This window comes from Symsagittifera roscoffensis, chromosome 1, assembly GCF_963678635.1.
Source record: "Symsagittifera roscoffensis chromosome 1, txSymRosc1.1, whole genome shotgun sequence".
Classification (NCBI taxonomy): Eukaryota; Metazoa; Xenacoelomorpha; order Acoela; family Convolutidae; genus Symsagittifera; species Symsagittifera roscoffensis.
The window spans coordinates 77,152,083-77,224,171 of record NC_087062.1 but is presented as its reverse complement, the minus strand read 5'-3'; the positions used below and the strand labels follow the sequence as shown (position 1 = coordinate 77,224,171).

Here is a 72,089-nt window from a genome sequence, read left to right as displayed (position 1 = left end):
AACTCAGTTCGATGTAACGTAAATGTTCGTGTAACGTAAATGTTGACAAAAATTACGTTACACGTACTTGCACACGAAGTCCATCGAATTTTTCTTAGAAGAATAAATTTACATTTTGGAACATGTTTTTAGTGACTTACAGACACCAAATTGTTCGTCTATATCTAGAGCACGGTTGGGTCTCGTAATGTCAATCATTTACCAAGCTTCCATCGGTTATCATTTTATGATACAGTTCAAAATCATGAAAAGTCTATGAGCGAAAATTACAGTGACCTAGCAAAACCTAGAGAGCAAAACTAGATATCGTGACCAAACTTCACTTACCACCTTCCTCTTGATTGCTAAGCCTTTCAGCGAAAATTTTACCTCTTAAAAAACGCTAAAGAATTGACGTTTTACTCGTTATTATATATCCATGGCAATTTTTAATGCCAGTTTGTTGCTGAAAACAAGTTTCACAGGAGTGTTTTATTCAATAAAATTGCCTGAAAACAGCCTATGACAAAAATGAAAACAAATTAGGAAAAAATGCAAAAACATGGAGATTTTTAGAGTAGTTAATAGAGTGGTTAACAAAGTCTTTAAAAACGCTCCACTCGGCTACGGGTAAATGTGAAAATTTTTGCATTATTTTTCCCAACCAAGATAATGCTGTGATTTTTTCTTTTGACTCAATCAGGAAATTACGAACCATAAAACCATAGGAATCAAGTGACACATTCTAGGAGTACTTCGAATAAAATATTTGAAACCAGTTGAATTACTTTATTAGATAAGTATACAACCCCAACTAATCCACAATTATCTAACTACTGAGACACAAGATCAACCTCAAAAAAATAACTTTTTTTTAAACAACACAAGTATTAGAAGGATCCAGGAGTACTAAGGAAGAACCGGATTGAAGGGTCAGGAAAACACCGTATAAAACACAGTAAAAAACAGTATAAATTATACTTACAAAACTCCAAAAAACTTACTTACATCGGGATAATCCGGCGTAAAAGGTCGTCTCGAGCTGCGCTTTAAAGGTAAGCTGTGGGACAACAAAGTTTTCAAAAGTGTAGCATCCGGGTGGCCAACTCTTTAAAATCACTTAAAATAACCATGGCTTCTTGAAACAACTTTACAGCAACATGAATAAACACCCAATTTTGCCATTGTATGTGCCGTTGCCCGAGTTGACGGCCATAGAAGAAAAATGCTTAGCATACAGTTTTTTATATGAAGTATATGCAAAAAATGCTTGTCATACAAAATTCATACAAAATTTAAAAAATGATTTAAAATTTTTTGATGAACATTTTTTTTGTCTATTTTCCTCTTTTGAAGCTTTCTGGTCATTAAAAAAGTGATTAAAACATTTCAATAAAAAAATGCTTGTCATAAAATTTTCAGGCATGAAAATTTTAAGATAATCATTTTGTCATAGATAAAACAAAACTGTCAAAAATCACCAAAAAACGTGCCTGGGTAATTTTAAAATATACGAAAACTAAGTGATATGCAATTTTTTATAAATAAAAACACAAATTTGAGTTAAAAAATTTTTTAATCCCCTTTTTGGTTGCAAACTTGCTTTTGTGCTCTAACAAAAATTTTACGAAAAAAAAATTCTGCATGCCAAATTTGACCATTTGTGTTTTTTTTTTGTTTCATTTGATAAGATTTCAAAAAAATTTAAAAAAACAGGCCTCTTTTCCTCAACCACCAAAATTTCCAAACTAAAGAATATCTAGCCATATTAAAAAACAAGTTTCTTGGTAAATAATATGGAAAAAATGCTTGTTATAAAAGTTCATAGTATGGAATTAATGCTTATTTTGCTATTTTTAATACACTTACTTTTTGCTCTATGAAGTTGTATGAAAGAGTACGACAAGCACGAAAGAGTAAGATAAGCTTTTTTTGTCAACCGGGTGTGTTTGTGGTGTAGGATATAACAAAACTCAGACACTACTTTGTGTTCAACTTGCGTCAAATTTGTACAAATTGCGTCGTATCGATGATCCGCTTACACGTTATTAGCACGAAACACATCGCACTTTAATTATCCCAAACTGACAATGCTTAAACCTCCATAACTTTTCAAATAATGATCAAAGGTAAAATGTTTTTTTTTAAATTAGCGCTCAAGACGGCCATGTTTCAAAAACTTCTTGTAGCAGGGTGAAAACGTAAATTCTTCACTGAATTTAAAGTCTAAGCAGTAACTATTCCCGTTACAAAATGGATGAAACTTTCAAAAAGAATTCAATTTTTTTTAAATTCATCACCCAGCAAGCTATGTAAGCCACAACGTGATAGATTTCGGATATTTAGCAAAGTTTAAACCTGTTGAAATTTTGTCGAAACGATCAAAGAAAATGAAAAAACAAAAGAAGAACAAGAGGAGCGTCCAAGGAATCCGCTTACAGTGAACAGCGCGGGCTCGTAATGTAGTTATACCAAAAAGCGTTTTCAATTTAATTTGTAACGGTTTCTAAGACGGCCTAAACATACTCTGACACGCTTTTAGCACGTATGATATAGCACGTTGATCATCGCAAAATATTACGCACAATAATTATCCCAAATTGGCAATCTCTACAATCTCTAAACCCCCTTCACTTTACAAAAAATGATCAAATTTTTTTAAATTTGAGCTCTGGAACACAGTACCAAGTACCTTTCGACAGATATATTAAAAATTTTGTCAAAAACTGATAGTTAATAAGTCGAAACTTGTCTGGAGATTAAAAAAAAAGAACCATCCTGAGTAATAACATTCCGTTCTTTCTTCAAAAATAACAAGAATGCTCGTATCAGGGCAAAGCCCTGAATGTTCCGACTGCCTTTTAACGTTTATGGAGCAGTAATATTATTAAAAAATTAAATGTAATAATAAAACAAAATGAAATTTTTTTTGTAGAATTTGAAATTTTTTAAATGAAAATCATCCCCTCACACGCCATTTAAAGTACAAAAGGATAAATTTTGCTCCTTGTAACAAATCTATCTATTTACCTATCTAATCTATCTATCCATCTATCTATCTATCTATCTATCTATCTATCTATCTATCTATCTATTTATCTATCTATCTATCTATCTATCTATCAATCTATCAATCTATTTGTCTATCTATCTATCTATCTATCTATCTATCTATCTATCTATCTATCTATCTATCTATCTATCTATCTATCTATCTATCTATCTATCCATCTATCTATCTATCTATCTATCTATCTATCTATCTATCTATTTATCTATCTATCTATCTATCTATCAATCTATCAATCTATTTGTCTATCTATCTATCTATCTATCTATCTATCTATCTATCTATCTATCTATCTATCCATCTGTCTTTCTATCTATCTATCTATCTATCTATCTATCTATCTATCTATCTATCTATCTATCGATCTATCAATCTATCAATCTATTTGTCTATCTATCTATCCATCTATCTATCTATCTATCTATCTATCTATCTATCTATCTATTTATCTATCTATCTATCTATCTATCTATCTATCAATCTATCAATCTATTTGTCTATCTATCTATCTATCTATCTATCTATCTATCTATCTATCTATCTATCTATCTATCCATCTATCTATCTATCTATCTATCTATCTATCTATCTATCTATCTATCTATCTATCTATCAATCTATCAATCTATTTGTCTATCTATCTATCTATCTATCTATCTATCTATCTATCTATCTATCTATCTATCTATCTATCTATCTATCTATCTATCTATCTATCTATTTATCTTTCTATCTATCTATCTATCTATCTATCTATCTATCTATCTATCTATCTATCTATCTATCTATCTATCTATCTATCTATCTATCTATCTATCTATCTATCTATCTATCTATCTATCTATCTATCTATCTATCTATATAGACTGAGTTCTATCTATCTACTGAGTTCTTGGTTTCAAGTTCCGCATTTACTAGATAATAACTATAAATAAATCTAACTACTAGATAAAAATTCAAGCTATTATTTATTCACGTACGAACTCATTTCGATGTAAACAGAACTAACTTGTTGACAAAATTTACGTTACCTATTTGCACACGAAATCCATCGAATTTTTCTTAGAAGAATTAATTTACATTTTGGAGCATGTTTTTAGTGACTTACAGACACCAAATTGTTCGCCTATATCTAGAGCACAGTTGGGTTTTGTAATGCCAATCATTTACCAAGCTTCCATCGGTTATCATTTTATGATACAGATCAAAATCATGAAAAGTCTATAAGCCAAAACTACAGTGACCTAGCAAAACCCTGAGAGCAAAACTAGATATCGTGACCAAACTTCACTTACCACCTTTCCTCTTGATTGCTAAGCCTTGCAGCGAAAACTTACCTCTTAAAAGTTTTAAACGTTTTACTCGTTATTATATATCCATGGCAATTTTTAAAGCCAGTTTGTTGCTGAAAACAAGTTTCACAGGAGTGTTTTATTCAATAAAATTGCCTGAAAACAGCCTATGACAAAAATGAAAACAAATTAGGAAAAAATGCAAAAACATGGAGATTTTTAGAGTAGTTAATAGAGTGGTTAACAAAGTCTTTAAAAATGCTCCACTCGGCTACGGGTAAATGTGAAAGTTTTTGCATTAATTTTCCCAACCAAGATAATGCTGCGATTTTTTCTTTTGACTCAATCAGGAAATTACGAACCATAAAACCATAGGAATCAAGTGACACATTCTAGGAGTACTTCGAATAAAATAATTAAAACCAGTTGAATAACTTTATTAGATAAGTATAAAACCCCAACTAATCCACAATTATCAAACTACTGAGACACAAGATCAACCTCAAAAAAATAACTTTTTTTAAACAACACAAGTATTAGAAGGATCCAGGAGTACTAAGGAAGAAACGGATAGAAGGGTCAGGAAAACACCGTATAAAACACAGTAGAAAAACAGAATAAATTATACTTACCAAACTCCAAAAAAAACTTACTTACATCGGGATAATCCGGCGTAAAAGGTCGTCTCGAGCTGCGCTTTAAAGGTAAGCTGTGGGACAACAAAGTTTTACAAAGTGTAGCATCCGGGTGGCCAACTCTTTAAAATAACTTAAAATAACCATGGCTTCTTGAAACAACTTTACAGCAGCATGAATAAACACCCAATTTTGCCGTTGTATGTGCCGTTGCCCGGGTTGACGGCCATAGAAGAAAAATGTTTAGCATACAGTTTTTTCATATGGAGTATATGGAAAAAATGCTTGTCATACAAAATTAATACAAAATTTAAAAAATGTTTTAAAAATTTTTAATGAATATTTTTTGTCTATTTTCCTCTTTTGAAGCTTTCTGGCCATTAAAAAAGTGTTTAAAACATTTCAATAAAAATTGCCAGTCATAAAGTTTTCAGGTATGAAAATTTTAAGATAATCATTTTGTCATAGATAAAACAAAGCTTTCAAAAATCACCAAAAAACGTGTCTGGGTAATTTTAAAATATATGAAAACTAAGTGATATGCAATTTTTTATAAACAAAAACACAAATTTGAGTTAAAAAAATTTTTAATCTCCTTTTTGGTTGCAAACTTGCTTTTGTGCTCTAATATAAAATTTACGAAAAAAATTCTGCATGCCAAATTTGACCATTTGTGTTTTTTTTTGTAAACGCAATTATTATTTTTTGTTTCATTTGATAAGATTTTAAAAAATTTAGAAAAAAAGGCCTATTTTCCTCAACCGCCAAAATTTTCAAACTAAAAATCATCCAGCCATATACAAAAACAATTTTTTTGGTATATAATATGGAAATAATGCTTATTTTGCTGTTTTTAATACACTTACTTTTTGCTCTATGAAGTTGTATGAAAGAGTATGACAAGCAAGAAAGAGTATGATAAGCTTTTTTTGTCAACCGGGTGTGTTTGTGGTGTAGGATATAACAAAACTCAGACACTACTTTGTGTTCAAATTGTGTCACATTTGTACAAATTGCGTCAAATTTGTACAAATTGCGTCGTATCGATGATCCGCTTACACGTTATTAGCACGAAAAAGATCGCACTTTAATATCCCAAATTGGCAAGTTTAAACCCCCATAACTTTTCAAAAAATGATCAAAGGCAAAATCTTTTTTTTTAAATTAGCGCTCAAGACGGCCATGTTTCAAAAATTTCTTGTAGCAGGGTGAAGACGTAAATTTTTCGACTGAATTTAAAGTCTATGCAGTAACTATTCCCGTTACAAAATGGATGAAACTTTCAAAAAGAATTCAATTTTTTTTTAATTCATCACCCAGCAAGCCACAACGTGATAGATTTCGGATATTTAACAAAGTATTACATTAAAAGTACGAAAGCACACTGTGCACTGGTTAGGCGCACAGTTTTGTATCTGTATTTTCTGGATTCCAGAGACAAGTCTTTAAACCTGTTGAAATTTTGTCGAAATGATCAAAGAAAATGAAAAAACAAAAGAAGAAAAAAGGGTCCCATGGAAACTGCTTACAGTTCATAAAATGCACAGTTTGGGCTCGTAATGTAGTTGTACCAAAAAACGTTTTTCAATTTAATTTGTAACGGTTTCTAAGACGGACTAAACATACGCTGACACACTTTTAGCACGTATGATATAGCACGTTGATCATCGCAAAATATAACGCACAATAACTATCCCAAATTGGCAATCTCTAAACCCCCTTCACTTTAAAAAAAATGATCAATTCTTTTTAATTTGAGCTCTGGAAAACAGTACCAAGTACCTTTGGACAGATATAATAAAAATTTCGTCAAAAACTGATAGTTAATAAGTCGAAACTTGTCTGGAGATTAAAAAAAAAGAACCATCCTGAGTAATAACATTCCGTTCTTTCTTCAAAAATACCAAGACTGCTCGTATCAGGGCAAAGCCCTGAATGTTCCGACTGCCTTTTAAGGTTAATGGAGCAGTAATAATATGTATGTAATAATAAAACAAAATGAAACTTTTTTTCTAGGATTTGAAATTTTTTATGAAAATCATCCCCCCACACGCCATTTAAAGTACAAAAGGATAAATTTTGCTCCTTGTAAGAAACAATTATGGCAAATAAGCTTCTTTGAACCAATTTGAAATGATTGCTAAGACGGATTAACTCTCCGCTTACGCGTTAATAGCGCGAAGTATATCGCGCGTTAGTTGTCCCAAATTGGCCAAAATGGCCATGTTTAAACCCCTATAACTTTACGAAAACTGATCACAGGTTAGAGATTTTTTCAAATTTGAACTCAGGACAACAATACCTTTCGAATGATATTTAAAAATTCCGTCAAAAATGGCTAGTTAAAAACTCGAAATTTGTCTGAAGAAAAAAAAACCCACCCCGAGCGCAAATATTCCGTTACTTTCGTATCGAAAGTCGGAACAAAAACAACACGGTTAATGTATATTAGTATACTGATAAATTGAAATAAGATTCAATGTTGCTCTAGGGAGTAGAGCGAACTTATCCAGTGGAAAATAGATAGGGTGACTTTTTATCAGAGATAACCTTGTAGCATAAACAAAAAGCCCAATGAAAAGTGGGATACGCGATATTACGCTGTGTTTTGGTTTTTGAATGTATCCAAGTTTTTTTTCCAAAATTAATTAACTATCAAAACCAAAGACCATTGTTGACATTTGAAACGAGATGGAAAAACACTAATTTCCTGTGTTTGTCTTTTGGGTCATTTAAAAGTGAAGCAAAATTTGCCAAGCAAATTACAGCTGAAATATTGTGTTTTTTCAAGACCTTCATTATTTAGAGCAAAAACAGCGCGGTCAATCAATCAATCAATATATAAAACCAAAAATCTTCTTTAAAAAATCTTCTGTTTTTTTTTCTTACATCTAACTTGCGAGCATACCAAGCTGGTAATCGTTTGGAAAAAATGTTCCTTTCAAACGTCTCCGATCGAGGAGACTATGATGAAGAATTTATTACGTCATCGGAGGCGGCTAAAGTGGTCGGGGACGACTGGGTGCTGTGGGTCCGTATCATCGTCATCCTCTGTGTCTGTCTGGGTCCACTGTCAATCATTTGTGACGTCATCGGTTTTGTCATAGGTCAACTATAAATTCCCCAACCCTTTTCTTACAATCAACAGCTTTTATCTATTTTTTTTGTTGTGTGGGTTCTATATTTTACAGTTCTTCCAAAACTACAGCAACTATTTTGGAAATTTTTTGGGTCCAAGTTAACATGCTCCGTCCAAAATAGCTCCGTTAACTTAATTATAAGTTGAAATGTTCATCCAATCAGAATAGAACATAAGATTAATAGATTAAAAGCTGGACTGGAAAAACTTATTTGATCTATCGGGAGTGGGAATGATAATTTGATTCTATTTTTTTTTAATTTCGACTCAATTTCAAAAACAATGTTTCTTGAAATATGAAATTTTTCGACAAATTTTCTGATTTTTGGAAAAGTCATACTATCGGTGCAGTTGAGTATACGTTTAGTAAGACAAAATTTAGAAAAGTTGAAATAATCAACTGTCAAATTTCACATCACCAGATGTCTACTCGCACTGACAAAGGTGTTCTTAGATGGATTCCTTTTTTTATGTCATATCAGGGACGGATCTAGGATTTTCTCGAGGAGGGGCGGATGATTTTCAAAAAGTTTTCAAAAATTTTGCCGACGGTTTTCTTTTTTAGGTCGACCCAATTGATTTTCCGAGCTCTCTCAAAGCACAAAAAGACCCTGTTTTGGTCAATTTTTTTGCGCCGTAGGCAAGATTTTGAAAAAAAAACAGGCCAAAAAAAGACGTTTTTATACACTTTTTTTTTGAATTTTTGCTGGCTAATAATGAATAAGCGTTAAGCTATGATTTAATCTTTAATCAGCAATGATTTCCAAGGAAGATTGCCCAATCACTTTGACCGCACATTCAAAAAATGCAGGCGGCTCAAAGCATTTTGGTATATTAGCATTCGAAAATGTTGTTGGAGAGCTCGGAATATCAATTTAATCGACCTTAAAAGATTATTGGGATTATTGCGAGACGTGAGGTAGGGAATTTTGAGTGAGAAAAAAAATCAAAAAACCGCTTTGAATTTTTTTACGTTTTGGTTGCTGCAGGGAGGAAGCTACCTGTGGATACTCCGACGCCTGTGATTCTTCAGTACTTGTCGGTTGCTGACTCAGTCTTCATATTACAGCTCACAGCTACATCTGCCGCATACTTGGGAAGTAAGATGTCATCATTTGTGATTTTATGTTCTGGCTTCAGTTCTGCCGGCATAATTTTTCCGATGATTAGTACCTGATGATTAATTTGTTTCAGATCTGAATCAACGGTCTTGATACCTAAATTAGGATATGAAATGGGTTATGAATTGTTTAAGTAATGCTGAGATTTTCTAACATTGGGGGATTTAACACCTAAATTCAGTGTGATTTTTCATATAATCCATATTCCATTCTGGAACCAATGAAGGCACATATAATCAAAAAATCTTTTTTCATAGGGAAAAGTTAAATTTCACTGGTTGCTAATAAGAGAAAATGATAATTTACTATGATCTGCAGTGCAGCTCACGCAAACACACCTGTGGTTAAGAAAAGTGAAGAAAATCTGCTCATTTTTTTGAGAGGGTGTCAAAAAGCAATTTACCCGACAAGATGATGCCTCTGAGATGCCAAAATAGCACCCATCTGTATTTTTTTAACTTGTAACTATTTCTCTTTGTAGTCATTCCGCGTCTTCGAGTGGCGAATGTGGCGGCGTGCAAGATATTCTCCTTCTGCAACTGGTTCGCACACATCGCCATGCAACTCAGCTACTCCGCTCTCAGGTCCTTTTCCACACACTCCCCCACACTCAAATTGAAATTTAGAAAAAAGCTTAAAAATGGCAATTTGATAGCTGTGAAAAGCTTAGCAAAAAATATCGCAGTCCCTGACTCGTTCACTCTTGCATACGCATATTCATTATGACTTGCTGTAAAGTTTCCGAAAAAAAAAACATTTTTAGTTAACTTTTGAACCACATCAAATAAGATCAGGGGCTAAATAACGAGGCAAAAGTTTTTAATAAGCTTTCACAAAAGTTCATCTCTAGACAATCTGGAACTTTTTGGAATTTGAACTAGAATTTAATTTAACGAACAAAAATTTGGAGCAAAAAAAAACGGAAAAGAGTCTGGCATCCCTTATCGAAGTCTGGACCGGGTTCTGGCACTGTATCTGCCATTCACATACCACACCTGGACCAGAAGGCAGGCTGTGGTACCTCTGATTACAGTGACAGCTATCAGTGCCGTCGCTTCTGTCATCCCAATCTTAGGCTACGGCATCATGCACTCCAGGTAATCTACTTTTTCATATCTAAAGTTTCACAAAGCTTAAGTTATTATTGTGTGAAACTAATCTTGCACAGCAAATATGAAAAAATATTTAAACAGGTAGCCAGATACGGTTTTTGAAAATGAAAAAAGCAGATTGTGACCTTCAACCTTAAAGTATGATTTTATGCACAAAGTCTTAGAACGAATCAAATGCTTACCGAAACTCCAAATAATACATGAATCGCGCTGCAACTCACAAATACAGACAGGACTGGTCTGCGCACTTGTTGCAACACAGACCGGACTCGTTGGAAAAGTCAATGTTGCGAATCTAAAGTGATACGTTTCATGCCTGCTAAAAATCTTTTTGATCATTAAGACCGCCTGAGTTTGAAAAAATTTAGACGACCAGTTATTTTGTGGACTCAACGCTATAGTAGGAAACTGGTAATTTGGCTCGTAATAATTACCTCGAATCGACCAGTGAAGTCCCTTTGTAAATTGATCTTATTTACTTGGTTTCCATAGTTAGATTAATCATATTTCCTATGTGTATTCATATTTTCTATGTATCCTTCTTTCTTTGTTTTGTATATGGTTCCGTTGTATCTTCTTGTTTCATATATATTTCCAGAGTTGTATATCAATCAACGTGATATGAGTAAAAACAGTCAAAATTAGAACCATAAAATGGTCTTCGGGTTTGCAGGCAGACAGTTGAGGATTAAAGAAGTCCGAAAATAAAAAAAAGAAGAAGGGTTATAATTGAAATTTAATCATTTTCCTTAGCAATAATTACAAACAAGAGGTTTAAAATAGGGGTTTTGAAAATCAAAAATATGATAATTTGGTTGGGTAAAACGAAGTAGGTGATAGGTCTTCGTTCATGATGTAAGCTTTAGTAATAGCAGGTTGAAAATTTCCAAATAAGGGATGATGATCGAAAGGATAAAACAAAGTCAACAGTTAGGGAGGGAACATTGATCGTGTTGTCAGTTATTGTAAGCTCGGGTATCGAAAGAGTGGCCTACTAATTAATTTAGGTGATTTCATAAAGTCTTTGAATTACCTTTCAAGAAAAACTTTGCTAAGTTTATTAACAGGTCTAATTTTTGTTACACCATGTGTCAGCAGCAGTTTAACTGAGCGCTCATTGTTATCAGTGCCTTTGTATGTTTCCATGACTTTTGCAAGAGGCCATAAGCCGCGGTGAAAGAAATTTTCAAGTACCCACACTTAATCATTGACAAGAGGGGACATTCGGTTCTATTCAATGTTCAGTTGTTTTTGCGCTAAGTACTCTATGAGGAATCTAATCCAGGATTGCTCTGATAAATTTGGGCAGTACACCAAGACTTTGAAGTGTCACTTGTGAATCTATAAACAATCCAGTGTGAAATTTAGTTGATGGTCTATCGAGTAGAAAATGATTTGCAGTCAGTGCTAGTGAACCTTTAAAACCTGAGCGAACGTTAGGTAGGGGTCTAGAATTCATGAAGCCTTCTATTTCGCAGACAAACGTGTAGAGTGATTCGTCATTAAGCGTCTGGGATCCGATAACTTTGTACAGAGAAAGCTTGAATATGTGAACCAAACGTTCCCAGCTACCGCCGAAATGTGGTGTCGTGGGTGGATTATACTTCAATACTAAAAAATTGTCGGAGGCTGAAGAGTATCATTAAAAACTTTGTTGTTTGCCAAATTCACAATGCAATATTGTAGAACTTCGATTGAACTGACAAATGACGTTCCATTATCGGAAACCAATTTATTGGGTCTTCCCCGACGGCTAACAAAGCGTTGAATGCGTGGAGAAGAAAACAAATCTACTTTTTTAGAACAATCTTAGGAGAAAACAAGATTTTTTCGAGGGGAGGGGGATTTCAGTATAAAAGTCCAATTTCGACAAAATTTTTTTGTGCGCCGTAGGCAAACTTTTGAAAGAAAAAGGCCAAAAAAGTCGCTTTCAGGCGCTTTTCGGAAAACTTTTACCAAAAAATTGTGTTTTTTTTTGGCGCGCGCTTGCCCCTCAAAATTATTATTTATTGGCATCTTCAAAAAATTGGCAAAATTGGCATCACCAAAAATGGATATCTCAAAATAGTAAGAAGGGGGACCCTTTCGGCCGGCAGGGGTTCGAATGCCTGAGGAAAGAGGCCTCTGCCGCCCCCCTCCATGCTCTTCCGTAAATACACTCAAAATACACTCTTCCGTAAATGCAAACAGTGTTGTCTCACTAGAAAAAATTAAACTCTGAAGAAAAGTGTTAGGTCTTTTTTTCAAATCACGATGTGCCAGAGGGCCTACAGTTCAATGAGGCAATGCTGTTTGCAAATGATATAACAAAATCTAGATATCAAAACTTTAAAATCTATTTAGTAGACGTATGAATTCTGAAGGCTTTTGAACTAACTATTAAAAATCCAGCGTGATTAAATCCAGAATAATTTAAGTTAAAAAATCCAAATTTTTTTTTTCGGATATCAATGCAAAAATGGGAGCTCATTTTTTTCTAATGAGCCTGCTCCATACGACCAGTTTCATTTACTTGAGAGTGTTGTAAAGTCAAACACGTAATTTCCGTGGGAAACATAATAGCGTATGACTAAATTTAACCAATTTTTTGTTTTGGTATCGAGATCAACATTTTTCTCAAAAGTAAGAGTTACTAAGTTTCAATTTTGAAAACGTTTGTTAGTAATTTTTGTTTCGACAGTTTTAGAAGAGAACAAGACTGCTCGTATCAGGACAAAGCCTTGAATAATCCGCCTGCATTTTATTTGGTCTCGATTAGTTTTTCGTAAATTTCTTGTTGGCAAAATTATGAATTTTAGGCTGATCATATCAAAAGTTAAGTGATACAATTTGAGTCGTGTATAAAAAAAAATTATTAAGCTCCCTCAATCAGATTGATTTTGTGGTACGGCTCATTTTCCCACACATGTAAATTACAAAATGAGCAGTTTAGACAGACTCGTGTCAGGTTACTATAGTGGTTTGCAGATCAAAGGATGGATCCCCGAGAAATTAGAGTTTTGTAATATTGATCTGAAGAAAGAAAAACCACCGCAAGCATATATATTCCTCTTTTTCTTCGAATGTTGGAACATTGACGGATTATTTGTGCTCGAGGTGTTTTTTTAATCTCCATACAAAATTGGACTTTTAAACCGACAAATTTGACAAAATTTGTTATAGATCATTTGCAAAGTATTGATGTCTTAAGCTCAAAACAAAAAATATATATCTGTGATCCTTTGTCGCAAATTTATGAGGATGTTAATCATTGCCATTTCGGCCAATTTGAGACAAAAACGTGTATTTAGCGCTTTTAACGCGTAAGAGGAGATTTAATTCGTCTTTGAAATCGTTACAAAATAGATGAGGCATGATCTTTGGTCTATTCAATATTTTACCAAAAGCAGATTAAATAACTCGTTAAACTTGACAAAACGCGTTAAACTTGATATTTTAAGACGCGTTTTTCTCAATTTGGCTTCAGTTTAGGTGAAAACTTATGAAGACAAAGTTTCCTTAAAAATTCAGCAGAATTAATATGGTGTAATTTGTTTTGAGAAATTCGCGCCCAAAATTTTATCACAAAAATAGGTCATTTTGGCTTTTCTTAGTTAATCAAAAATTACGCCAAAAATACCCAGTCGATTACAAACATAAATATATCAAAGTGAGCTTCTTACGTAGCCCAACAAACTTTAAGCAGGGTATATTCTCCAAAATTGTTCAAAAATTGTTTTTAAATAAAAAGTTGGTATTTTTTCTAGTAAAAACGACCATTTTGTCTATCAAACAAAAATTAATTAATTTATATAATTATTTTGGAGAATATACCCTTCTTAAAGTTTATTGGGCTATGTAAGAGGGTCACTTTGATATAATTATAATCGACTGGGTATTTTCGGCGTAATTGTTGGTTAACTAAGAAAATCCAAAATGACCCATTTTTGGGGTAAAAATTTCGGGCCCGAATTTCACTAAACAAATTACACCATATTAATTCTGCTAAAATTTTAAGCAACTTATTGTCCTGATAAGTTTTCACCTAAATTCAACCCAATTTGAGAAAAACGCGTTTTAATTTTCAAGTTTAGCTCGTTTTGTCCGGTTAGTTTATATCAGCACTGTACTGCGCAATATAATGCATTCTTATAACACGCGTAAGCATCAAGTTAATGCGTTCTAAATTGAATTGAGTACACATTTTTAGTCCTTTTAAAAAAAAAGGACGCTAAACCCTAAGTATCTTAAATTTGAAGAAAAAACTGAAAAAAAAATCGTCTTTTTTTTAAATATTTCGTCAAATGATTTCGATACTTGTGCTCCTATGCCACTTATTAACGGTTCTCTTCGTTGTGCTTCAAAATCCATGTCTTTCTCGTGATTCAGTTGTTTTTATGCTGTAATTTTGTATTTTTTAAAGAAGAATAGACTGAATATCAGAAAAATTTTAGCAACGAGGAAGCATATGATGGAAATGGTGACACGTTCTGCAAAGCAATGCTTTCGGCCGAGTCATACGTCGACATAGTGAGTTATGTTATCAACATGACTATTCCTGTGGCGCTTGTAGTTGTGTTCAACTGCATGATCGTGGTAGCACTGGTGAGAAAGCCGAAAGTGCAGAGCAGTGGCAGGTTTGTCAATAGTTAATTTATTAATTGAAATTAATTTTAGTCGATATTTAATCTATGGTTCAATGCCGAAAGCAATTTTGGACTAATCATAGAGTTATTTGGCTAAAAAAATCATTTGGACAAAAAAAAACTAATTCAGGGATGGCTTATGATGGAAACATTTATAAAAAAGATTCGAAATTCAGGACGACCTTTGGAAAACACGACACAGATAGTTCTCCGCAAAAACAATTTTTGTCAACCTTTGTGAAATGTAATACAGGCAGTAGCGGATTTAGGGGGGGGGGTGGGGGGGTTTGTCGGACGCTTTCTTCCCCTCAGGGATTGGAAGCCCCTGCCGACCCAAAGGGCTCCGCCTTTGTACTATTTTGAGATATCCATTTTTGGCTGACTGACCTTAAAATTTTTCTAAAGGCGCCATTGGCGCCAATATATACTTAATTTAAGGGGGGAGCGCGCGCCAAAAAAACGCGTTTTTTTGGTCAAAAGTTTCCGAAAATTGCCTAAAAACGTCTTTTTTGGCCCGTCTTTTTAAATATTACTGCCTCATCCAAAAATATCATATAGCTTTGACTTTCAACATTAAAAAATTAAGGTTACCATTTCGAAGTTATTATCGGCGATCAAAAAAGTTTTTTGAAAATTTTCACGATTGTTTTAGACACCTCTAATCAGGGGCGGATCTAGGATTTTCTCGGGGGGGGGGGGCGGATTTTCAAAAAATTTTCCAAAATTTTGACGACCTTTTTTTTTTTTTTTAGGTCGACCAAATTGATTTTTCGAGCTCTCATAAAGCACTGTTTTGCCCCTACTTTGGCAAAATTTTGTGCGCCGCAGGCAAATTTTAAAAAAAAACAGTCAAAAAAGCCGTTTTTGGGCAATTTTTGAAAAATTTTGACAAAAAAATCGCGTTTTTTTTGGCGCGCGCTCCCCCTCAAAGTTAGTATATATTGGCGCCCAAGGTGCCTTTAGAAAAATTTGAGGGTCGGTCGGCCAAAAATGGTTTTCTGAAAAAGTATCAAAGGGGGACCCTTTGGGTCGGCAGGGGGTCGAATCCCTGAGGAAAGAGCGTCCGCCCCCCCCCCCCCCAAATCCGCCCCTGCCTCTAATCCATTGTTTAAAACTCTCCTAAAACTCAGAACACAACTCAGTCAAAAATTTTAGAGCCGGAGTCAAAATTTATAAATGATTTTTGTGGTAGTTTTTGATGAATGATGAAACAGTCACGACTATTTTTTGAAATACTCGGCGGCCCTTCTGTTCTAGTGCGGCGCGTTCTGCGGGGGACAAACAGCTGTCGGTCTATCTTCTGGGAGTGACTGCATTCTTCGCATTCGCAGTCGTCTCCTCCAACATCCTCTTCAAACTCTACTACTTCTCCACCCCCATATTCACCACTGCAGTTCACTCACTACTCTACTGTCTCAACAGGGACACCACTTTAACATCCCCCATATGACAAAACACCCAGCATGTCTATCTGTTTATCCCCCCCCCCGCCACCCCAATCTAAAAAACAATGAATCTGGTTCAGTGCAGGTTAAGATCACCTACGTAATACATGTTCAGGAATCCCAAGTTATTATAGGGGTAAATTTGATTAGCTTTAACGAGTTTCTGAGTCCCTAGAAAAGATTACCAAAATTATCTTTTAAGGGATTTACATAAACAGGATTTTTCAGCAAATGCAATTTTTGAATACAGTAGCAAATAGCTTCTCACAAAATTTAGCGAAAACCGGAAGGAGTGTTTAGATAAAATCTACATACACTCACTCAGGCTATGAGCAATTAAAAAAATCAACACCGCTAAAATCTGATGTTCTGAAAACAGATTGAAAAAAGAAGCTGAAAAATCGGAAAAAATTATATCCCTTAATCAGTTGGGGGGATGTTAACTGGATCCCAATATAGCATCATCAATGTATTGTTCTACCTGCACAACCCAACCATGCGACAGACACTCAAAACTCTCCTTATAAGGAAATGAACACAGCGTGGACATACTCGTTTCAACTTAATTCTACAAAATGGACCAAAAATGACTATGAAAACAGCAACTCGACTATAAGTATAACCTCAGCAGCACGCAACAATCCACAGACTTACTGGTTTCTTCTCGCTTATCGACTGAAAACGAGGTATTTTCATGCGCGAACGACTGAGGGTGCAAAAAAATTTCTGGACCAAGTTAACATCCTCCCCCCTAAACACGTTTAGGGGGAAGAATGTTAAATTGGTTCTAAGTTGGGAATTTTCAGCCAATCAGAATCGAGCATTTTACATGCAGCGCTTAGCAAATTTAATTTAATTTAAGCGCTGGGGTGGAGGATCTTAACTTAGTCTATTGGGGGGGGGGGGGGGGGGGGAGGGGGGGGGGTAGGATGTTAACTTGATCCAAATTTCTACCAATTAGAATTCGTTTGTTTTTCATTTGCGTTTTAAAAAGTATTTCATTGTTATTTTAAACCGAAGACAAAAAGCATCAAAAGTCAATCATTAAATTGATTTAAATATCAAGTTAACTTGAAAATATATCAAATAACAAATATCAAAAATAAAAAGGATTGCGAATTTCGGGAAACAAGAGAAAGATTGTTCACATTTTGATCAAGAGTTGTAATACCGGTCTTATGCCTCTTTTGATTGGGGGAAAATTATCTGCTTTTTGTTTCTGAGTTTTATATAAGGCTGATTTTAATTAACCAGACAAAACGCGTTAACTTGAAATTTAAAACCCGTTTTTCTCAAATTGGGTTGTGTTTAGGTGCAAACTTATGAAGACAAAACTTGCTTAAAATGTTAGCAGAATTAATATGGTGTAACTTGTTTTGCGAAATTCGGGCCCGAAATTTTACCCCAAAAATGGGTTAGTATATATAAAATACCAATTTCCTATTTTAAAACAATTTTTAAACAATTTGCAATTATTTTTGGAGGTTATACCCTTCTTAAAGTTTGTTGGGCTACATAAGGGGCTCACTTTGATATAATTATGTCTGTGATCGACTGAGTATTTTCGGCGTAATGGTTGGTTAACTAAGAAAATCCAAAATGACCCATTTTTGGGGTGAAAATTTCGGGCCCGAATTTCGCTAAAAAATTACACCATATTAATTCTGCTAAAATTTTAAGCAAGTTTTGTCCTCATAAATTTTCACCTAAACTCAACCCAATTTGAGAAAAACGGGCTCTAAATTTCAAGTTTACGCGTTTTGTCCGGTTAATTTAAATCAGCACTGTAGATACTGAGTTTTTTAAATGCTAGTCATGCAATCTCACAAATGAAGCTAATCAGGGGCGGATTTAGAGGGGGGAAGGCGGGGGGACGTTCTCTCCCCCCCCCCCTCCTCAGGGATTCGACCCCCTGCCGACCCAAAAGGTCTCCACTTTGGTACTTTTTAAGAAATCCATATTTGGAAGACCGACCCTAAAAGAGCGGGAGCGCGCCAAAAAAACGTGATTTTTTGTCAAAATTTTCCAAAAAGTGCCCAAAAATGGCTTTTTTTACCTGTTTTTTTTTTCCAAAAGTTTGGCTGCGGCGCAGAAAATTTGGCCAAAACAGCGTCTTTTTAGTGCTTTAGTAGAACTCGGAAAATTTTGTCGACCTAAAAAAAATTTCAGCAAAACTTTCCAAAATTTTTTGAAAATCCGCCCTACTCGAGAAAATCCTAGATCCGCCCCTAGAGCTAATGAAAAAACGCTAGTCATACAGTTTTATACTATGAGCAAGGATAGCCGGTAGCAGCGCAAGTAGGACAGAATGTTCCGACCGCAATCTTAGAATTTTTTCAAGTTAATATCTTTTTCTTACGTCGTGTAATGATAGAGCTATTCAAACACGTAGAAATTTAGTGATTTAGGCATAAACGACTACAATTGTTTTCAGTAAAATATATAAAATAGAAAAAATGATTTTTTTTTATCGTTTGAATTGCGACTGAAAGGGCCTTAATATGATAAATCACCCGAACCAGTCTGATGGTTAATTATGGTAACTGATTTTGCGTGGAAAACAAAAAACTCAAAACACACCGGTATAAAAAATTCTTCCCTATTTTCAATGGTCGGAACAAAAAGTCATGACAAAATCTTTTTCAAAAATTAGTGTTTTTTTTCTGCATCAACAAAACAAACTCGAGATTTACAAAACCGAAATTTAAAAGTAATGGTATTAAAATTGATTTTGGAGATTGAAACTTGATTGCACATTTTTTCGTCAAAAAAATTTTAGTTCTGTTTTTTTCCGCATAAAAGTAACAAAAACCAAAAAGTGGGTTTTGTGTGTATCTATAATTATTTCTGTTTGGTTTGCTATGGCAAAAAAAGTCTATCAAAAAAACATGCCGCAATTTACAAAATTCACAAACAAGCTTTTTAGCCGTACACAAAAATTATAATATTGTTTATTTAAATATAATTACGTGTGGAATTAGAACCTTAAATTACACCACAAACCTCAAAATGCAGTTTATCTGCGAGATTCTTGTCACTGAATTGGTTCGTTTTTTCAAATGAGAAAACTTTTGGTTATTGTGTTTAGAAAGGAACACAAAAACTTGAAGCAAACTCAACGAACTCAATTTTTTCACAGAGAAAAAGGCAGTCACACAATTTCATACAACGAAAAAAGCTCTCCACACAATTTCATTCTGCAAAGAAATGTTAGTCACACAACTTCACACTGTAAAAAATTGCTAGTCGTAAAGTTATCTGATCTTTTCTAGATGTGTGACGTATGTGAAATTGTTTGAGTAACGTTTTTGTCAACTCGGGTTTTTGTCCATTAAAATTTGCGCCAAAATTACCAAGCCAATTGCTGCCACAAATTTATCAAACTAAACTTCCTTCTTTGACTAACAAAAATCAAGAGAAGCATATCCCAACAGCTGTGCAAATTGTTCAAAAACTGTCTTTAAGTTAACAATTTGCTTTTATTCCGTGAAAGTGGCATTTTCAGCTACCAAACGAAAATAATTGCCTTAGAAACTTTAGATGACTATACCCCCATCTTAAGGCCTAAAGAGGAGAATCAATTTGTTATACTCGTTTCAGCAATTGACTTTGTAAACATGGCGTAATTTTTAATTGACAAACATACAAAAATGACGCGTTTCTGGGGTAAAATTTAAACAAAATTGAAACAAAATTTAAACAAAATAAAAAAAACACCTTTTATTGAAATCCAGAAAACACTTTTGTCTGAAGAAACTGGTATCTGCCAATTTAACTTTTTCAATTGCAACACAAAATTAGTCAAGAATTTTTTTTGTTTCGACTTTCGACGAAAACCGAATATGCTTGGGGTAGTTTTTTTACAGTCAATTTCCTGCAATCGAAATAATATTTTTATACATAAAAATTTTATACCTTATTGAAATTATCGACTCCCTGAAAAAAAAAGAAAAAAAAAGGGATTCACCGTACAATCCCCCCACCCATTAAGTGACCTACCGTAGAATGCCCATCGCAAGCCTTTACTTTGTTTCTGTGTAAAATATGCATTGCAGACAAACGCACAAATAACATTCTACAATTTTTCTACAATTTTTTTCGCGGAATTGAATTTTTATGCTATTAATTACACAAGTAATATTTTAATTAGATTTTTTAGTTATACTGCTAATTTTGAACAAATCTAGTCTATACTCAAAATTAGCTTATGTTAAATCCATATTTTCTCCTCTCTTCCCCCCTATATTGATTTGAGGGGGAAAGGAGGGGCTGTACGATTGGTCCGTAAAAGATTATTCACCTCCGATATTTTTTCGAAGTTCTGGGAGCTTAAAAATTACCAACTTGGCCATGCTCTGAAGTAATTTTTTATGCGTGACTTGAAGATTTTGATAATGCTGACAGCGTAACGCAAAATATGTGTCGACTTATCCGCGCATTAAAATGTTCCAAATTGAATTGAGGCTAGCTAATCGGTCGTATTAATACTGTACAACTGAGTTTTTCACAATTTGATATTGTCCAAAACTTATAAATTTTTATGGTTTTTTCCCCAAAAACTATTCGATATTGATAAAAGGGCAATTGGAATATTCAGAGCTTTGTCTTAACACATGAGCAGTCTTGTTCATCCTTAATTTTTTTTTTATAAATCTAATAAATTTATCGAACAAAAAAACGTGCGATGTGTCTTACGTGAACAAAACAGTTGATGAAAACAATAGTTAATTGGATTATTAAAATTTTTTTATTGTTTTTATCTATTTTGACAGTTCAAATTTTTTGTTAGAACTTGTGGGCTTCAATACAAATCAACTTGGTCACTTTTGTAGCTATATAAGTCATAAATTTTGTAAGAATTTCAACTCATAGTGTCAGGCAATGCAATTTAGTCCGATATCTAATGATTTTGACAATGCAAAGCTTAAACAGACCTGTTGCGAGTGTTTTGACTTTCGTCAGTTTTCAAATATAAAATTATTATCTATTTTAGTTTCTTAATTCAATATTTTTTCAGTTTTTTGAGATCCTTTCCCCATACAAAGCGTTATGTACACTTTGATAAACTTTGCGTCTGCAAACGGAGTCTTTTCATCAATTAATTGGCCTCAATTCGTTTAAGAATCAACTTTCTGCCGAAATATTTCCAGATTTCAAAATTTAAAATTTGTATAATTTTGAGCTGAATAAGTCAAAATTGGTCAAAAGAGACAACATTATGAGCGCAAAATTTCCGTATTGTTTTTGAATTGAAAATCGGAAGAAGATGACCGCTCATTTGAGAGTTTTGATAGCATTCAAGGTAATTGAGATAACTTTTGGCTAGTTAAAGAATAAAGTCAAACAAAATACCAAAAAAAAATCGGAACAAAGTAATAAATCTTGCTGTTTTTATTTTGGAATGATGCCACGGACAATTTTATTTGACGAACAAACACAAAAAAAACTGGTGAAGATTGCCTATTATTTACCTCAAGTTGGCCTTATTGGCAATTTTAAGCCTCACAATTGATCACAGGGAAGTTTTTTTTATTTCATTTTTTTATGATTTTCACCACTGTAAGAGTTTTTTATATGACACTACAATTAACAAGTCGAAGTTCGTTCCAACCGCTTCAACCTTGCATAAAATTCGCTCAAGCTACCTTATTTTTTAACGGTTTTTGAATGTATTCTCAAAATGGGGAAGAAAAAAGAGTTGTTTTTTGAATTTGTTCCAATTTATTTTTTGAATTCAATTTTGATTAAAATAAATATTTATATTTTGATAGACGCTTTAAATTGAGAAAAGTTTTTTCTACTGTTCATTTGACGGATGCATGTCAACAATATCTACTAGGTTCACAAAAACGTTTAAAATCAAAACAGTTTAACCATGTTTCGTCTATCGAACGTCAGAACACGCGAATTCGTCGAAGCGCTCAACAAAGTGTTGAACTAGCTTTTGTCCATAAATCTTGTTTCTCACCTTGTAGCCTTTGGGGAGATTTTTTTAGACCATGGTTTTTATTGTCAAATTTAAAAGAAATATTTCAGTTATATTCATTTTTTGTAAAAATGTGGGGGTTTAATGATTGCTAAAATAAAGCCAGTTTGAAACAAGTAACGCACCATATATTTCCCGCTATTAATGGGTATGCGGAGAATTAATCCGTCACAGAAATCGTTCCAAATTGGTTGAAATGCTAGTTGTCATGATTGCTACGTTACTAGGAACAAAATCTATCACTTGGTACTAAATACGGTGAGTTGAGGGATGATTTTCAAAAAACTCATCAATTTTTAGAAAACAAAATTCTCCATAGTCCTGAAAAGGCAGTAGAAATTTCAGGGCTTCGTTATGATACGATTTTTCTACATAAAATCAAGCACAATATTTGCACTTTTACAACAGTTGTGGAAATGCTTAATTTTAAGATTTAGAAAATAAGTTGTCAAATTGGTTTTCTGAGCTCTTCTGCAGCAAAAACCCAAAATTTTTAACCAGTTTTGTGAAATCGTTGAACTAGATGAAATTTTTGGCCACCGTTTTGGAATTTTTGAAACAAAACAGCATAGTTTAGAGCGCGAGATCCAACATCAGTATTAGCTTATGTTCGTTGATGCGGTGTCTTATGATTCATTATTTGTTCCAAGAAACCGAAGACAACTTAATTGAAACAACCAATTAATATTTGAGTAAATTTATTCATAATAGTAACAATAGAAGCAAAAGTTAATAAAAATGCAAGAATCACCACCAAAATCTGTGGCTCTGTGATTGATCAAAATCTCTGGCTCTTTCAGGCAGACTAAATGGTGTACAATTACGTAAATTAATAATTTATTGGATACTTATTATTAAGAGTTCAAATAATACAAGTTAGCAGTATCTGAAAAAGGGATAGTTTGTTTCCTTTGTTGGTATCTTGGGCGTCACTGGGTTCCGGCAGCTCCTCTGGCGCCTTATGACTGTCCGGTGATCTCAGCCAAAATCTGGTCAAGTTCTGCCATGATGTTTCTGAATTTGGATCTCTCGTTGAACAAATCTTCTTCCACGTTGTCCAGCTAAAAATGACACTTCTTTAAGTTTGAGCTTTAGTAAGAATAAACAATTTCTCTTTAGTTTGAAGATGATTTTATAATATATTCACGGTAACTTTTTTGCATTTCAGCTCAAAAAAACGCCACCAAAAAAAAAGCAAAATAATTATTTAATAATTGTTAATAATAAAAAAGGTTCCAAAACGTAATTGGATTGGATCACTTTTACAAAAACGATAATGCCAAAGCATCCATGTTCGGTGAATGAAAAATTAATCGAATGGATCAGTTTGCGAGATGACCGAAGTCAATGATTGAGTTTTCCAGACCGATGCAGAAAAGTATTCAACGAATTCAAATATTTCATCGCATGGATATCGGGTCGAATGGGTAATAGTTTTTACGTTGCATTTAGACTTAGATGTTAGGGCGTCATCGAACGGATAAAAGGGTTGGTTGTTGCACTTGGACATAGGAGTTGGGTCGAAAGGGTACAGGGGGTTACTTGCTGTACATAGACGTAGACGGTACAAGGGGAGGGGGTCGAAAAGGTACTATGGTTGCATATTGCACATATCCCTAAAATGTTTACCTGCTGTTCGAGTTTGTTGATGGTCCTCTCTGCGAACTCGGCTCTCTTCAGTGCCTCCTCCAGTCGCTCGTCGAGGTCCTTGATTGTCGTCTCGTACTCCGACTCCCGCTCGTTCGCCTGCTCCAAGTTGACCTCGACCGACTTCAGGTTACTGGCCAACATGTTCAGCTCCTCCTCGTACTCGGTGATCTTCCTGCACACACACACCCAACACCCGTCACTCACACGTTTTTACTAACAGGTTACAACTCATTATAATAACAAACATTAATAGCAACATATATTGCTTATATCATCTTATTACGATAGAATTAAATGACATTTTGGAGATAATTCAGGGCAATCAAAACATAAAGATGCTAAAATATCAAAGTTATAGGGTAGTGCAGAGGGAAAACATGTTATTAACAAGATCGATTAAAATCTAACGGATCTTTCAACTTAACATCTAAATTTATATGTTACCTTTTGTAATTGAGGCGTTCTTTGCGGTGGATGGATTAAAAAGAAAAAGCGAAGCTCAGAAAGAGGTTTTCTACCTCACCAAAAAAACGATTGAGCCTTTTAGTCCAATTACCACCCAAATTCATAGCACTACAAATGATTTCTAAAGCTGTAACTACTCAGCGTTTTCATAGAGTCGACAACCTAACGGTTCGGTAGTTGCACGAGTGCATATTCCATAGATGAAGACTATTTGTCTCCCATTGGAATGGCCTAATGAGCACAAACACTGGAATTAAGGCGCTCATATATGTAACTAACCTGGATCACCCAAGATCACCCGGTGAAAAAAATTAAAGCTAAGTTAATTGGAGATGAAATTTTGGTTGATAATTCGAATGCGATTTTTATGGAAACTTTTGATAAAGTATTTAAAAAAAAACGTTTTTCCTTAGTATTTTTGACAAATTGCTTTTTTGCGCGTGCTATCTTTTTCAAATTCGTATAGATTGGCGCCTTTTTGAAAGTATAAGATCGGCCTGCAAAATCATTATCAGATTAGGAGTTTTTTTTACCTGTCAAAGGCCCTCCCTTAAAGGCGCTTCTGTCAATTTCTTACAGAATACAAAGTCTGGAGAAAACTGATTTAAAAATGTCTTCAAAACTAAACCGGATCTCTGCTGCCAAATGAATAGCTGTGTTGTTAGTTAGATGATATTGCTTGGTGTCTGCGATGCTCCACATGCAAGTTAATAGATTTGTTATATGACATATCAGGTTGCGTTTTTATAGTTTGGAGAGTTATGATTGGCCGGTAATCTCAGCCAAAATCTGGTCAAGTTCTGCCATGATGTTTCTGAATTTGGATCTCTCGTTGAACAAGTCTTCTTCCACGTTGTCCAGCTGTAAAAAAAATCACTTAAAAAATTTATAAAACCAAAACAGTATTGAAATAATTTGCACGAATTTGCCATTAAATTATTTTTCAGTATCGAATCTCATATGAATTTTTGTATCATTTTTTTCGAATCAGTTGTCAATGAACTGCCAATAAAAATAGTATTTTGTTATCAGAAAACTCTTAAACTAATTGGCTTGGTAGTGAAAGGTCGGATGTTCGAGGCCGACCATGAACCATGCTCGTTGCTTGCGGGTGAGGCAACATTACCCAGCCGAAAAAAAACACAAAAATTGCATGTAAATTTCAAGCAGGGCTCAACAGTGCGCAGCTAAGAAAATAGTTACCTAAAAATATTTTTTTACTAAAATGAGCTGCGAAAACCTGATAATTCCTACTAAGATAGGAAAAATTCCTTGGAAAAAATTTCTTCCGAATTTAAATGATTTTTTTTCAGTGCAGGTACAGTTTTTTGCACGATGTGCGAAACTTTAAAGCTATTTGTTGGATTTAATTTTGAGATTTTTTTTTGTGAGAAAAGGTCTTAATTTACAACTTTTCTCATAAAAAACTGCAAGATTTATAGAAAAAAGTTATTCGAAACATTAAAAATTATCAAAACATTATAAAATTTTTTTGAAATTCAGTGTTTTTAACGCTTCTGAATTTTTTTGAAATTCGGAAGCGTTTTCAGTTAAATTCTCACTCTAATTATTTATTTGTAAGAAAATTTGTAAGAAACTTGTAAGATAGTGGATTTTACTACAAATCTTGTAAGAAGTTCTAAGATAGGGGGAATTTCTTGTAGAATTGTCAACCCGGGCGGTTCTACGTTAACAACTGAACAGTTCGTATGTGTTTCCTTTCCCTTGTGAATAATTTTTCAATCATCAAAGTTTCATTCCATTTACGATTTCAGCCTCCACATAACCCACAAAAAGTGGTCCAAAAAATTGTCAAAACCCTCAAAAAATCATTCAAAAGAAGGCACTACAAATTTGGGGTTGGCCTGAAAACATTGAATTTGAATGAAATTGGGAAAAATTTTGTAATAAAAAGGTGAAAATTGAGGCGACGGCGGACCTGCTGTTCGAGTTTGTTGATAGTCCTCTCGGCGAACTCGGCTCTCTTCAGAGCCTCCTCCAGTCGCTCGTCCAAGTCTTTAACTGTGTTCTCGTACTCGTATTCCTTCTCGTTGGCCTTGTCCAGCGCCACCTCTACCGACTTGAGGTTATTCGCCAGCAGATTCAACTCTTCTTCATACTCAAGCACTTTACTGCAAATCACAGTAGTCAACAACAACACAACACAGCACAACACAATACAGTGACCCCCTCGGTAGTCAACCAATTCAGATTGACCCCGAGTGGTTAGTTAGTACGGGGCAGCTGCCTTTTCAGTCCACATGCACAAACAAAAAATTCTAACTTTTTTGATAACTGTTTGCAGAATGCTTCCAAAACTCCAGAAAAATGTGCAAATCAATTTCATTTATAGCCGTTTTTTTTTGCTGCTAGGATTAATTATTCAGCTAATTGTTCCATTGACGCAGATTTTTGTGCCATTTCAAAGTTATGGTGTTCATTTTGTCTGTCGTTTTGTGATGCAGACTGAAAAACGCTTCCCCGGTTAGTCATTACTTGTCATAACAGGCTAACCACTTCTGCAGTAATTAATTATTAATTGCGTCAACTAATTAATTAAAACTCCATCGCAATTTTTCTTGTTTAAGGTGCTCCAAGAATACTAAAATGATGGTATTTAAATGCTGGATAGGGTAAAAAACTGATGTTAAAAATTTGATTTTTGAAGTTTTTTGTTTAATTATAGATAACAAGTGCGGTCATATACGCAATTCTTATTCGTGAATAGATAAATTTAGTGTGCCTTTATGTGAAAGTCAAGTTGTGTAGTGATTCTATAGTGAAATTAGCTGTTTTCACTGTAAAATGGTGAACTTAATATTTGAACAGTCAGCAAACAGTTTTCACCAATTTTCGTTTTTTGAGAGGCCTTATTTTCTGTTTTCAAATTTACCTGAAACCATCAATGGCAGGAGACTCTGATAATCAAATTAATTAGAGGGTTCAAATGATTAAACCAGGTAAAAATACCCAAGGTTCATTTTTGCTCGCGAGGAAGATGCCCTAAGTACCCTTAAACTGCGAACGAGAAGTTATTACAGGGGCGGATCTAGGATTTTCTCGAGGGGGGGGGGACGGACTTTCAAAAAATTTTCGAAAATTTTTTCGACCTTTTTTAGGTCGACCAAATTGATTTTTCGAGCTCTCCCAAAGCACTGTTTTATGCTGTGCGCCGCCGGCAAATTTTTGAAAAAATAGGCCAAAAAAGGCGTTTTTAGGCTTTTTGGAAAATTTTGACCGAAAAATTGCGTTTTTTCGGCGCGCGCTAACCCCCCCTCAAAATTAGTATATATTGGCGCCGAAGGCGCGTTTAGAAAAATTTTAAGGTTATTCGGCCAAAACTGGACTTCTTAAAAGTACCAAAGGGGGGACCCTTTGGGTCGGCAGGGGGTCGAATCCCTGAAAAGGGGCGTCCGCCCCCCCCCCCCGCTTCCCCCCTAAATCCGCCCCTGAGTTATTATATGAAGTTTGCATGATACGTCAGTCATGACTTCAAGAACCGATGGAATAAAACTTAGATTTACATGAAATAATTAACTAAAAAGATCATGAAGTAATGATTTAAAACATCTGGTGATATCTGCAGGTGGTTTTTCATCAAGTTTCAAGTTCAAGTTTCCGTGAGAGAATATTAAAAATGGTAAAACAAGCGAAGTGAATCAGTTTGCTTAATTTTGTCTTCCTTCAAAAAATCATAAATATTTCTCGCAATCGTGCAATAACCTTACTATATATACCTAAATTGATTTCTTTTAGCCCAATATTATCAACTGGTTTGACTAGGAGTCACCTTTAGAAGTCATATTCAACTCACTTGGAGACAAACCTTTACTAAAAAGGTTCTTCTGAACTGTTAAACAGAGATAAGCCTATTTTAAAATGGCACAAGTTATATATCGTCGAAAATGTAGAGTATTGAATTAAGACAAGTTCTAAAAATAGCATTTTTAAAACCATAGTTTAACATGAGCAATGATCTTCGAGCAGTTTTTTAAGCCGATAACCACGATATTTTCAGCTATTTGGTCATGACTAGAATCTGAAAACTTATAATTATGGTCATGGTGCTAATTTAAATAAATGGCCTTAATCATCGGTCTTAACGAAACTCAAAAAACAATTGTAGCGTTCGTACAAGAATGTATGATTCATAATTTTACAACTTGTTTGTTAAAAAATTGTTCAGTTTGAACAGAAAACCCAATTATATTTATACCAGTTACGTCTAAAGCTACAGCAATCGCCGGATCATTGGCTGCATTGTCTTACGTCACCAAATCGGAATGAAAATACGTACTAAAATTGAAAAAATGACCTCATCCGAAACCAATAGCTTTGAGTAATAGTAGCAGAATTGTTGTGGGATACTAGTCGCACGAATGACTTACGTCTCTCCGCTCTCGGCTCTCTCCTCGGCCCTCTCGAGGTTGCCCTCCACGACTACGAGGGTTCTGGAGACTGCGTCGAACTTCTTGTCCATCTCTTCCGAGATCAGCTGGGCCTCTTTCAGCTGCATCTCCAACATCTCTATCTTGTCGTCATCATCCATCGCCTTGTTCTCCAGCACTTTCCTCTCTCTAAAATCCACTCACAAACAGTACAAACCCCCCTTGAGTAACCACCAACAACCACTATTAAATAAACGCTGAACAAATGTTTTGTTCACAGTTCCGTCCGTTTTACCACCCCCCCCCCCCCCCCATCTTACATTATTTTTCATATAATTTTGTCATTTTATCCTTAATGATGAATTTTTAGTGCATGCAGCAAAAACTTTCGCCGTGGCAAAGACTTTCTCTCCTGAAAATTTCAGAAAGACCCCCTCCCCCTCTTAATAATTTTTAAAAGTCTAACCATTTTCCTTTGTCATAAGCAAGAGAATGAAATTCAAGAACCAGATCAGTACATAATGTTTTTGGAAAAGCCAAGAAATGCATGCAATAAGTGATGTATCGAAGTTTCACCTGGTGATTGGGGAAGGTAATATTGTTTGCGACAAAAGTCACTAGAAAAATCTGAAGGTAAAAAAGAATGTGAAAAAGAGTATAGTCGTGTAGCTTTGTAGTTACCGTTCGAGTTCGTCGGCTCTCTTCTCGGAAACCTCCAGCTTCTCGGTGGTTGTGTTCAGTCGCTCAGTAGTCCTGTCCAACTCCTCCTCCGCCAATTGCAGCCTCCTCTGGTACGCCGCCGACTCCGCCTCCGATGTGGCCTGAAAAGACATACTTATCAAAAACACAAGGCCATAAGTTCAATACCGTATAGACCAAGGAGTTAGTTTCTAATTTGATGGTTTGCAATGTCAGTTGCTCGACTTAGAACCAAATTATAAGGTTTTGTGAAAGTTACTACTATTTTGGGTCATTTTCTGTTCGAAATTTCACGACATGTCAGCCTTCTATATTGGAGGCTGTGAGTTTTATAGCCATGGTAATAGGAACTCCATCGCTCAAAGTTAAAATATCAAAAACTCGAAAGCTTTCAGGGCTTCGATTGCTGTTTTTGACTGCTCCAGTTTTGCTTTATCTGATGCAATAATTGCTCGAGGTCAATGGCGATGGAAACTTCAAAACATTTCAACAATGACTTTGAGCTGGATTAGTATGAGTGTTATATGACCTGTAAAAAATTTTCAAATGTGTTTTGTGAAAATTGATTTGACTTGCCTTCTCCTTGTTGGCGTCATCTAGTTGGTGGTTGGTTTTGTCCAGCTGTTCCTGTACTTTGTCTAGCTCATCCTCCACCTGCTTGGACGCCTTGTGAGCCTCAGACAGCTCCTCCTCCAACTGCACCACACAAAAACAAACAACAACAATATATTGAACATAAAATGTCGAACAAAAAAAATTAACATAATGACGGAAAAAACCTTAACTTTGACCAAAACCTCTGTTTTGTAGATTCAAAACTGTGTTAAACTTTTTGTCTTAAAGCCACGCGTGGATAAAATTTTGAAAAGCTAAAAATATGGATTTTTGGTGATATATTACAATAGGTAGAAATATTTGAGTAGAGCAAGTATTAACATTGAAAAATTTTAAGCCTAATATAATCGCTTCATTTTCAATCAATTGTACATGCTCCTAAGATCACGTTTTTGTCTATGCATTACTCTGTCAGATGAAATGTGATTCAAAAAATTTTAGACTTTGGACTTCTAATGCCACACAATTTGGTGCTGAACTAAATTATAATTGCTGTTTGAAGTATAACAAATAAGTATAACATTCAGCTATTTAACTTGAATCTGCAACCTGTTGAAATATATCATCGGATTTTTAATTTTTGTGATTATTAATTTAAGCTAATAATGTAATTTTTTTTTTCAAAAAAAATGATCGAAAAAAATTTATCACTTATCTTAGAATTTATTTGTTCATGTACTTTTGTCGGAATATGAAAAAAATGTCCTTGTTGACTTTATTAAATCAGCAATTTTGAGTTTCGCCTAAGTTATAGGATCATCTCACAAATTGACTCGTCTTTACAAAGACAATACAACGTCCTTATACATTCTGTAATTTGTCTTTCTTCATGATCTCCAAGAAACCTCTATTTTCAACACCAAAACTCAGATTTTTTGCTTCAAAACTAATTTTTATTGATTTTTATGTAGTTGAATACTTGCTCAGTGTAAAAATTCTGGTTTGAAGTGATCGCATTTTGCACCTCAATCCTGAAAAAGTTAGATTCATAAAATCAAATTTTTTTCTTGGGCTGAGATCACAACATTTTTCATTACTTATTCTGAGTTCCTGGGTGGATCTCTATTCAAAAAAATGCTTATTATAAAACTTTCATAATGAAAAAGTTCTCATAAGGATTTTTTTCATTAAAAAATCAAAACGTAGAACCATTTAAACTTGTTTTAATGAAATTTATGCCTGTTTACTGATCGAAAGCTTTGTGTTTGTCAAAAATTGGTTTTCTTTTGCATAAAATCAATGCTTGTCATACATTTTCCATTCGTGAAAACTGTAAGATTAGCATGATAAGCGTTTTTATGAGAGAAAAAATTTGCAAAATTTTTTTTTTATCATTATTTAGTTGCTAAATCTGTTCTAGATTATTTTTTTTAAATAAAAGTTGACTATAATGTGTTCCAAAGACAAAAACGAAAAACTAAAAAAAAAGTGAAAAATGAAGTCAAAATTATCATGTTTTGTTTTGGTTAATGACAATATAAACTTAAATCTGTCCAAAAAAACCACGATTGTCAACGATTGAAAAACTCTTTATAGGAAGCTTTATAGCCATTTAGAAACAAAATTGTGTCTTATTCATTTTTCTAAGTTACTTGGCGTGTCCCAATATGTAGTTTGATTTGCAAATTCACCGCCAATTAACCCAATGGTTCTCCTGTTTGAGAAATTCTATCGTTGTTGTGTTTCAAACTAATACACAAAAATATAAAGCAAAAACAAAAACGTTTTTTCTATTCATTTATGGAAAATGTCTTTCATAAGACTCCATTTACGGAAAAAAGTCATACAGTTTCATTAACGGAAAATTGCTTGTCATCTTTTTCTCATACGATTTTCAAATCGTATGACTCGCTTCATATGTCAACTCTGGCTATTCCTTTGAAAAATGCTTTCCTGGTCATAAATCTAACCTATCATAATTTCTAATCTATCATTACAAAAACATTTAGTTTTCAAATATTCCGATTATTGTGAAAATTTGGGCAAAGGGTTCGGGTGCAAATTTATAACAATGTAGTCGTTAAACAGTGTTTTCAAAGTTCAGCGTTATTAAAATTCAGCGATATTCAAGTGCTAAAAAGCCTTTATTTTAACTAACTGCTGATGCAGTCCTAATGGATGACTAAAATTTGTTAGTGGTAGTTAAAAAAAAAGATTATTTACGAATGACCGCAAGTGTTTTTCGATGAAAAACTGATAATAGTAATGAAAAGTTATTTATTTATTTTTCTCGCATCTCAAAGCGATAATTGACCAATTAAGCATCCTTCTTCCTGAAACAGATTGAGGGGGAAGATGATGACTTGGTTCTGAGTTCGAATTCAATGCTAATCCGCTTTGTGTTCTCTACATACAGTGGTACGCATTTTAACTCAAATAATATAGAGGGAGGGAAGATTGTCACTTGGTCTGTTTAAGGAGGAGGATCCGCCTTCTGTTTTGAAATGAGATCAAACTGAGTTGTAAACAACTCTTTTAAAAACGTCTCTTATATAGAAAATTTGTGAATCATGTTATCTATAGCTAGGATTACATGAGGACAATAAGAGTTCACGAGCATTTAAATATCTTAAATACCAAAATACCAAGACAGTAAATACCAAAATCTATCAGACAGGTGATTTTCAATTTTACACCCCAACGCCTCCAAATTATTCCTAGGATCGAGATATGAAATCAGGACATGAGGTCAGAGTATTAGGCCAAAAGCGGATAAGCCAGCCTCACGCCCCTGGAATTGAGATTGCAGGGGGGGGGGGGGGGGTGTTCAAATCTGGTCGCACCCCATCGATATGAAGGGTGTAATTAGGGTATTTTTAACTGATGCTACCTTGGCGACTTTGTCCTCGGCGTTCTTCTGGAGCTCCTTGGCCTGTTCTGCCTCGTCCAGTGCCTGGTCGCACTCGTTCTTCAGAGCCATCAGCTTCTTCTTAATTGCTTCCATTTTGTCTAAGAGATGATACGACTGTCCGTGTAGTTATCTAAACAACACAAAACTTATTGTCTCTAACACCGCAACTTACTCTTTCTCGAGCTGAAGCTTCTGATTAGTTCGTACAGAAAAGGGAGGAATGACTTCGATAATTCATCGGTTTATGAGTTCGATAATTAAATTAACGAAATTCAAATTTAAAACCAATTTAAAATGTAATCATATTCGACCCAAAGACTCATCATATTTTCATGATCCAAAAGTCGCGTGAAAAAATCGTTTACTGTCTAAGCGGAATATTGCAGATAGAAGTATTTGAAAACATAAATACTCAATCAGTATTTTAATCAATAATAATTATTTTTTTCAAATTTCAAAATGTAATATAACAACTCGTACGTACCACTAAAAACCGGTTAAATTCTCGGTGAAAAACTAAATATTCTTCAATCAAAATCTATGAAACGTGGTTAACTATTTTAAATATTTTCAACAAACCTGAGAGGAAAGGGTTCGAAAGCAGACCGAGCCAGAAACTTGTTCCAAAGTCAGGGGAAAGAAAATAGTATGAAAATGAGTTTTATCTACCACCAAATTTCGCTGTGCTTAGGGCGCCTAAGTTAAATACTATTGACCAATACGCCCAGTAATAAACCCATAACAGTTTAAACATTCTTAAATTTGCATTGGACAATAATTTTAACGATAACCCCCTAACCTTTCCACGAACCCATTCTCTCGAGAAATCAAAGAGAATTACTCCATGCACGTAAAAATCAAACATGAATAGCCAAGCCGTCGTCGCTTTTAATTTTATACAGATTTTACAAACACATAGAACCATTTTCATTCGAAACAACACTTGGTTGGTCTATTCGCTTTAAGAACTCTCTTCAATAGATAAGAAAGTAATCGAACTAACGCTAGTAACGGTATTATTCCCAGAATAACCCACACCTAGATTTTACACTAGGGCTCGTTTTACACCAAAGCTTTGAAACCAAACCAAACTTGCTTCCATTTCCAAATTTCACAATGACCCAAAGTTGACTCTAGTTATGCGTAGGCAGAGAAATAGTCGGCGCTTAGTGTGGAAAGTTCAATAGTTTTATCCAGCGAAGAACAGTGACCAGTTTTACCTCTTTAGATTTTGAATATTACCGTATGTTAAACTAGCTCGTGGTAACCTGTTTCAATTAACTACGAGAATTTTGGGTGAAACTTGGGGAGTCTTGGGTCTAAAACATGCCTTTCCATGACTAGCTCATGCAAAAAGGAAGAATGGAATGGTATTCTGGTTAAATCTGCCGATAACTTTGAAGCACCATAAAATTGTGCTAAATGATCTAGGCTAACAGAATCATGCATTTGGGCATGCTGGATCTCTTCAACTATATCCCCCCTTTTGCAGAAGGGGGAGATTCGTCACAGGTATAAAGTTCTGATATGCCTAACCGTTGATTTTTTTCTTGATAAGGGGGGGGGGGTATTCGTTACTAGGTACCCGAGGGAGGATATAGTTAAGAAGATCCGGCATGCTGCTTTTTCTGTATTTTAACTTGTAGAGACTAAGATCTGCTTGATGCTGGCAAATCATATCATATGGTCGAGGATGGTGTGATTTTCCATCTATCTCTTTTTGGTTAAAACCAACGTGATCTAAAAATATTTTCGATGAAATGAAAAGTGCATTAAACATTGAAACTATACGAAATAAGTGGGCACTTTTGATATCCTTTAAAATCAATCATTAACTCCTTTGTTAGAATATTTAGTATACTTCATATTTTCAACTTCAAATGAGGAAAACTAAAGGGATTCTGATTAACATTCCAACCATAATTATTCTTTTCGACGAAGGTTAAGCGAAGCAAACTTAGTACTTCTAGTTCTCGTAAGATTAGGGTTTTGTGTATTTCCTAGAAGACATTCAGTTCTAAACTTCAAATATATTCAAAAAAGGATTTGAGATGATGGGTTTAGTACACTAGTCTTAACCTTCGTCTCCATGGGGATAATAGTTGCCGTCCAACGCGTTAGAGATCAAGAAGACAGCGTGGCCAATTTATACTCGGTCAAGTTCTCAGGCGCAAACACATATGACAAAGCCGTAGCCATATGCGAAAGATGTCGATCATTGCTAGCTGAGTAAGTTATTTTTGTTTTGAAGTAAACTTCGAACAATTTTAAAAATAAACAACGATAGCAGGTTGCTATGTAAGAGGCACTGTATGTTCCGACCACATTCATAAGTGCTACAAATAAAAGTATTAAGTTCCTCAACATTAGTGTCGTTTTTTGTACATGATGTGATGACAAAACTATGCTCACCCGCGTAAAAAAAATAAATTTGGCATAATCGACAACAGTTGTCTTAAGAAAAAAAAACAAACGAAAATGAAAAAAAAAAAATCAAAAAACAATTTCGAAATTTTGTCTATTTAGAACATTTTTTTCTAGTTTTAAAAAAATTTCCTGCCAGGTAAATGCCAAAAATAGCTTTCAAAACTAACATCCGACTAAAACATGTTATCATCACTTTATTTTGTCAAATTAGACGAAAAACCATAAATTTCAAACAGGTTTTACTCGTCACTGGGATTTTTTTTTGAAAGTTTTTAGTGTAGTTCAAATTACGACTGAATGGGCTTTAATATGATATATTGCTCAACCAGTCCGATGATAATGGGTGGAAAAAAACCCAGTATCTGATTTTGCGTAGGAAACAAAAAAAAATCAAAATACACCCGAATACAAAGTTTCTCCCCAGTTTGAATGGCCGCAACAATAACAAAAACTGGAAAAACAAAGATTGCCCGCTTCTGTTAAAAAAATCAATCAACAGAAATAACTGAACATCGGAAAAAATTCATATCTAAATTTTCTTCATAACTTCAGTTTTTTCTACTTTAATTTTTCTGAATAATTTTTAGTAAAGCTGAAAATAAATTACTTAAGAACCACAAAGTTAATAATCATTACAGCTTTAATTGCAGTAAATTTTAGCTGGATTTCAGTAGCAGTGTCATCAGTTTTAGGGAGAATTTCGGGAACACTTAGTTCAGATCAATTCTTCTAGACGCGGATACAACTTTTTGAGTTTTTTTGGAGATAAAAAAGCTTTTCTTGTGTCAAGCTTTCCTTGAAGTCCCTAAAAATGAGCAGAAAAAAACCTACCCTACGCGATGTTTTGGCTCCGCTACTTTGCGGCGTGGTTGGAACAAAATGATCTACCTGAAAAACATACGAATTTTTTCTTCGAGTAATTTAAGTTTTCTTAGATCTTGAGAGCTTAATTGCAATTTTTTTCTTGATTCTTGCTGAGTACCTTGGCTGTCTTTTTTAAGTTTTCTCATGGAATAAAACGATACGACAGCACATTAAGTGAATTTTAGAAAGGGCAACGACAAGTATTGGACTTCAGTCAGCACGAAAACAGTCTCACAAGACGGCCAGATTGAGTTCTGGAACCCATTTGCACCAATATCAAACAATCAATCATCTACTACAATGGTCAGATTACGGAACCCTTTGTTTGTGTTGCAGTCACCTTGTTTCGTTCAGTCAGCGAGTGAAAAGATGTTAAATCAAGTGAAATGTGAGAGTGAACAGAAATTCCATTGCTCAGATCGAGTACTGCTCAGTTCAAATGGGTTCACAGGACCGGATTGTAAGGTAGTTCCTCAAATTAAATATCTCAATTTTGATGTCTATAACCGCAAAAAAAGTTTTTGGTGAACACAAAGAGACTAAGTATGTCAATTAAAACGCGATTGTTTGAGGTCAACCATGGTCCAAGTTCTTTGCTTGGTCAAAAAACTATTCTAAGCCGAGAAAAAAATCAAAAGAAAATTGAATAAATCTTAATTAACAGTCTTCTGCAAGTCCCTAAAATTTTAATCTTTACCTGCTTTGATGGCACTACTCCCAGATTTCTGGGATTTTCACCCTCACTTTCAAAAACAGTTTTCTAAGATGAGAATACGATTGAAAATATACAAACTGAAAGGTATAATTCAAAAACCTAAAACTTGTAGTTGGAGGTTCTCAAGTTCTTTGACAGACCATTTTGAGATCCATTTACAAGCTTAGTACTGAAGCAGAAGTTTTTGTTTTACTTCTTAAGTTAGTGATACGCGGCTCATAGAGGTTAAACGCAGAAGACATGAAAAAAAAAATACTTTCAAAAGCATTGATTTTTCAGGTAGGTGATGTATGTTGGTCTGATCCTGAGGAAAAAGAAGACCCAACCGCCGGTTGTCTAGACAAACCAGTTCCAGGCACCTACAGAAGTGACATCCGGACAGACGCTGTAGGCAGTTCCAGAATCATAAATGGGGATGAGATCTCGATCGCGAAGCACCCCTGGTACGTCTATTATTCCATCAAAGACAACGGATTCTGTGGAGGAACCGTCATCTCAAAATATCTGGGCAAGTATCACTCAAAGTATATGAATAATACATCACAAGACTGCTGGTATGAGTGTGAAGCCAATAAATGTTCTTACTGCCCTCTAAAATTGATCTACAGTTATTCTAATTTAAAAAAAGTAAAAAAGAGCTTCATAATTTTTATATATATGAAGCGTCTGGTAAGGATTACATAATGTCAAATTGCCTACTTCAGTTCAAATCTGTATGATTTAATTTCGCGCGTAGGCTCTATGAGGATGAACAATATTGCGCGTTAACTATCCAAATTTGCAATGTAGTCATCAAAGTAGTCCCAAATTCAAACAATTATAACTTCGCAAAAAAAAAGAATGATGTTTGCGAATGATGTTTGCCGGGAAAAAATTAACCCGAACACAATTTTCCGTCATTTTATTCAGAAATTGTAACAATTTCTTGGTTTTTACAAAATTTTAAGTGACATTTGAAAAAAAATGAATGAGATGCGCAATTGATCAAGCAGTTGCGCTCAAAATTCATTTGAGCAAAAGGTCTTATGTGAAATGATTGCATCATTTTCAGTTGCTAATGTTCCGACATTCAAAAATTATTGTGCTCGGAGTGGTGTCTTTCCTCCAGACAAATTTCGACTTTTCAATTCGTTTTCCGTAGTCTGAAAATCATTGATATCCCGAGCTCAAATTAGAAAAAAAACACTTGAGCTTTTTGTTAAAACTTATTGAGGCTTGAAAAAATTGTCAATAAGACCAGTATTGGACAATTAACTTTAAATTTATTGTTATTATAGTCCATACGCTGCCAAATAAATACCCTACGCGATGTTTTGGCTCCGCTACTTTGCGGCGTGGTTGGAACAAAATGATCTACCTGAAAAACATACGAATTTTTTCTTCGAGTAATTTAAGTTTTCTTAGATCTTGAGAGCTTAATTGCAATTTTTTTCTTGATTCTTGCTGAGTACCTTGGCTGTCTTTTTTAAGTTTTCTCATGGAATAAAACGATACGACAGCACATTAAGTGAATTTTAGAAAGGGCAACGACAAGTATTGGACTTCAGTCAGCACGAAAACAGTCTCACAAGACGGCCAGATTGAGTTCTGGAACCCATTTGCACCAATATCAAACAATCAATCATCTACTACAATGGTCAGATTACGGAACCCTTTGTTTGTGTTGCAGTCACCTTGTTTCGTTCAGTCAGCGAGTGAAAAGATGTTAAATCAAGTGAAATGTGAGAGTGAACAGAAATTCCATTGCTCAGATCGAGTACTGCTCAGTTCAAATGGGTTCACAGGACCGGATTGTAAGGTAGTTCCTCAAATTAAATATCTCAATTTTGATGTCTATAACCGCAAAAAAAGTTTTTGGTGAACACAAAGAGACTAAGTATGTCAATTAAAACGCGATTGTTTGAGGTCAACCATGGTCCAAGTTCTTTGCTTGGTCAAAAAACTATTCTAAGCCGAGAAAAAAATCAAAAGAAAATTGAATAAATCTTAATTAACAGTCTTCTGCAAGTCCCTAAAATTTTAATCTTTACCTGCTTTGATGGCACTACTCCCAGATTTCTGGGATTTTCACCCTCACTTTCAAAAACAGTTTTCTAAGATGAGAATACGATTGAAAATATACAAACTGAAAGGTATAATTCAAAAACCTAAAACTTGTAGTTGGAGGTTCTCAAGTTCTTTGACAGACCATTTTGAGATCCATTTACAAGCTTAGTACTGAAGCAGAAGTTTTTGTTTTACTTCTTAAGTTAGTGATACGCGGCTCATAGAGGTTAAACGCAGAAGACATGAAAAAAAAATACTTTCAAAAGCATTGATTTTTCAGGTAGGTGATGTATGTTGGTCTGATCCTGAGGAAAAAGAAGACCCAACCGCCGGTTGTCTAGACAAACCAGTTCCAGGCACCTACAGAAGTGACATCCGGACAGACGCTGTAGGCAGTTCCAGAATCATAAATGGGGATGAGATCTCGATCGCGAAGCACCCCTGGTACGTCTATTATTCCATCAAAGACAACGGATTCTGTGGAGGAACCGTCATCTCAAAATATCTGGGCAAGTATCACTCAAAGTATATGAATAATACATCACAAGACTGCTGGTATGAGTGTGAAGCCAATAAATGTTCTTACTGCCCTCTAAAATTGATCTACAGTTATTCTAATTTAAAAAAAGTAAAAAAGAGCTTCATAATTTTTATATATATGAAGCGTCTGGTAAGGATTACATAATGTCAAATTGCCTACTTCAGTTCAAATCTGTATGATTTAATTTCGCGCGTAGGCTCTATGAGGATGAACAATATTGCGCGTTAACTATCCAAATTTGCAATGTAGTCATCAAAGTAGTCCCAAATTCAAACAATTATAACTTCGCAAAAAAAAAGAATGATGTTTGCGAATGATGTTTGCCGGGAAAAAATTAACCCGAACACAATTTTCCGTCATTTTATTCAGAAATTGTAACAATTTCTTGGTTTTTACAAAATTTTAAGTGACATTTGAAAAAAAATGAATGAGATGCGCAATTGATCAAGCAGTTGCGCTCAAAATTCATTTGAGCAAAAGGTCTTATGTGAAATGATTGCATCATTTTCAGTTGCTAATGTTCCGACATTCAAAAATTATTGTGCTCGGAGTGGTGTCTTTCCTCCAGACAAATTTCGACTTTTCAATTCGTTTTCCGTAGTCTGAAAATCATTGATATCCCGAGCTCAAATTAGAAAAAAAACACTTGAGCTTTTTGTTAAAACTTATTGAGGCTTGAAAAAATTGTCAATAAGACCAGTATTGGACAATTAACTTTAAATTTATTGTTATTATAGTCCATACGCTGCCAAATAATCCAGTGGAGTTGATGCACACTGTTTTTTTTTTTAAAATATTTTTGTGTTGGCGATTTTATCGCTCTGTTCTTAGATATCGGGACTTAATGTCAAATTGTCTGCCTCAGTTCATACTGGGATGGATGATTTACGTTTGCGCGTAGGCTCTATGATGTTGAAAAATGTTGCGCGTTGACTATCCCAATTTAAAATGTAGTCATCGAAGGAGTCCCAAATTTAAACAATTATACTTCGCGAAAAAAAAGATCATAGGTAAAAATCGATTATAATGAAGTTTCATTGTCTTTATCTGAATGTGAACAAAAATTGTTTATAATTGATCAATAAAACTCAAATTTAATCAATTTTTATCCATGGAATTCTAGTGAGGGTTGTTTTTTTAAGAAAGTCCTAAAATTTGTTCACGCTCAAAATTGATTTTTTTTGCGGCTTGAATTTTGTTTACTTTTTGAGCTCCAGTTAAATTCATTTGTTAAATAGAAGACTAATTATGCGTTTCGATTATAAAAGCCTCGATAGCGCAAATTTTTTTAATGACATTTAGATTCAAAATTGGACCTTTTTTATTTTCCCTGCGGATTAAAAAACTACTAAATGTTGCAGTGTTACATAAATGAGCAAGTCTTTTGAAAAAGTTGGCCATCGTAAAAATTTTTTTGAGACTCCGATGTCATTTCTTTTTCAACTTTTAAAAAAAATTTTCAACAAATTTTCTAGCATGCAAAATTTTTAGTAAAAGAAGCCTGACTAACCAACTGATAATATTTTTGATTAATTGTTCCGGCCCTTAAAAATGGGGAGGAACTTTGTATTCGTGTGTGATTTAGTTTTTTTTGCTTTTTTCCTCGCAAAACTGAGTTGAGTGATTTATCATATTAAAGCCCTTCCAATTGTGATTCGAATCACATTTAAAAACTTTGAATTTTTTTTCACAGTCTTGAGAAAAACCGTTTTGAAATTTTTGATTTTTGGTCTAATTTCGAGCTAATAAGGTGACCAGGAACGCTTACAATAGCATGTTTAAGCTTATTTTCAGAGGTGAAAACTTAGTTTTTCTTAAGTAAAGGTAGTTTTTGGGGTTTTTTAGCGCAATTTTTGGATTCAAAAACTTGAAAATTCAAAAAAAATTCTTCAAAAAATTGTTTTCAGATTTTTTGAAAGTTATTTTTGTTTTTCTGGTCATTTTTCTTCAGAAACTGTTTTAAATTGTTGTATTTCACTATAACTCTCAATTATACCTGAATTCTATTTTTTCGTTAGATCTTTTTTTTCATAACATGCTGAAAAAAACTACACTAATTTGAAAAACAAAATTGTATTTTTTAAGATTGGTCGGAATATTCTGTGCTATTTGCACAGTAACCAGTTATCCTTGTTTTTTATTTGAAAAGGAAATGAACCAACTGAAGACACTTATTTAGGTAGTGAGCTCATTGACACATTTGCAACAGTCTTTTGGCTTTATTTTTGCGTTTTTGCAAATTTAGCCGCAAAGCTGTCCTCTCCTTAAATGCGGTTAATAGAAACACCCGCTTTTTCCGGGTCATTCCTGACTTGAATGAGTGCATTTTGTAATTTTAGTGCTGACAGCGTACCATTGTGTGGAGAAGGCGATCAAGGAACTTGCAACCATTTGGATGATATTCGGCCGAGACAGTCTCGGACACTTCAAACACGTCAAGCCACTCAAAAAGACAGACTACGACATCCTCTCTTCACAGGAAATAATAATCTCTATGGCCCACAAAACAATCAAACAATGGCTTTATTTAATTGCACATTTTAAAAAATTTTTATCATAAATTTTAGACATTATCGATGAACGTGAGATCCTTTAAAAGTAGCCTTTTCAGACAAGTTAACATTTGACAATGCTTTTAAAAGCTTTTAAAGAATGATTTCGGAGGTCAAATGAGCAATTTGTGCCGTTGAAGTTTGCGTGGAGATTTGCTGTCTGGAAAGTTCCGATGCAATTATTTTTTTTGTTCTTTAGGAATCAGATTACATGGACATTGCGATATTCAAGTTCAAGTATCCACTTAAGCTGATGAGACACCGAATCATGCCAATAGCGTTCGCAGACTATGACGCCAAGGAGCCCCAGCCCTACCAGTGGGTGTTCACTCTGGGCTTTGGAACCAGGTGTGCGGACCCGGGGAAGAACTGCAATAATCAAACCGTTTATGCGGAACATCTCAGAGTAAGACACATTCCAACATTTTTGAGAGGAAGTATTTAGTTAAGAATAAAATTTCAACGTATGAGCTAAAATGCACATCAGCAAATAAGCGACCAAGGTCGTGAACACTTTTTTTCTAGAATACGACACTCTTGGTTGCTAGAATTAGACACTCTTGGTGTCAAATAAATTTCCGCCCATGCGCCTTTCTACGACATCCATTCAACTAACAGTCATTTGAACCCAAGCTGTTTCAATGGCGCCTTTTGCGCCATTACAAATTAGTTCGTGAACAGAGCAGTTTTTGTCAAAGTCGCTCAATAATTGCCATCTTTAGGGTGTCGACATCCAGGTGACACCTGACAGGGAAAAGTGTGTGGCCAAATGGAAGGAAACGAGGCCAGCTGGACAGTTGCAGTTGACCTTCTGTGCGGGGGGCATGACCACTAACGACATGGGCATCAAACAACCCCAAGACTCCTGCACCGGGGACTCAGGTGGACCCCTGGAGTGCCTCAAATCTGATGGTAGGAGTTCATTCGTCCCAGTTGTCTCTTTTCCACCCCTCCTCCAGATTTGAATTTTAATTTCAAAAAATTAATTTAACGCGGTCATAATGTAATGCAATAAGTTTGCACGGTGAACAAATTAACTATGTTGAACACCCCCGCCTGCGGCTTACATCTATAACCTTTTCAAACCTTAGGTGAATTTTTATGGTATAAGACTTTAAATTGTTTGTAATAATTTGACTGCTCTTGTAAAATCTCGAATGGGACTCCCTCAAAATAGCGGGACCATTATCCTAAACTTCATAAAAATGCATTTCTTGATAGATTTTGGGCAAACTTTTATGATACCATAATATCGCGGAATTTTATGAATTTTATGACAACAATGTTCACCGTATGAAAATTAATGTTTCTCGATATTCTTAATCTTTTTCGGCCAATTTAAAGAATGGTTGACTAACGCGTCTTTCTCTGTTCAGGGACTGTCTACTTATGCGGTGTCGTCTCCATGGGCCCGGGACCCCCCAACTGTGGAAAGACACCTGGGGGCTATGTTCGAGTGTGGACTTTCCAGGTGAAGGACTTCATCGGGAAAGTGATGTCTGAACAGAAATACTGGCAGGGTAGCATCCAAGACAGATCTGAATGTCTCAAGCCCTCTTTTACCCTCCCCATAAACCTTGTAGAAACATCACGCCTAATGTTTCAACCAAAAATTCACGAGGGTCAGAATAACTTGATCAGGAAATTAAATTTTGAAATCCATTCAAACCCCACAGTGAGTTTTTTGGCAATTTTTTTTTTCTAGGCTATTGAATTAAACAAAAATAGGTCTTTTTCAGCGTCATTTTTGGAGTTGAAAGGTGCCATAGATATAGTCTATTAATTTTAAAGTTAGGAACTTTGGAAGACTTTGAGAAACAGAATTTATAAGACGGCACGAAGTTACGGAACTTATATGAAAACAAAACAATTAAAATCCGTAATTAACTTTGCAAATTTTCATCATTTTCACTGAAAGGCGTGAACCTTACATGCAAATGAGACGCTCTGCTGGAAGGGAAAGGTAAAAGAGCTGCTGGTAAAGACAAAAAGACGAATGACTATGATCTCAAGGGCAGCAAGGATCAAAATGGTACCGATAAGTCATCGGCATCGAGAAATTATGGAACTCTTTTGATAGTGTTTTTTGCCATTAGCATAAGTATTTACGGCTAGCATTGATTGATTAATGTTTGTGGTTATTGATAAGAACTGAACTGATGTTATCAAAAAGTTACGCTTAGGATTCAAAAAATTATTAAAATTGAATTAGAAATTATATGGATTTCATTCTTATTTCGTTATAAAATCTCATTTGAATGGATTATTGCATTTTAATAATAACTTAGCGTAAAAATAAAGTTTTGTTTGATTTTTTTTCGTTCAAGCTATTGTCAGTTTTTTTTCCCAAAATTACAAATCTGCCTTCTGATTTTCGTCACCAAAAGTATTTCCAGTCTCTTCTGAGTTGTTTCCAGATTTCAAAGCCATGGAAATAGTAGGAGCTACAACGTAACGAACGACTGCCGCTACTAGTAGTCCCAGCAGAAATCCGACACCGTACTGAGTTAACAGATTGGACTGTCGCTTGCTCCGATTGGCCGAAACCGACGAGGATAGCTTCAATTCAGATCTCGAAACTATTTCGTCATCTTCTATGTTGTAATATGGGTTACGTTTGAATGCCGGACTGCGTTCACGGGATGAGTTTCCCGCCGATGAACCGCGTCTGAAAAAAAAACGTTCGAATTAAAATATGATCATATTTATTTGATTATTGTTATTTGAGCGTGATGCAGTTTTTTCAAGCGCATAAAAAACCATACAGTTTGTATGTCAGATCCTTTTTACTTTTGAGCTCAGAATATCAATAATTTTCAGATGGTATCCGGAAATTTCTCCAAACATTGCTTGTTAGAAAGTAAGGTCGTCTGCAGAAAAATCGGACCGAGCACAACTAATCTTTAAGAAATCGAAACAACAAAACTGCTGGCATGATGTTTTTCAATTTTGTGAAAAACGGCGAATCTTTCTGTCGTCGTGTAAGTTGTGCTAAACAAATTTTGTTTCCAAAAAAAATAGACGCGTACGCGGCGATTTTATCCGGATCAGAAATCATTCTAAATTGAATTGATGCAAGCATTTTGATCTTATTAAGAGTGTACGTTAGTTGACACTTAAGAACATCGTTTGCAATTAGATAAGCGAGCGGAATCAAATGTTTAAAAAGTTTCTGAAAGTTTCAAGATTTTACCATAATACGAGCAGTTTTTTGTTTTGACCACTGGAAGTTTGGAGGACCCTTGTTTTTAGGGGTACTTAAATTATGTTCCAGACAAAATCAAGTAAAAAAATCACCGGAATGGGTTGAATGATGTATCATGTTCAACTTCTTTCAACTTAAATTCAAACGACCAGAATTACAAAATTGTTTTCCAATATTGAAAAACAGTTGTTGATTTTTGCTTAACAATTGTAGTAAGAAAATAATCTATTTATTTGAACATTGTTTTGTTTATAGTAAAAACGTTTTTGAAAATTCATTTAATGCATTTTTGGCAGATTTTTTAAAATAAAAAACAAGTATCTTTAGAAAAAAAAAATCTTTTTGAAACTTTTCAAACATTTTTTTAAATTAATTTTTTGAGTAATTCATTAAAGTATTTTCTTCTCGTTGGCCTATACGCAAAAAAGTGCAAAAATGGCACAGGTTTTATGATGAACTTTCTGTTCAACTTACTAAGCAACCAGCTTCTCTTGTAGCAGAATGCAATTGAATCATATAAAACAGTTTCAGAAAATGGTTTTTAGAAACTTATTTCACTTCTTTTTTGCAGCTTCTAGTAATCATTTCTGTCTAACCAAGATTAAAATCTTTCCAGTTGATGAATTTTTGAAGGCTTATTGATTAGTTTCATTTGGGTTGCATGCATACAAAAAAGAAATCATGGAATTGGAAAATCAAGAAGACTGCTTTTATCAGGGCGAAATATTACCGGCACTGCGTCTCAAGAAAAAGTTGGTGAAGTTTTTTTTTCAATATTTTTGAAAACTTTTTTTCCACTCGCAAATCCGGGTGGTGAAAAACCAAGCGTCTTTTAACGCAATCATTGAACGTTATAAATTAATTCGGGGTATTTTTTGAGACGGATTGAGTAGTTAGAGTTAAATAATACCAATTCCCATTAATTGACATTTCTTGAAACTTTACAACACGTTTTTGTTCCACTTTTTTTTGTGTTTTTGAGGTGTAATATTTATACTATGATGAGTTAAGCTACCCATATCTCTCAAATGGTATCTAAAATATGCCAAATTTTGTTCCTTAACAAGTTTAAATTTGTGGAAAAAAATAAAATACACCGAGTACAAATATTCCGCGCCCTTTTATAAAATTGGAAACAAAAAACAAAGAAAACAAAACATGAAATTGAAACGTAAAAACTCTTCGATGTAATTCCTCACATTTTGATTCATTATTTCTGGGATGGTTTCAAGACAAGAAAGTCTTTCAAAAATAGTTGCCCAAATGACCAAAATTGGTTTGAAAAACTCACTAAGCAGAACTTTTCTTCATTTTTGTCCGAAATTGAAACTATAATAAATGACCATGACGTCAATGTTCACATTTTTTAAACAAATAGGTATGAAAAAATTTTGAAGCAGATGAGCACTATTTTGACAGCAGGTCATTGCCATAAATCATATGGCATCTCCACCAAAATCTATTTTTTTGATTATCAAAAGAAGTCTAAAAAAAGCCCTGCGCGTAACTGTTTCCTTTCTCATTGAAAGACGGAACAACGAAAACTTGAAAATAGTTCAAAAACTCTCTATAGATGAGGAGTATAGTACAAGAAAAAGCTAACAGGTCGCTGCTGCTGTCTCTCAACTGCCACTTCTTGGAGACAGGATCCTTTTTGATCACGAACTCTGGGCTGAGTCGGTTGCCCACCTTTCGGTCACCACCTTTCACAAGTTTCACTATTTGCTTCACGTCTCGTTCACTGAGTTTGCTGCTCTCGGAATCAGCTCTTGAAGACCTGCCGATGTATCTGGGAATGCGACTGTTGGTGCTGCTGGCAACACTTGTCACACTCTCGGCGTCACTCGGGCAGTCCCTAGAACTGCTCTCGTTTCGCTTCCGTCCATTGTAAGTTCTGTAATTTCCAAATCTACCGGAAGTTCGTGCTGAATCGCTCTCGAAGACACTGGACTCGCCCACGTCGGAAGGAGTCGAGGCGTTGCTGGGGACACGACGTCGCGTTTGGGGCAGGTTGAACTTCTTGCAAGATGAGTTTGAGCTATCAACTGACAATGAACGCTGCGTGACTTCTCGCTTTACCTACATGATAGAGAAAAGATCTAAAAGGATATCGTCTAAACTGCGTTATGAAGGCTAAAAATAATTAAGTTTTTTAGACTTGAAGTTTCCGTTCAAGTTTTTTATTCAGGCTGCAGAGCGTCAACTATTAATTATTTGATGATTCAGTACTGATTTAAAGTATTCGGACAAAACCAATGAAAGTTGAAGTTTAAAATGCGCTTTACTCAAATTGGGATGACTTTAGACTAACTTCTTACTTAGAGTTTCAGCATTGATTAGAATTTCAGCATTCTTACTAAGAGTTTCTTACTTAGAAAATTCTTGCTTAGATTCACAGCAGAATTAATATTTTGCAATTTTAAGCTGCGAAATTTGGCTCCAGAATTCAACCCCAAAAATTATCTTTCTGGGTTTTTTTAGTCAATCAAAAATTACGCCAAAACTATTGGTTCATTAGCTGACAAAAATAAATCGAAGTGAGCCTCTTAAAAACCTCAACAAATTTTCAGGAAACTATAATCGTCTCAATTTTGTATTATTAAAATTATTTTCGTTTGATAGCCAAAAATTGTCAATTTTACTATATAAAGTAACAATTTTTTATTTAAAAACAAATTTTAGACGTTTTGCTCAAATTTTGTAAACTATGCCCCTCTAGAATTTTGTTTTGCTATATAGGAGGCGCACTTTGGATATAGGAGGCGCACTAATGAACCAATAGTTTTGGCGTAATTTTCGATTGATAAAAAAGCCCAAAATGGTAATATTTGAGAATAAATTTTGGAGCCCCTCAAATTATTTTTTGTGCTGAAATTCTAAGCAGATTCTAAGCAGACTCTTTCTAAGCAGATTTTTCGCTAATTCTAAGCAAATTTTTGTCTTCATCATTTTTTGTCTAAATTCAACCCAGATTGAGATAAACACATTTTGATTTTCAAGTTTTTCGTCGTTTCTCCGGATAATTCAAATCAGCACTGTATTGTTTAGACCTCAAACGTCCCAGATGAAATAATTGATTCGAAATATAAAAAAATTGTCAATGGTTACCTGTTCAATTCGTGGTGTGAAATTATACTCGGGTGCTGGAGGCATACAGCATAAGTGCAACTCCTGATGATCATGATGGCTGCACAGTTTAGCCATCTGTTTCTTTCTAGAAAGTGACTGTTCGTTTTTCGGTGCATTATTTGAAGGCTCATAAGTTATCCGCTTATTTCGAGTCAAGTTTGGAGGCCTTGATGTCTCTCGCTCATATAACTTATCCCTCAATCCTACTGCCCAAATATTTTTTGGTTCATCACCTGCAGAACTTCCAGAATGTTCTGGAACATTCTTTTCTCTGCTCTCCTGATTGTTACGAGAGTTAGTCGATTTTCTGGACGTCATTTTATTAGAAAGTTCAACTTTTGGTTGAGCATTCTCTGATCCATTCCTTGAAATGGAATCGGTGTTATTATCCTGCGAAGTTACTTCTGGTGTTTTTGACTCCTTCGTAAATGTTCTTGTTATCTTGTTCTGCTTCAGTGGCAAATTGTCAGCATGGATAGTGCAGTCCATTACGTCAGTCGAAATAGAAATCTGCAGTTTTGATTCTAATTTGTGAGAATTTCTAGTGTCCTGAATATGTGTCACAGTCTGAGTTGGAGCTGACTCGTTGATAGGAGTTTGTTCAGGTGGCTGTACAACTTGTTCATTGCTTCTTTCATTATATTCCGAGTCGATTGGGATGCTAGGAACATCTTTTTGCGACGTCACACTCTCGCTGTCCCAAGTTGTTTCGACCAGTGAGTCATCCCCGTTTTCCTTAAATGTCCCCCCAAAACTGTTCACGGGCCTTTTCGGCAATGGGTTCAACTCGACGTTGTTAAAGACCGTTAAACTGTCAATTTCAGAAGCATAGGGCGAATTTTGTTGACTGTTTTCCGCTTCGATCTTTTTCTGGCCATCGCTAGGACTCTGAAAGCGTTCTAGAGAATGTTGACTTTTATTCTGAACAGATCCCGAGGGTCTCTCTGCTTGCTCGAATTCTGATGGAATATCCGTATCCCAAACAAGGTCAAGTCGAGAGTGGGATGACAATACACTTTCGCTCGGAGGGTTGTCTGAGATCAAAGTCGCATCAGCTTCATTTTTGTCCATTTCATCCTCTTTATCCTCGCCTGTTCCGATTAAAAACTTCTCATAGGGTGAAATATTCTCCGAGGGTGGCTCGGGTTCTGAAGGTCTAGAGTCCTCTTCGAGCTTAGTTCCGTCCAATGAAGCATCCGAAGCTTCTTGCAGCGGCGACAACTGATTTGAGAAGTCACTCGTGATTTCGTCGCTGTCGTCATTCGGAAGATGCTTTCCCGAGTTCAAGGAAGTTTCGCGCTCGATGCTCGCTGCACTTTCTACATCGGGTTCGGGGTTGCGATGCACCCAAAACTGAGTGACAGCGTCTTCAGAGGAACTAGGTGTTGTAATGTCAGGATCCATTTCCAATTTCTCACCTGAATCGCTCCTGCCGTTTTTAAGTGCTTGTTCATGGTCTTCCGCTTCTGATTGGTGATTTGATTCTCGTTCAGCTGATAAATTGTCCTCGGAGTCAAAACTGTTAACTGGACAAAAGTCACTTGCAGTTTCCACTGTCGTCGATTGGTTACTCAAATCATGAGACACCATCTCCGAAGGTTCAGAGTTCGATTCCGACCGGGTCTCTGATTCATTCTCGATTGCATTCAACGCTTGAGCAGCTTGTTCATGATTAACTTCAAACGATAGTGCATCCTGCGAAATTGTGTTCAAATTCTCGATGACCGAATTTTCAATTTCTTTTAGCGTCGTTTCGTCCACGAATTCTTGGTTTCCCGAAATTCCGTTTAAATCCACTGACATTTTTAGGGAAAACTGAAAACGAATAGTTAAATTTATGGGAAAAAGCCAAATTTTTATAGCTCCAATGAAGTGTGGATTTTTTTTTCAATTAAGCATCCGCGTTACAAAGTTGGTTTATTTCAATGCATTTTGACTGAAGATGTAACAAGTGCTTTCTTTAGTTTGACTGAAAGTTCTTTCAACATCTGGTGCATTTTTTGTGCAAATATCCAAATTTTTAACAAAAAAAAACGTGGAGCCATATTCCATTTTAAAGTTTCACCACTAAGGCTATACAAAGTGTTTTTTTTTGCGTGTAAAACTCGATCTCGTGTATTGAATATTTCAAATCGTGATGTTTTTGCTAAATATGTTGCTAATATTTTTAACAATGGCACAGATAAAAGCAACTTTGAAGATTTTCTCACTGAAATTAATTGTCAAACTTTTATTTATATTTCAAACTAATGTTAACAAAATTTTATCCATGCATTTTGGTGCAGTTTTTATTGTCCCAAAATTGACCATTTCTTGTGTGAGTACTCTCGCGGAGTTGACGCCTCCTCCATCTAGGACTCGAGCCCCTGCGAAACAAAGGGGCCCCCCTTTGTACTATTTTGAGATCTCAAGTTTTGGCTGACTGACCCTAAAGTTTTTCTAAAGGCGCCGTAGGCACCAATTTATACTAATTTTGAAAAAACAATATATACTAAATATACAGTTTTTTCAAAAAATTGCCTGCTGCGCACAAAATTTGGTTCAAAAGGTGGCTTTTTTGTAATTTTGTCCTCCCCTGAAAAAATTCTTGATCCACCACTGCATATAACAGTTCAAAGCCCGTAATTTTCCGACTGTGGATCTCAATCTACATCGAATAGTTGTTGCTTAGGAAAAAATTAAAAAGCACCAACATTTTGACAGCAGCAAGCACCAATTGAAAAAATTTGAGTAGTAAAGTTGGAAAAATCTTGTAGGGCCGGATAATTTGTCGCGCATATATAAATCGAGTCACGCTTTTAGCATGACAAGTAAAAAGTTCACAGCCAAGATGCACAAAAATTAGTTCAGAGGAGGGCAAAACTAACAGTTTTCAAAGCCGAGAACTTACGAAAATGATCACAGGTAAATTATCTGTTTATATGTGAGCTCAGGGAGTCAATATCTTCAATGAGGTACAAAATAGAAGCCGATTTTGGTAATTAATAATATTATGATTGCCAAATTTACCTGAATAAAAAACACACCAAGCCATTTATTGTGCGTTTGTTCTCTAGTCAAAAAAGTTACGTTTTGCCCTTCTTAACCGGTCAAAAACTTAAAATTGAAAAAATTGGAATCAGATATAGTAGATATAGACTGAGACTAGTAGATATAAGAGTAAGATTAGGATCGGTATTAGACTAAGAAGTTGCACGAATCTATCCGGCCGAAAAAAAGATAGCGTGACGAGCAGACGGTGTACCTTATCCGAAATTACTCTATGAGTCACACATCGAACCTAACTCATCTGGTGCGACCATAAGTCTCGATCAAGATCTTAAAAAACAAATTAGCTTAGAACTAACAGATAGATTAGAATTAGACAAAAACATTTTCAAAAATGTTACATGATAATATTCTAATTGAAATGTCTCTACGAATCAATAGATCAGAACCGCTATTCCGCACAATACTAGAACTACCAGGTATTGGAAGAAGGCCTCGGACAAGAGACGATCTACGACTACGAAGAAACTTACCATTAAATTTCATGGTCGTACGGCAAAAGCACCTTAACTTAGAATAGCCACGAGAAAGTAACAATCATTCTTCGGAATCGATACATACTCTTCTCTCCAACCCTACATAAAAAACCCAAGTTAGGCTAACCAAACAATCGTAAGGACTAACAGTCTAAGATATTAAAATCACTAATAACAATCTTGCACCCTTCATCCTAAACCTTATGTCACTGAACAGTTTAGGAAATAAACAAACAATCGTACTACACAATTGTGAAATAAATAACGAATCATACGATCTTGTAATTACACCGCACAAACAAACAATCGGATATATTCGCACAAAACGTCAAACAAAAAAAAAGAAAAATTTTAAGTAAACAAAGACAAATCACACAAAAAAGATTTTCAAAGCGTAGAAACTCAGTCTCTGAATCAGAAGTCAGCAATTTAGATGCACTTTACAAACTATAAGAAACAGTTAAAAAAACTACCCAGTTCACGACCAATTATATTTTTCCGATTCAGAAGCCACATCACATTCATCAAAACAAGGAAAAAGTAGAATAAAAACGATATACAAAAATAAACCAGTACGCTTATACAATTGGAATCAACCAATCAGACACATTGAACATTACGCACTGACGGTTATAAAACGAAAAAAATGAGTCCAAGTGATGACAGTCTGTTTTCCATTTTATTATAAATTCACTCACTGAAGATAGAGGACAAAGACAATTTTGTACTAATTTAATTGCAAATGTATTCGAACAAGGAATTAGCCCATGTAAAGCAGAATTCCCAGAAGTAAAAATCAAAAGACAAATTATCGATCATTATTTAAAAAGAATATGTAACCTAACACAACCATATGGAAACTACACCATAGAACTCAGCACAGAAAGTAGATATCATAGCAAACATGTTATTCAAACAGACAATGTCGACATAGAATTTTCAAAAGTATTCACAGAATACATTAAAAACATACAACACCAAAATTCACAAAGAGCAAACTCAATATTCACCAACGATGTTTTTTAACTAATATATAGTTATGTATCTATACTAGAAAAAATAGGAACTGAAAGCACATCACCGGTTCAAAAATCAAGACACACAAATGTCAGAAATGAAATTGCCGCATTCTCAGCATTTTTAAACACAATTCGTGAAAATTTTTTGAACAATGAAATTTCACCAAATGTCAAACATGATTTACAAAAAATCTTAGCGTGGTTCATAATTGATTATTTTGCACATAATATTGATTTAATTGCACAAACAAGAAAAAATTTCAGACCTCAAAGTACCAATGACGACACTGCCATTGCAGAACAATCAGACTATATTTGGGACACTGAATGGTCTCATCCATTATTTCTTAACATACCAATAGACATTTCAAGTCAAGCAATCAGTACAATTTCTATTCACAAAGACCATGTAAAGGTATTTCCACTTACAATAGATGCAACACCTTTAAACTATAACTCATTTTTACCTGATAGAAGACAAAATAATAGTTAAAATTCAACTCTTGTACAACAAGAAAACTTAAATGGAACTAGAAATCTTACACAACAAGATATTCAAACACCATCACAATTTATAAACGAAGAAATAGTTGAAACAATTGTAACAACTACACAGCAAAGTATTTCACCAATACATCCAAACCTTACAACGGCAAAACCAAAAACCTCAATTTTACCTCAAGCAACATTGCAATCTACAATGTACAAACCCGCATAATCGTTCATTTTCATAACGATAAAATTTCCAACAACAAACATCAAACTTCGTAAATTTTAATGATAACCCACGAAATCCAACAGACCCAACTGAAAACTATCCATTTTTTCAACAGAATAAAAATAGTAAACAGCCATGCCAAAATAAACAAAAAACACCTTAGTATACACCTAATTGTCTATCATCAGATGATGACAATTTTCTTGACCAAAACCATCAACATAATTTTCAAAACCAAAGACTCCACTCTTATCACGTAAATCAACCAGATGTTTTTGAACCATATACACGAGAACAACATATGCGACAACCTAGACCAAATCATGTATCTCAAAAAAAAAATTTTTACTCAAAAAACCCAGCAAATACTGATTATTATCAACCAACACAAATGCAAAAAGAAATACCACTACCATATTATTTGCAACAACATGAAATAACAAAAAATCAACTGACAAATTTTTCACAAAGCCAAATGCCGCAGAATCACTACAGATGACTATGAATCCATACCTCATGGGTGGATCATCAATAACATCAAATAAACCACTGATGGTATTCACAGGCACAGACCCTGAATATTCTGTAGAAGACTATTTAAACGCAGTCACAGCAAATTTAAATTTAAATATCGGACCTGAACCAATTAATACACCACTCCATCAAAATTGGATACATAGACGCACAGCGTTAATCCAAACAACACTTGATGGCGCAGCTCAGAAATAGTTTTCAGTTTTACCAATAGACATAATAACAGATTGGAAAAGATTTACACAAGAATTTTCAAAAATGTTTGATTCTGAAAGAAATAAACAACATCAAAGAATTTTATGTAAAAAAATTCGTAGACTACCAAATGAAACAATCAAACAATTGGCAGTTAGAATCGAAACACTAGTTCAAAAAGCATATTCACTGAATACTCATGATTATAAAAACACGAAAATGACAGAAATTTTAATGATGACTCTAACACCCCAATTAAGAAAAATAGCTATTAAAAAGAGAGCATCACATCCCTCATCAATTCGAGAACCAGATTTAGATTTCAGAAAACTAGTTGACAAATTTGAACAGGCAGAAATCACTATGAAATTTGAAGAAACAGAAAATCTCAAACTACAATACGTTAATAGAATCGAAACAAATACTACACATGTAAACAACATACATGATTCAGACGTAGACCTAACTAAAAAAATTACTGAAATTTTGAACATTTATGAGAAAAATCCCAATTTCAAAGGTAAACCATCTTTCAAGAAATGGTGTAATGATTGCAGAAGATACAGACACAGCATTGCCGAATGTAGACAAAAACAACAGGATAATCAAAGTAAACCGCAAAAGTACAAAGAACCAAATAAATCATTCTATCAATACATGAAAAAGGATCAAAATTTACCAAACAAAAATATACATAGTAATAACAGCTCTGGTAAACCAATCTCAAATAATTCAAATTACTCAAGAAACCAATCACCCTAAAACTCTAGTTATAGAGGTAGATCACCAGAACAACGAAATTCACGAAATTTCTCACAAAATAGATATAGTTGATCAAATAGCCAAAATAACCAGTATAGAAACAACTATTCACGATCAAATTCAAACAGAACAGAAATTTTTGATACCAGTTCCCATTCAAATTCTAAGAATAGACACTATTCAAACGATAGATCATGTAATTCATCATACAATAGAAATAGAAACTACTCAAATAATAGAAATAGAAGTTATTCAAACATTAGAAATCAACGTTACCAAAACAATAGATCAAGAAACAACTCCTACAATAGATCTAATTATCAAGGAAACAATAACAATTATTATAATAGGTCACTAAAAAACTCACAAAAAAGGAACCCCAATTATAACAATCGAAGAAATTATTCTCAATCCCCTTATAGAAACAACAATCGTTACCCTGATTCCCAACTCAAATATAGAAGTAACACACCGAAACATCAGCGACAAAATAATCAGGTACAAGCAACTGAAGAAACAATTTCAGATCCCCTGGTACTGACAACACAGAAAATACCGAACTACAATTAAACCAAATTGATTGTGAATCGACAGACAGCGAAAGTGACACAAATAACACTATCTCAGTTAATATGATCGCAGTCAAAAACGACTATGAACCCATCATGTACGAACAACTTTTTAGTTCCCACATTTACGAAAATCAATCGGAACTCCTTCACTACCCATGAGAAACGATGTATCAATTGAACAGAATGTAACTGAAATAAATACAGTAGTCAATAACGAAAATCAACGCTCAAATACAAGTAACCATTACCAAAATATACAAAAAGAACAGCCAAGAGAAAAGATTTGGACAATACCATTTCTCTTAGAAAGCCCAAATTAAAGTATTTCAACCACCCGATCTTGAAATAGGTTTTTTAATTGATTCAGGAGCAGAATCAATTATTATTAACATCCCTACTTGGAATGAAATCAAATCGTTACATCCAATCCTAAAACCTTTAAAGACAGCAAGTAAATTAGCAACAGCACAAGGCTCAAAATTAGTAAACTTTGGAAAAATCCAATTTTTCCTTGTTCTCACTAGAACAATGGAACAAAATAAAATACTAAAAAAAACAATTTAAACAAACATTTCACATTACAGACATAAAACACAACATCATTGGCATACCATTTATAACTAAGTATAATCCCACAATAAACATTTTAAATAGCAAACTTCATATCAAAGATAAATACACAAGAACAAAAACACATCTTTAACATTCTTTCAAAGATTAAACAAACAACCAACATTTTTCTCCAAAATTTATCCTTTTTACAATCAGGAACGAAAATACAAGAATCCACTATCAGGAAATGTATATAACTTTTCAATGAAACAAGTCCACCAGTACGATAAAGACCAAAACAAACAACATCTCGTTATGTCAGAGCTTGAATTTAAACCTCTCCATAAATTTTTCCGAATCACAGTTTCATAAAACATTCAAATTCAGATATTATCTCATTACATGTATATAACAATTCACCATATCAGATAACACTACCCTTAGGACTCTTAGGATACTGTGAAACAAATGCTACAACTTCACCCACAAATGAAGTAGCATATCGAGTCAATAATATATTACAATTACTAGATATATGTCAATCCACAATTCTTGATGAAGAATTATCAATAAACAACATAATAAGCAACTAAAAAAGAAACACTGACTACTTCACAAAAACACCATATTTTAAACCAACGTTTAAAATATCACATCATACGGAAGAACAACAAACGTTTCTAACAATGTTTAATTTTGAATATTCTCAAATAACACAAAAAGAATTCGACAAATTAGCCGAACTATCATTAAATTTTCCAACAGTTTATGCAACATCAAAATTCGATGTTGGAAAAATTAGTTCACTGCTACATTCACCTTCAAAACCTGACGCAGTTTTCAAAAAGCAAAGAGCAGGTAAAGTACCGATACATTTACAAGATAAAGTAAACAGACTACTTGACATTTTAGAACAATATGAAATTATATCACCAGTAAACAAAGAAAAACAACCAAAAGGTAACACCTTTATTAATCCAGTTATCATCATAGCTAAAGGAGAATCATTAAAAATCGTTCTAGATGCTAGATACCTCAATTCACTAATTGACGAATCTAAATCTAATTGGCCCAATGAACCTAATCAAGTAATTCTAACAAAAATAAATGGTAAATATTTCACAACCGCAGATATGAATAGTGCATACAATCAAATGCCAGTAGAAGAACAATCACGACGATTAACACAATTCGTTATTGGAAATCAACAATACGAATTCAATAGATTATTCAATGGAATTTCCATAGGACCAGCAGCTTTTTCAGCTTTTATGAGTAAAATTTTTAGACCACTTGAACCCAAAAAACATGCAATCACATACTTAGATTATGTTTTCATGCAGTCACAAACGAAAGACAAAATGTTTATAATTTTAGAACTATATCATCAAATACTCAAAAATGAAAACATGAAAGCAGCCCCAGACAAATCACATTTTTTCCTAACACGCGTAAAATTTCTTGGCCACATTATCAAAAGAAACACTATAACTCCATTGAAATCACGGATACATGCAATTCAGAAACTTCAACGACCCACAAATAAAAAGAAAATCCAAGAATTCCTTGGAATGTTAAATTTCTTAAGTAAATATGTATACAAAATGCAATTATACTTAAGACCTTTCTATAACATCTTTAGACAGCAAAATAACTTCGAATGGACTACCGAACATCAAACAAGATTCGAAGAAATTAAAAAATTGTTAATAGAACAAATATCAAATACAATCCCGGATCCAAATCAACCATTTTACGCAATGTGCGATGCTTCAAATTTTGGCATCGGCGCAGCATTGCTACAATCACACAGTGGAACAAACAAAATGAATCTTATATCAGCCAATTCTCGCTTATTTACACAAGCTGAACTACGACTCTCTACTCTCATGAGAGAATGCACAGCTATAATATACACACTTACCGAATATGAAATTCTAATACTTGGATCAAAACATCCAACAGTTCTATTTGCAGATCATAAACCTATAATATTTCTTTTTACACAGAAATCAAACCCAAACCATAGAGTTTATAGATTTTAATTAATTTTAATGAAATTCCCAAACTTAACTATAGTTTGGACGGCAGGAAAAAATCTCGCACTACCAGATACATTAAGTAGAAATACACCACTTGAACTACTTACACGAAAAACTTCAGTTGAAATACCACAAAATATTAAATTCTATCTTGCAAAAAATGAAACATCACCAAGATTAGAATGCAAAGACGCAGTAACATCTGATATAGATCAGTCACAAATAAATAACTTACAACATTCCCCACTCTATTTCGATTGTCAAAATAACCACTATGAAGTAGATCTATTAGGAACATCCACATTCAAACCAATTCCTTATTCACATTGGATAAAAAATAATACTCAACAAAAATCAATCAAACAACAACCACACAAAAAAGACACCTTTCCATTGATAGGAAAAGAAAATTTAACTGACAAAATAAATTTATCAGGACCACCAATAAATGATTCAAAGTACACAATAAATCAAGTTTTTGATCTCCATGACCCACTCGACACAATTCCATTTTAAAAATTAGAAGTTGAAAAATTTTTTCTACCACCAACAGGAAAAATTACACTACATTTATTACAAAAATATCAAAACCTTGATCCCGTGTTTCGACAACTCAAATCATGGCACAAATATAAAACGAAACCAACAAAAGCTGATACAATAATATTAGAAAAAAAAACACTCCTTCGATACTTTAGAAAATATAATAATACAACTATTAATGAAATTACAGACCTTTAAGAATATCAAACACCCGATTTTAAAGTACACTGTCTCCCCCTCAGCATGATGCTGATAGCATTTAACATATCCCATACACAACATACAAAAGGACACTCAGGATCAGAAAAGACTTACTCAAATTTTACACAAAATTTTTACCTCCCAAATGCACCAATTTGGATTAAAGTATTATGCAACGATTGCATAATATGTCAATTAAATAAACCTTATCCAAATCAAAAACAAGTAGCAACAAAACAAGATTTTAAAAGACAAATTTTATTTTTCAATCATAGAATTTCATTCGACACAAAAGGACCAATTTCACCATCCTCCGAAGAAAATTCTTAAATTATGGTAATTGTTGATGCTTTTAAACACTACGTAGCACTCAACCCAGTACCACAGTGAATGTTTATTATGCATACACAACACTTTACGAACATTGGATAGCTAAATTCGGACTACCAGAAATACTAGTCACAGATAATGGAACAGAATTCATTAAAATCGAAATCATCACATTATGCCACCTGTATAATATTAAAAATAAACCACGTACATCTCATGCACCTTGGACAAATGGATTAGCCGAAGGTATGAATCGTTCACTACAAGAATATCTTAGATGCATCATTAATGGAAATGATACACGATACACTGAATGGTCAACAAATGTAAAATTATTCCCATTACAAATCACAAATCACAACAACATTAGGAATGTCACCATACGAAATGGTTTTTCAAAAGCCACGAAAACCAATCATGTTTACAGCAAACGCTCATAAAAATGCACAAGGTTATTGTCAACCAAACAACGATTCAATTTGTTATAACCTACCCTTACACACACATGATGAAGACAATTTTCATCATCCACAAATTTTTAAGTTAGCTTCCGGTACACATACCAAATGGATTTTAAAAAGACATAGAAACACAATGAAATCTACCAAAAAGTAACGAAGAAATTGTTACAAAGGCAAAATAAAAATAACCAAATTAATTCACGCTTCATGCCAGCCACAGACTTAAAAATTGGAACATTTGTTTTAATACCTAATTTTAATACGCAAAAAGGAATCTCCAAAAACTAACAACCACTTCGAACAGGACCCTACCGAATAATTAATAAACAATCCTCATTGGAACATCCTGGCATCCCCAGCTTCATCACCTAAACATAACAGCAATCATTAAACCACTAACATCATCAAACACTATTTCATTTCAACTTGTTCAATTTTAAACTAGATCATCAAGGCTTTCCTTGGATCTCCATTAAATAATTAAATTAAATCCTTTTTATACCATTAAAAAATTATAACCTGATCATCAAGGCCTATCCTTGGATCAAATAGAAAGTATTTCACCGATACATCCAAACCTTACAACGCCAAAACCAAAGACTTCAATATTACCTCAAGTAACATTGCAATCTACGGTTAAACCCTCGGTTGCTCCAAAATATTCACATATGGATTACCAAACATTTAGACCAATGACTAAACCACCACAAAAACAAAGAATATTCAACAGTAGTAATTTTGCAGAACCCAATTATAACTACGTAAAGAGATTACAAACATCTAAACCTCCTCGTACAAACCCGCATAATCGTTCATTTTCATAACGATAAAATTCTTTGTTTTTGTGGTGGTTTAGTCATTGGTCTAAATGTTTGGTAATCCATATGTGAATATTTTGGAGCAACCGAGGGTTTAACCGTAGATTGCTACATCCAAACCTTACAACGCCAAAACCAAAGACTTCAATATTACCTCAAGTAACATTGCAATCTACGGTTAAACCCTCGGTTGCTCCAAAATATTCACATATGGATTACCAAACATTTAGACCAATGACTAAACCACCACAAAAACAAAGAATATGCATCCAAACCTTACAACGCCAAAACCAAAGACTTCAATATTACCTCAAGTAACATTGCAATCTACGGTTAAACCCTCGGTTGCTCCAAAATATTCACATATGGATTACCAAACATTTAGACCAATGACTAAACCACCACAAAAACAAAGAATATTCAACAGTAGTAATTTTGCAGAACCCAATTATAACTACGTAAAGAGATTACAAACATCTAAACCTCCTCGTACAAACCCGTATAATCGTTCATTTTCATAACGATAAAATTTCCAACAACAAACATCAAACTTCGTAAATTTTAATGATAACCCACGAAATCCAACAGACCCAACTGAAAACTATCCATTTTTTCAACAGAATAAAAATAGTAAACAGCCATACCAAAATAAACAAAAAACACCTTAGTATACACCTAATTGTCTATCATCAGATGATGACAATTTTCTTGACCAAAACCATCAACAAAATTTTCAAAACCAAAGGCTCCACTCTTATCACGTAAATCAACCAGATATTTTTGAACCATAGACACGAGAACAACATATGCGAAAACCTAGACCAAATCACGCATCTCAAAATAATAATTTTTACTCAAAACACCCAGCAAATACTGATTATTATCAACCAACACAAATGCAAAATGAAATACCACTACCATATTATCTGCCCTGAATATTCTGTAGAAGACTTTTTAAACGCAGTTACAGCAAATTTAATTTTAAATATCGGACCTGAACCAATTAATACACCACTCCATCACAATTGGATACATAGACGCCCAGCGTTAATCCAAACAACATTTGATGGCGCAGCTCAGAAATGGTTTTTAGTTTTACCAATAGACATAAAACTAGATTGGAAAAGATTTACACAAGAATTTTCAAAAATGTTTGATTCTGAAAGAAATAAACAACATCGAAGAATTTTATGTAACAAAATTCGTAGACTACCAAATGAAACAATCAAACAATTGGCAGTTAGAATCGAAACACTAGTTCGAAAAGCATATTCACTGAATACTCATGATTATAAAAACACGAAAATGACAGAAATTTTAAGGATGACTCTAACACCCCAAGTAAGAAAAATAGCTACTAAAAAGAGAGCATCACATCCCTCATCAATTCGAGAACCAGAATTAGATTTCAGAAAACTAGTTGACAAATTAGAACAGGCAGAAATCACTATGAAATTTGAAGAAACATAAAATCTCAAACTACAATACGTTAATAGAATCGAAACAAATACTACACATGTAAACAACATACATGATTCAGACGTAGACCTAACTGAAAAAATTACTGAAATTTTGAACATACATGAGAAAAATCTCAATTTCAAAGTTAAATCATCTTTCAAGAAATGGTGTAATGATTGCCGAAGATACAGACACAGCATTGCCGAATGTAGACAAAAACAACAAGATAATTAAAATAAACCGCAAAAGTACAAAGAACCAAATAAATCATTCTATCAATACATGAAAAAGCATCAAAATTTACCAAACAAAAATATACATAGTAATAACAGCTCTGGTAAACCAATCCCAAATAATTCAAATTACAAAACCAATCACCCTAAAATTAAGAAACCAAATTAAGAAACCAATCACCCTAAAACTCTAGTTATAGAGGTAGATCACCAGAACAACGAAATTCACGAAATTTCTCACAAAATAGATATAGTTGATCAAATAGCCAAAATAACCAGTATAGAAACAACTATTCACGATCAAATTCAAACAGAACAGAAATTTTTGATACCAGTTCCCATTCAAATTCTAAGAATAGACACTATTCAAACGATAGGTCACGTAATTCATCATACAATAGGAATAGAAACTACTCAAATAATAGAAATAGAAGTTATTCAAACAATAGAAATCAACGTTACCAAAACAATAGATCAAAAAACAACTCCTACAATAGATCTAATTATCAAGGAAACAATAACAATTATTATAATAGGTCACGAAAAAACGCACAAAACAGGAACCCCAATTATAACAATCGAAGAAATTATTCTCAATCCCCTTATAGAAACAACAATCGTTACCCTGATTCCCAACACAAATATAGAAGTAACACACCGAAACATCAGCGACAAAGTAATCAAGTACAAGCAACTGAAGAAACAATTTCAGATCCCCTGGTATTGACAACACAGAAAGTACCGAACTACAATTAAACCACATTAATTGTGAATCAACAGACAGCGAAAGTGATACAAATAACACTATCTCGGTTAATATGATCACAGTCAAAAACGACTACAAACCCATTGTATACGAACAACCCTTTAGTTCACAAATTTACGAAAATCAATCGGAACTTCTTCAAGACTACTATACTAGACCCATAAGAAACGATGTACCAGTTGAACAGTAGTAAATAATGAAAAACAAGGCTCAAGTACAAATCACATTAACCAAAATATACTAAAAGAACAGCCAAAAGAAAAAATTTGGACAATCCCATTTCTCTTAGAAAGCCCAAACAGTAAAGTATTTCAACCACCCGATCTTGAAATAGATTTTTTATTTGATTCAGGAGCAGAATCAAATATTACTAACATCCCTACTTGGAATGAAATCAAATTGTTACATCCAATCCTAACACCTATAAAGACAGCAAATTAATTACAGTAAATTACAGTAAATTAGCAACAGTAAATTAGTAACACTATAATTACAGTAAATTAGCAACAGCACAAGGCTCAACATTAGTAAACTATGGAAAAATCCAATTTTTTCTTGTTCCCACTAGAACAATGGAACAAAATAAAATACTAAATAAGCCATTTAAACAAACATTTCACATTACAGACATAAAATACAACATCATTGGCATATCATTTACAACTTCCCACAATAAACATTTTAAATAGCAAACTTCATATAAAAGATAAACACACAAGAACAAAAAACACATCTTTAACGTTCTTTCAAAGATTAAACAAGCAACCACCATTTTTCTCCAAATGTTATCCTATTTACAATCAGGAACAAAAATACCTGAAACCACTATCAGGAAATCTATATAACTTTTCAATCAAACAAGTCCACCAGTACGATAAAGACCAAAACAAACAATATCTCTTTATGTCAGACCTTGAATTTAAATCTATCCATAAATTTTTCCGAATCACAATTTCATCAATAAAATATATGAAATATTCAAATTCAGATATTATCTCATTACACGTATATAACAATTCACCATACTAGATAACACTACCCTTAGGACTCTTAGGATACTGCGAAACAAATATTTCAACTTCACACACAAATGAAGTAGCATATCGGGTCAATAATATATTACAATTACTAGATATATGTCATTCCACAATTCTTGATAAAGAATTATCAATAAACAACATAATAAGCAACTAAAAAAACACTGACTTCTTCACAAAACACCATATTTTAAACCAACATTCAAAATATCACATTATACGGAAGAACAACAAAAGTTTCTAACAATGTTTAATTTTGAATATTCTCAAACAACACAAAAAGAATTCGACAAATTAGCCAAACTATCATTAAATTTTCCAACAGTTTATGCAACATCAAAATTCGATGTTGGAAAAATTAGTTCACCTTTACATTTACCTTTAAAACCTGACGCAGTTTTCAAAAAGCAAAGAGCAGGTAAAGTACCGATACATTTACAAGATAAAGTAAACAGACTACTTGACATTTTAGAACAATATGAAATTATATCACCAGTAAACAAAAAAAAACAACCAAAAGGTAACACCTTTATCAATCCAGTTATCATCATAGCTAAAGGAGAATCATTAAAAAACGTTCTAGATGCTAGATACCTCAATTCACTAATTGACGAATCTAAATGTAATTGGCCCATTGAAACTATTCAAGTAATTGTAACAAAAATAAATGGTAAATATTTCACAACCGCAGGTATGATTAGTGCATACAATCAAACGCCACTAGATGAACAATCACGACGATTAACACAATTCGTTATTGGAAATCAACAATACGAATTCAATAGATTATTCTATGGAATTTCCATAGGACCAACAGCTTTTTCAGCTTTTATGAGTAAAATTTTTAGACCACCTATACTCAAAAAACATGCAATCACATACTTAGATGATTTTTTCATGCAGTCACAAACGAAAGACAAAATGTTTATAATTTTAGAACAACATCATCAAATACTCAAAAATGAAAACATGAAAGCAGCCCCAGACAAATCACATTTTTTCCTTGCACGCGTAAAATTTCTTGGCCACATTATCAAAAGAAACACTATAATTCCATTGAAATCACGGATACATGCAATTCAGAAACTTCAACCACCCACAAATAAAAAGAAAATCCAAGAATTCCTTGGAATGTTAAATTTCTTAAGTAAATATGTATACAAAATGCAATTATACTTAAGACCAGACCTTTCTATAACATCCTTAGACAGCAAAATAACTTCGAATGGACTACCGAACATCAAACAAGATTCGAAGAAATTAAAAAATTGTTAACAGAACAAATATCAAATACAATCCCAGATCCAAATCAACCATTTTACGCAATGTGCGATGCTTCAAATTTTGGCATCGGCGCAGCATTGCTACAATCACACAGTGGAACAAACAAAATGAATCTTATATCAGCTAATTTTCGCTTATTTACACAAGCTGAAATACGACTCTCTACTCTCATGAGAGAAAGCACAGCTATAATATACACACTTACCGAATATGAATTTCTAATACTTGATCAAAATATCCAACAGTTCTATTTACAGATCATAAACCTATAATATTTCTTTTTACACAAAAATCAAACCCAAACCATAGAGTTTACAGATTTCAATTAATTTTAATGAAATTCCCAAACTTACATATAGTTTGGACGGCAGGAAAAGATCTCGCACTACCAGATACATTATGTAGAAATACACCACCTGAACTACTTACACGAAAAACTACAGTTCAAATACCACAAAATATTCAATTCTATCTTGCAAAAAATGAAACATCACCAAGATTAGAATGCAAATACGCAGTAAAAACTGATAAAGATTAGTCACAAATAAAAAACTTACAACATTTCCCACTCTATTTAGATTGACAAAATAACCACTATGAAGTAGATATATTAGGAACATCCACAATCAAACCAATTCCTTATTCACATTGGATAAAAAATAATACTCAACAAAAACAATCAAACAACAACCACACAAAAAAGACACCTTGCCATTGATAGAAAAAGAAAATTTAACTGCAAAATAAGTTTATCAGGACCAGCAATAAATGATTCAAAATACACAATAAATCAAGTTTTTGATCTCTATGACCCACTCGACACAATTCCTTTATCAATATTAGAAGTTGAAAATATTTTTCTACCACCAACAGGAAAAATTACACTACATTTATTACAAAAATATCAAAAACTTGATCCCGTATTTCGACAACTCAAATCATGGCACAAATATAAAACGAAACCAACAAAAGCTGATACAACAATATTAGAAAAAAAACACTCCTTCGAGACTTTAGAAAGTATAATAATACAACTATTAATGAAATTACAGACCTTTTAGAATATCAAACACCCGATTTTAAAGTACCCTGTCTCCCCCTCAGCATGATGCTGATAGCATTTAACATATCCCATACACAACATACAAAAGGACACTCAGGATCAGAAAAGACAGATTCTAATTTTACACAAAAATTTTACTTCCAAATGCACCAATTTGGATTAAAGTATTATGCAACGATTGCATAAAATGTCAATCAAATAAACCTCATCCAAATCAAAAAACAAATAGCAACAAAACAAGATTTTAAAGGACAAAGTTTATATTTCAATCATAAAATTTCATGATTGAAATATAAACTGTTGATGGAAATATTCACCTGCGAAGAAATAGAAATTTCGTAAATGTTTCTTTTCATAACAGTTGAAAACATAAAACAAAAACTTCTAAACCTCTTCACAAAATTTTTCAATCTATTTAAATTTTTGATATACATTTTCATTGATACTTTTGAATCTCTAATAATAATTTCTATAATTTTTTTTGCATCCTTTTTAAAATTTTCTATTCTCTATTTGAAATATATCTCCAACTCTCCCAAATCGTTGACCACATCTACAGGTACAAATACGTATAATCTATCTAAATGATACGAACTATTTTCAGTCGAATAGATATTTTTCTTTTTTTCATAATTTTCATCACATTTTTAATCTCCCTCATCATGACAATGTGCAAATGTATAAAAAAGGCAATTGTCACCTTTGCCCTAGCAACTATTCTCTTGATACTTTTTATTGAAGAATATTATAATAAACACAAATTTTCCAGTAAAAATTAAATTTCAGATAACTTTCCAAAATGGCTAATCAACCACCACCAAACCAGCCCCCAACAACCACATCCCATGAAATTCAAATAACACCTACAACTACAAACAATCCCCAACCATCAACACGCATTTCTTTTCAAGACAATCCATACACTTTTGAAGAAAGACACGCACGCTTATCAGAACCACTAGAACCAGTTCATCGACAAGCATCTTTAAGTGAACCAACATATAACTTATTTCCCACCTTGCAACAAGACCTCAATCGAGTCAGACACATTAGCCAAAACCAAAATACATTTGAGATACATAGAAAAATTATACACCCGCGAAGAAATAGAAATTTTCAAACCCCCAGAGTTCATTTTGATATACCCCAATCACCAACACCAACTACCTCAGAACTTTCAAGCAGTACACTACCAGAAACTCGCACACTTCTTTCACAACATAGCACCTCCAATATACCCTCAGACTACCTAGGTTCAACCCCAACATCACAACAAATCCGAGAAAACCCTTTGATCCCCCAGACACCACAGAACGACCACCATATTGGACAACACACTCATATACTCAAGGTGAACCGAATATAGTAAATGAACCAATAGATATTTCTTCTGATACAACGCTATCATCATTACCAGAAACACTCTCACTTCCATCAACACCATCAATAAGTCAAGTCTCACCAACACTTTTCCCTTTAAATTTTCCAAACAACCTCGACGCTAGATACCGAGAACAATCATCGTCAAATATCCCTTTACGATTAGATTGCAATACTTTCGTAGCACCTCCCCCACTATTTGGACAACATCAAGAAAGTAACCGACTTCATAGTTGGGCACTTAATAGACTACAATATAGACAAGATATCCACGAAGATATCCGAGAGCATAACATTCAAATACTTCAACAAAACAGTCTTCAATTAGAGTTCGAAATCACAGTCAAACTTAATAATATTGTTCAACACCCTTTTCTTCTAAGTCCACCAAACATAACAGCTCAATCACTACCTCCTCCATTTATAACAACTGAAGTAATATATAAATACGATAGGTACACCAAAAACACAATTGGATATATCACATTTTATAACCCATACTCCGGATTATCGTACACATGTATATTTTAAAGATATTTACATTTCAACACATTCTTTTTTTTATTTTTTCCAAACAACATACAAATCCATCTCCTCGTACAGGACCTCAGGGTTTATTAGTAACACACTATGATTGTGAAGAAAACGAACAAAAAACACTACACAAATACGCTATAAGTCAAGTAACACAATGCGAATCAGAACCACAAGCTATAGAAAGCACAAATGTAATAGCAACACTGTACTCAAAAGCCAGATCAACAACATTAAGAGATTACAAGTTTACAGCAACATTTTCCGAAAAGAAAGTACATTGCTCACAAGTCTCAAACGGAAATAAAAACCGACTAGACCACGAATCTTTCTATCAGAGTAATATAGAAAGATTACCACATTTTAACCCTCAAGATTGTAAAAATGAACTTAGACGATTAAACTTAACACAAAACATTGGAACAAATAGAAAACTTGTAAATTTTCAAGTTTTCCCAGACTCAGCACATCAAGCAGAAATTGAAAAATACCAAGGTCACATTAGAATAGACAGAAATTTTCCTTTTCATGAAATACATGGAAGACTGACATACGATCTCCATGATAAACACTGGATACCACACATAGGTATCAATGATCCATCAAATAGCAAAGCAGATACAAAAATAAAGGATCTCAACAAATAATGTTTTTTGATTGGAAAATACAACTTGAAAAAGTACAATTAACACGAGATTTAAAAGACGATACAATCCTCTACCAAGGCATGAGACTCCCTTGCAAAAATGACCAAGGATATTGCGATCCTACAAAACGCACACAAGCAACCATAGTATGGTTTCCTGAAGAAAACTGCACAGCTTTCCAAGTTGCAAAAATACACGCTAGAATGATTAAATTTCACCAAAAATATTTTATTGAATCAATCCCATTTGAAAAAGTCAACCCAATTGAAAGACTAAGTACCAACTTTAGAAACATCCATAATATCGAAAACAAATTGACATTTTTTCAAATATTTCACAAAACAGAATTTGCATGTAAATACAAAAACCCACTCTACAAAACACAATACTCCGAAATACTTGTTGAATACGACGAAGGTGTTGACATGACCACCGGAAAAATAAAATTTGACCCCTATGCAACACATCACCTAATAAATGAAGATAGATCATACATCCCAGTGAACCTCCGCAAAACCACAGGAAACCTGGTGGAAGACTAGAACCATACGACAGTGAAAGTACACGTTTACAAGAACTATCATTAATGAACAATACCTATTTTGGCGCAATACATTATGATATTCACTTAGATATGAAATTAGACTACACAATTAGAAGAATATTCCAAGAAATGTCACTTTCTGAATTAGAAACACTCCATCAACTATGCGAATTAGAAAGAACACAAACTCTACAGTCACTCGCATTAGCAGTACTAAAAATACCTTACGCAGGATACCTATTATCAGGAAATATATCAAATTTCCTTGACTATGAAGGAAACATTTTTTGGTTTTATACCTGCACCAAAAAAGTATCACCACTATATGTCTTCGAAGACACTGTTGGTTTAAAAGAAATCCCCATTTTCTACAAAAATAAAGTACATTTTGTCGATACACTTTCAAGACGAGCATACTTTTGGAATATCGCAGTTCCATGTGGATCGGAAAATAGCCACAATGTCGTACAATTAAACTACCTACCAGATTAATACTACCTACTTACACCGTATTCTACATTAATGCAACCACTAAAAAAGTTTTCACCAGAAAGCATTCGAGCTATCGCTCGTAACTCAAATACTAATTTACAATCAATTGGAATATAATTTCTATATCTGATATAAAACATCACATTAGAACACAACAATTTCAAGAATTACTAACACAAATGGTCACAATACAACGACAATCAATCGACCAAAATTTAAGAAAACTTCCCGAAACCGCAGGATTTGCAGACATTTATACACAAGACTACAGCGGATATTTTAGGGATATTAAAGATTACATACATTTAAACGGTGAAAAAAAATCGACCACAAGATATATCACCAATCAATATCTTTAGTTTTGTAAATTTGAAAAACGAAGTCTTAGCCTTTGTAGGATGGTCATATTACATCTGAGAAAGATTGACTATCTTATACGCAATGTTTAATTTTATTGTATTTCTTTTTTCATTACAGAAGGCAAACTATACCACATGCGCAATACATACACAAGTAAACAGACAAGCCAGCGTAGCACGCATATTATTTGCAGGATTTTTTGGAATATTTTCATCATCAATAAATAAAATCCTCCTAGATGCACAAATTAAGGAATACGATACAAAACTATCAACAAATCCCAACACACACGATGACTCAAATAATAATACAAACGCATTACCTACGGCACCCCATTTGCCAAATAATCATCCATTATCTTCAGTTTTGTTCAGTTTTCCTGAGCAATTGCAGGTGTGGGCTTGGTACTACAGGTTTTTTCAAAAATCATGACCTTTTCAAAAAGGCTGTCATTTCTAACAGAAAGACGTTTGAATTTGGTTTTTCATAGAATGACAGCTATGTGAGAGATGTGGAACTTTGATAATTCATGAACGATTTTTTTTAAAGAAACAAAACCCAAAATTTGCTCAATTTTATCGATTTTCAATCCTAATTTTGTGAACTTTTAGCAGATATATTTTTATTCTCGCCTGTTTTCTGGCTGAAATGATATTAAAAGTTGGACAGCCCAAAATTTTTATTTTCCAGTTTCCTGAAGGATTATCAGAAATTGCAATCAAGCGTACATTTCTCAAAAATTACGCCCTACTGGGGCGGCAAAAAGCAAATTTACTCTAAAAGTTTTCGACGCGAATGGGAACGTTTCCGAGACAGGCCTTTGGAATAGGTTACCAGCGGAGGTGGTTGTTCAAAACTTCGAAATGGGAAATTTTGCAATGATAAGTTCAACACAATATGTTAACAACCCTAAATCAAGACTACGGGCATCATCAACAACACACATTATCTCCTATACCAGTTTATGGCGGATTGTGAGGCAAAATTTGAAATTTTTCCCCTAGAAAAAATTGCATAAATTATCAGAACAAAATTATTAAATTGGAGAAACGTTTCATTGCGGTTTTATCACTGAATCAAACTTTTCACAAAAAACGGTAGTTCTGGACCCAGAGTCGAACTATCAAAATTAGTGGATATGGGCGCGTTCCAACTCGTTCCAACGTTATTTCTAAGAAAAGCGATATCAGGTCAAATACAAAATAATGTGTTGCGTTGGCCTTCTTCAATGCAAACACAAATGCACATTCTGATTCAGAGCTGAGAACGGAAGACCAATAACGGTCAACCAGGTCAATTATCTTATAACTGTCAGTGACTAAGTACGCCCCTTTGGGGAACAACGTCGACATATCAGGAAACTTTCCTTCCAACAAGACGGTGCAACATGCCATACTACCCTTGCGGTATTGCAGCATCTACATACGGTTTTTACTCACCGCGTTATCACTCGTCATTCTCTATTA

At 34.1% G+C, this 72,089-nt stretch overlaps 2 protein-coding genes across 3 annotated transcripts; both read right to left on the bottom strand.

Moving 5' to 3' along the window:
- Positions 1-23,085: 23,085 nt before the first annotated feature.
- Positions 23,086-33,788, bottom strand: LOC134849409 (tropomyosin-like). 2 transcript variants are annotated; one of them, XM_063866507.1, is made up of 7 exons: positions 33,652-33,788; positions 33,052-33,202; positions 30,183-30,302; positions 29,589-29,728; positions 28,908-29,096; positions 24,034-24,226; positions 23,086-23,465 (listed from the first exon to the last, which is right to left on the bottom strand). In XM_063866507.1, the coding sequence occupies exons 2-7, from the start codon at positions 33,163-33,165 to the stop codon at positions 23,364-23,366; spliced, it is 858 nt and encodes a 285-aa protein (XP_063722577.1). In that variant the 5' UTR covers positions 33,166-33,202; positions 33,652-33,788; the 3' UTR covers positions 23,086-23,363. The 2 variants fall into 2 exon arrangements, with proteins under 2 accessions (XP_063722577.1, XP_063722578.1); XM_063866508.1 differs by lacking the exons at positions 23,086-23,465; positions 24,034-24,226 and adding exons at positions 25,120-25,380; positions 26,459-26,651.
- Positions 33,789-44,472: 10,684 nt separating this feature from the next.
- LOC134857057 (uncharacterized) lies at positions 44,473-50,472 on the bottom strand. The gene is made up of 3 exons (XM_063873404.1): positions 48,531-50,472; positions 47,026-47,501; positions 44,473-44,885 (listed from the first exon to the last, which is right to left on the bottom strand). Exons 1-3 carry the CDS (start codon positions 50,352-50,354, stop codon positions 44,570-44,572), a joined length of 2,616 nt encoding a protein of 871 aa, XP_063729474.1. The 5' UTR covers positions 50,355-50,472; the 3' UTR covers positions 44,473-44,569.
- Positions 50,473-72,089: the final 21,617 nt, after the last annotated feature.

Bases quoted from the DNA above. Each gene is read 5' to 3' on its own strand.
- LOC134849409 (XM_063866507.1), bottom strand. From the start codon at position 33,165: ATGGAAGCAATTAAGAAGAAGCTGATGGCTCTGAAGAACGAGTGCGAC. The intron at 24,227-28,907 runs GTAAGTCATTCG...GTGTGTGTGCAG, and splicing joins AGAGCCGAGAGCGGAGAGAC to GAAGATCACCGAGTACGAGG. The intron at 23,466-24,033 runs GTAAACATTTTA...TGTCATTTTTAG, and splicing joins TCAACAAACTCGAACAGCAG to CTGGACAACGTGGAAGAAGA.
- LOC134857057 (XM_063873404.1), bottom strand. From the start codon at position 50,354: ATGTCAGTGGATTTAAACGGAATTTCGGGAAACCAAGAATTCGTGGAC. The intron at 47,502-48,530 runs GTAACCATTGAC...TCTATCATGTAG, and splicing joins TCACACCACGAATTGAACAG to GTAAAGCGAGAAGTCACGCA. The intron at 44,886-47,025 runs GTTAGCTTTTTC...TTTTTTTTTCAG, and splicing joins AGAGACAGCAGCAGCGACCT to ACGCGGTTCATCGGCGGGAA.